At 39.3% G+C, this 72089-nt stretch overlaps 4 protein-coding genes, 1 long non-coding RNA gene and 1 pseudogene across 6 annotated transcripts in view; 3 read left to right on the top strand and 3 right to left on the bottom strand.

The window, feature by feature from the left end:
• Nucleotides 1-21184, bottom strand: part of LOC146161401 (roundabout homolog 2-like) — a 68496-nt gene extending 47312 nt beyond the window's left edge. The window contains exons 1-3 of the mRNA XM_083384060.1: nt 20934-21184; nt 10291-10536; nt 9239-9391 (exon numbers count right to left, since the gene is read on the bottom strand). Of these exons, the coding sequence (XP_083240186.1) occupies nt 9239-9391; nt 10291-10536; nt 20934-20994 (460 nt within the window). The 5' untranslated portion in view covers nt 20995-21184. The remainder of the gene's footprint in view (nt 1-9238; nt 9392-10290; nt 10537-20933) is intronic.
• A 6279-nt stretch (nt 21185-27463) lies between these two features.
• Nucleotides 27464-31074, bottom strand: LOC146161400 (uncharacterized). Its single transcript, XM_083385769.1, has 4 exons — nt 31010-31074; nt 28902-29087; nt 28125-28419; nt 27464-27716 (listed from the first exon to the last, which is right to left on the bottom strand). The coding sequence occupies exons 1-4, from the start codon at nt 31033-31035 to the stop codon at nt 27558-27560; spliced, it is 666 nt and encodes a 221-aa protein (XP_083241895.1). The 5' UTR covers nt 31036-31074; the 3' UTR covers nt 27464-27557.
• A 7177-nt stretch (nt 31075-38251) lies between these two features.
• Nucleotides 38252-40139, top strand: LOC146161399 (carbohydrate sulfotransferase 10-like). The gene is made up of 3 exons (XM_083385146.1): nt 38252-38530; nt 38999-39205; nt 39630-40139. Exons 1-3 carry the CDS (start codon nt 38252-38254, stop codon nt 40137-40139), a joined length of 996 nt encoding a protein of 331 aa, XP_083241272.1.
• A 5632-nt stretch (nt 40140-45771) lies between these two features.
• Nucleotides 45772-49289, top strand: LOC146161398 (uncharacterized). The gene is made up of 4 exons (XR_014494701.1): nt 45772-46056; nt 46316-46458; nt 46727-46897; nt 47731-49289. It is a non-coding gene; the product is annotated as an uncharacterized LOC146161398 (long non-coding RNA).
• A 6653-nt stretch (nt 49290-55942) lies between these two features.
• Nucleotides 55943-56683, bottom strand: LOC146161397 (dehydrogenase/reductase SDR family member 4 pseudogene; annotated as a pseudogene).
• A 6768-nt stretch (nt 56684-63451) lies between these two features.
• Nucleotides 63452-71869, top strand: LOC146161396 (uncharacterized). 2 transcript variants are annotated; one of them, XM_083385471.1, is made up of 5 exons: nt 63452-63513; nt 67804-67955; nt 68352-68491; nt 69181-69351; nt 70183-71869. In XM_083385471.1, exons 2-5 carry the CDS (start codon nt 67816-67818, stop codon nt 70380-70382), a joined length of 651 nt encoding a protein of 216 aa, XP_083241597.1. In that variant the 5' UTR covers nt 63452-63513; nt 67804-67815; the 3' UTR covers nt 70383-71869. The 2 variants fall into 2 exon arrangements, with proteins under 2 accessions (XP_083241597.1, XP_083241598.1); XM_083385472.1 differs by lacking the exon at nt 63452-63513 and adding an exon at nt 66912-66938.
• The last annotated feature ends 220 nt before the right edge of the window (nt 71870-72089 follow it).

Here is a 72089-nt window from a genome sequence, read left to right as displayed (position 1 = left end):
ATTAAGCGACTGTTTAATGGTGGTATGGCCCACGTCTGTAGACATGATAAAACGCCGCGCATTGGACTGTAAGGGGGGAGGGATGGGATGGCGCGACCGAAATTGAGTTGTGTTGATTGAATGTTCTCCCCTTATTTCGAACCCGATGTCTTGGAAGCGCTGATCGTGATAAACGACCCTCTTCCTCCAAAATAGTTGGTCGCTGATGTTTTCGCCAGGGCGACGCTTTCGTTTACGGGAGTGCATCGGTTCGGTTTCAGACGCAGGAGTTTTGTCAGCTTAGGAGTCGCTTTGCGGTTTGCGAATTTCCTGTCGGCGTTATCGCACAAGCTCATATGCGCACGTCTCGGTAAACAAGGCTGGTGATACAGAGAACCAAAGTAGTTATCTCGCTATTTCCAGAGGGATTCCGCGTTTTAAGATTCTAAGGCAGAATTTTATAGGCACAAAGTCAACTAAATTTCAAATTTTGGGCCATCTCCTTTAAACTCTAAACCCCAAATTTCAAAATCGAATCATGTTTGCACACACCTGTCCCGAAGCCCAAACCATCCTGTTAGCGTCGACGATGGAATGACAACCGGTCGACGGCAAACAAACCGGAAAAGAGACGGGTAACCGCATATAGACGAACATGCTTCGCACAAAGCGACGCTACGTGACCGTGACAATGGAAAGGGAAGCGACATCCGAGAAGGGCAGAGCTTTTTCCTTGTATATTTGAGCCCGACATTCTTCACCGATATAACCAGCGGGGAACACAGATGCCGGTGCTGGTTAGGTTAGGCGCGAGTCGCAATTAAGCCTGGCGGTTTCGCGGCTGCGGTTGTGGATGGGCGCGGGCTAATCGCGTATTGCGAGGCCTAATCACGTATTCTGGACGTAAAACGGGCGGGAAATCTGGAGAGGTTCCATCGACTGATGAAAGCGGCGAAACGTCGAGTGCTGGTCGCGCCTTTGCCAGCAATCGTGAGAGTTTCTGGCCGAAGGAAAGGAATCAACGAGATAAACCGCAACTCGGGAGCAAGCAGAAGGTCGTGACTTATTTCACCAAACTAGTTTGGATAAGTGTGTATCGCGGTGAGAGCGCCAGGTGTTCGACCAGGTCATAACTGACGCCATGAAACCCCAAACCCGCAGAAAGAATGCTCGGACCAGTTGGTGCTATAACGATAATTGCCCACACGCGTTTAGTGGTCAGCAACATAGGAACATCCAATAAACTTTAATTAAATCTGATTTGATCTGCGGCTCGAACAAACTGTGTTTTTTTTATTTCAGGCAAGATAATAAATAACTTTTCAAAAGCCTCGCACAATTAAGGCGATGGTAAAACATGAATTACCAATCAAATTTAAAAAAGGGGCAAATTAGAAATTTTAAAATATTAATCATTATTATTAATATTAACCGTAAAACAGGTCTCAATCAAAAAAGATTAAATCGCAATTAACATTTCACTTTTGGATGCTCGCTTTATTGACCGGGCACCATGCAGTTCCTCATCTTAGAAGGGGATTAAAGGCCGGGGACAGCTGTCCGCCTTTCGGCCACTTGCAATCAACGTGAATGCAAATCGAACAGTACATTTCCTGCGCTTGGGCATCTGAGCGGCGGATTAAGAATTCGGGTTAAGACGCTATACTTCTACTCCAAGAAGCCACGTTGATAGACATCGCAGTTGCGCTAACAACTCAATTAGGCGAATCGTTATTCTTGGAACATTGCTTGGCATAAGGACCGTTACAAAGCTTGTTTTATGCTAAAACAAAGCCGAATGTTGCGTGTCCAACGAATTACGTGCACCAATTTGCAAACAGTCTCTGCATTTCGACAGATGAAAAACCAACCGCGTTTTTGTTTCTTGGTCAACGGTGACGAATCAGTATTCCACAGTTGGACGAAAATACCAGCGGCCTTGATAAGGCGAGATAATTGCGACTAATTCTGACTGACAAATCCGCGGTTAAGGCCGCGTTTTGAAAGCACTTGTACACGCCGCGCAGTCCATGACAGCCATCACGTTCACGTGAATTTCCCACACTCGCTGACGGCCATCTTTGTGTACGCTTCGTTGCGCAGGTATTAATTTACACGTGCTGGACCTTTCAAAGCGCTGGTTGGTTGCACACACAAACACAAGTTGTAGTGTTGTTTTAGGTTTGGGTTTAAACGCAAATGGTTTCGGCTAAAGTCGGCTATAGCGACTTAGCACGAAATGTTTTCTAAGAATAGGGTTTAAGATGACTAAAACGCGACGATAAGGCAGTACAGGATGGGACACTTAAACAGTCTTACAGAATTACAGGGTGTTGGTCGCGCTCGCTGCAAAAGAAGTGCACGGCTGCCCATCAGCCAAGACGCGACAGACAAGCATCGTCTCTTTAATATTTCATCGACCTATAATCGCCTGAAAAGATGCTCCGGGGCCGTTTCTAATCCATAAACGCACCGCTCCCTTCGTCGACTGACAACAGTCGACCTTACGGCGCGCGGCTGTTTTCGGGCAAATGCCGCCAAAGAAACAAGGAACAGTCGGCAAAATGCAGGTCGCTGTTCAATAATTAAAACGCGGTCGTCTCCCGAAAATCGCCATACACAAGGAAGACAAGGGCGAGGCACCATAGAATAAAACGCGCTTGGCTCGATTACTGGTAAGTTTCATATGGGCAATTGGCGGTTGCGGTGTCGGGCTGCGATGAATGTTTAATGCAAAATACGCGGCTTAGCATTTGGATGTTGCCCGCGAAAACAGGCGGTTAGTCGACGCTGGCGATCGAACGACTGACTTAAATACAGTTTAAGTCGTCGCGGTCGACTTGGTCTGTTTTGCGCGTTTCTAAATGAAGTACAACAGTAGGCCAAATAAATGCCAACGCCGGCACCCCTGTCGTCTATAATTTATGCCATGGGAAACTCTTAATGGTCCCTTACGAGTCTGTTCGCGTTTTCCCGTCCTCGGTTGCTAATGATCGGAAAAATGCGCCCAACCATCGGCAATGAATGCTAATGAGCCTGTCTGTTTTAGAATTAACTTCAGCTTCGTTAGCAGCAAGCGACTCCAGGCTAAATGCTTTTCCGCGACAGGCCAGGTTAAGGTTCTGGTCGTAACACCATTATATATATACACAACACATAGTCAACACAGGAAGATAGGGTTACATCCAGGGCATCCTGGGCGACGGCGACTGCCGGCATTTAAACCGATGCCGGTCACAAGAAGCTGCATAGGTCGGTCGAACGCTGGCCCGGTTCCCAAGTGTACCCTAAACGTAATGACCCGCCGTCCGGTGCTCGCCCTCCACGCCTGGCTCGGCGCCCTGCTGGGAAAACTACTAATCGCCGCGTGATGTCATTTGCCAGGCCGCAATCCGCGCGCGCTCAGCGACAAGCTGAAGTCGCCAGCCTCTTCTTTGCCGAAAGCTTTAAACTCACTTAGCGCGGGAAGCCAGGGCACAAACTATAGAGTGAAGGAGGACGCAGCTGGACGTCAATCACTCGCGGTTGCAAGTTGGCGGATTGTGGCGGCTCGAACCGACCAGACCGGGTCATCGCGTCCTGGTGTGATTCGAGCGTTGGAATGCGTCTGCGGTGGGACGCACCGAGCCCTTGCGAATAAAAAACTCGCCTTATACTGCTGGACTAGAGAAAATACGTTCCGAATTTGCGGCAACGTGTTTACGCTTATGCTATCGAATACTGACGTCACTGCAATGCGCATGTTCCCAAGTTGCTTCACGGGCCAAAAATCCCGCCTGTGTTGCAGTTTACAAACATACAAAACACTACCACAATAATATGCAGGTAAACAAGGTTGACTAATGACCGATTTTTTATGACCGATTCTCATATATCGAGAGTCTTATACAAACATTCGAAACCATTCAAACGCTTTATTAATATTTAACGTACAAATTACCTGCAGGCCTCAGCCCGGCGAATACATTTGTGCATTTTCTAAACTTCAGAGCGGTCCGAACAGGGAGATAGGCAAGGTCGTCAAGACCCGATGTTTGGGAACCTAACACCGAGCCATTAGCATTGCGAAATTGCGCGTCGCCTTTACGCCATAAACAAGTGAAAACGAGATCCCCGAATGTGTCGGCGCTGCTTTGCTTAGGTTTGCTCTGGCGCGTTACGAATGATGGGGAAATAGTTTTTCTTCGTGACTTTTCGGTGACGCGGGGAATGCTAAAAGCCGAACCTGGCCAGGCCTAATAGCGTTGGGTCCCGCTGGCGAATGAGTAACCCGAAACCCAAATTACACTCGTTAAACTTGACTCGATTTCGAAGAGGCCCGGACGCCCATGAGACCCCGGGACGGCCACGACAATGCTTTAAAGCTTTATTTCCATAAATTACTTCTGCAGAGTTCGTGACACAACCTTTAGGCCTAAATGCGAACTTCGGGAACCCAATGGCACAACGTTACATCAAAAAATGTGATGTCTGGTATAGAAAAAAGCTTCGATATAAAATGTGAACCAGGGTAAGATAAACAAAGGCGGATAGGTTTAATATGACTTTCGAGCAAAACGTAAATTATTCTTTAAACGTTTAAAGCATTCATGCAAGCATGGTTGAAACTGTGGAACAATTTATTTGATTTTGTGTAGTTACAGTGCGACAATTGTCGATAGAAAGTGACTTTTAAATTGCAAAGACCATATGAAAGGACAATCATCGATCGGCAATAGTGCAGCGTGTCGCAGACGCAAGTCGCCTGACGCACTCGTCGTGTCGCGCAAGGCCGTAATTGAGTTAGTTGCTTGTCGCCGACTGGCTTAAACGCCTAATCGATTGCAGAAATCAACAGCGGCGCCCTTTTCCAATTTCCGACTTAAAAGTTGCCTGGCCCGCGAATATGCTTGACAACAGTTCGAAATTTCGCCGTTTCCTTTTCAAACTGATAGGACAACTGGACTTACACATGCAGTTGCAAGGCATGCCGTTGACAATTTAAGATTTCACAGTTAACTCGTACGTCAAATCACGCTAGAGTATATGGCAGGCATGCTAAAGGTCGACAGGTTAACTCTATAAACGCTCACTACGTAGAAGGGTCATCCAATCACATAGGTGCCCCATTACGGGCACCATTAAGTACGTAAACAGCATCCGACGCTGTTACTTTTTTATGAAGGTGTCAATCAATCAAGTGTTGCGTCACGTCGCAACACAGACCAATAAGAGGAATCTGATGGCGAGGGCGCACGCAAATAGTCGCGATTACCTGGAAAACCTAAAGGCCGTGCCCACGTTTAAGTGCATAAAGAGTTTGTCATTCGAAAATTGGAGCGAGTTTTAACCCAAAGCGGCGCACAATAAAGCGTCCGTAATCGTCGCGGCGCCCAGCAAGTCGTCGCCGGCGCGCGAAACCCAATTATGACGAAGGCGAAAGGGCCGAAAATTGCAAACCGAATTATCCTAATTCGTTTAGAGCGCCCTTCGTATCGAGTTACAAGGCCAAAGTCGCGGCCCAGGGACGCGCGATCTGCATCTTGCGCCGCTATACCGATCGTTGAACAGATCGACCAGTGAGTAAGCTTACTTGAGAAAACAACAACAGGATTGGGGATATAAAACGAGCCAAGGCGTAGATGGCGCGGTTTGTCTTAAACTGAAATCACTTGCAATCGAGCGATTTTTTTACTCGAATTCTTGTCCAAGGTGGTATCTTATTTCGGTCGGCGAAAATTCCAGGCGTATTGAAGTGTACGTGCGGCGTATAGCAAAGAAAGAAGACCTTTGAACCTAAACAGCGCTATTTTTTACCGAACACAGCCACACCTGTCATTTGAAACACAGCGAAATTCGCTTAAATCCAATTAACAGCTAAAAATTATTTGCAATTATTTTTTCTTTAAAACTCTATCAAACAATAATATTTCACGCCTAGCAGCGCAAAACGCTAAAACATCTTTAAGAAGCGGTAGCGCGAATATCGGATGTCAAGGCTGTAGAAAATCCGGGGAGCCGACACAGAATGCGAGGCGCCTGAGTAAAAGCGCTGGAAGGAGGCAAGAGGCGACAACAGGCAGCGACAAGGCTGTGACAGGAGGAAAGACGAGATCCGATTTCACGGCGCAATGCTCGGTTCCAGCGTGTGACAAGCGAGCCAAAGCAAGACGTAGCGATTTTCGCTCGAAGGCCGGGACCGTTGTTTTTTTATGACGTTCTCCTTAATCGCATTACCCACGCGCGCAAACCCAGTATAACTTAGGGAAGCAAAAAATCGCTGTTGCTTATGTTGACCAGACAGAGCGGTCGAACGCAGCCGACAAATGACTACTGGGCGATGGATAAGTAACTTGACTTGCGGTGTTATTTCGCGCAAATCTAGTCTTTGACGGTTGCCAGTCGCCCGGCGACCGTCCTCACTCCCCTTTGCACCCAACCATCGTCACATCTCGCAGAGATTGAGATTGATTTCGTGTTCGTCGCCACCGCCCGCCCTTTCCCGCTTGCACCTAATCTCGCAGAATCGGCACAATAACACCGCCACTGCTCTGCTGTTGTTTCAGGTGAACAAGTCGAGATTGGCGGCAAAACAAGTGCATTAACGTTCCTTCACAGACATAAGTCCCGCCTTTCAAACGGCAAACTTACCAGATATAAATCTAAAAGACAGATTTTTTTGAATGTTCAAAAGGGAGTAGGATTTCAAGGAAAGTTGATCAGGTTATCTGATCTATTATGAAACATAGGCTTAACGGGTGTCAACATTGCACCACAAAAACATTAAAGCTGAAGGGAGTGAAGAATAAAAGTCGTCCTTATTTATCAGTTGTTGAGGCAATTAATACTCGAAACATTCAGTTGTCAGCGCAGCTGTAAATTAAGGGAGGCTACTGTTTCTCGGTAACCATTTATCTTTCGCATTACAACGATCTCATCTTCCGAGGCGATTTCGTTATCACGTAACAAACGGAAACCGACTCGGGATGCGTTCCCGCGCCAACAGCCGGACACCACAAGTGACAAAGCTCCGAGCCAAAGCCGCGACCCCCAATTGCGCAGTTTAGGGAGCAAAATTAGTTGACTCACAAGCAGATGTGACGCGTTGTACAGTGAATCGGACATCTTTCGGACTCCGAATGCGCGGAATGCCATTTTCTCCCTTCTAACTCGACTTAAACGGCCTCGGCAATTTGCCTGTCAGAGAGCGCCGAATAATAATACGCGACCACCTTGGGAGTTTTCATACGCGGCGGTAAATGGACTCGCCGTTTCTAGTGACTTTGTACGACTCGTAAAACGACTTCGATACAGTTTTTCGCTTCGAATCGGTTGAAAACGGGGTATTTCCTTGTATCGGGTACATGACCATTTAACGAAATCCAAGACGACGGGCATAAAAACAATTGTGATGCATATATGTCCAAAACACCGGGAAAGTTTCTTATCAGTCCGCATTCTCGCAAGCGCATTAATGCGAGCGACAGGTATAGATTGCAGTTGACCCGCCTGACAGCGCAGAACAAACGATGGGCGACACCTCGTAAACTGACCGTAATTTATAAGGCGGTTTATTGCGCTCTCCGCTAATGCTTCAGCAACGACCAAACTGACTCAAAACAACTAGAAATGTGCATTAAGACAGACGCGCCTAATGCCGGAGAAGGCGCAATCTTACCAATACACTTCCGACCACCCCGCACAATTGCATCGCCCAAGACGAAATGACGTCACGCATATCGCGCGGAGAAACAATTAGGCGTTTGTGGCGTCATGGCGGAGGAATACACCGACGCGCGCGCCAACACACGCAATTTCCAAGCGCGTATCGTTCGTCAAACATTTGGCTGGGCATTAAACTGTCAATCAGCTTTTCCTTTGGTGGTCTGACAACTCGCCTTCGCTAAAATGCTGGCTGCTTGTTTTCGGATTGTGTAATGCTCGTTTGGGCGTAATCGCAGCCGATCGAAAGGCCCATTGTATAAGGCCCGGGAACGTTGGACGAGGATTAAACGCGTTACATTGCTCTATGACACTTGTTCCGCGAACGCGAACTCACATGTGGGCGGGGCAAAAGTTTAAAGTGCCAGCCAGACACAAGGTTGTAAAAATGCTGTCCAACCGCGGGCTTATACAGCTGTCAGAAAAGGGCTAAATGCACCAACAACAACAACAAAAAACGAACATTTATTCTTAAGTGGCTGGTGAACGCAGTTTTATAGCAATTCGTATCTATTACCTCTTCTTTGCAGTTGTTAGCAAGAATCTCATAAGATTACAAATACCGCCAAGTGCAGGCAAAATCAAGTGTGGCGAACATGAATACCGACTAGATATGCAGTTTGAACGGTATCAATAACAATAACATACTTGTTGTTCAAAAGCCGCTGAATCGCGCAATTAAATCAATTAATTTGCCACTTCAGCAGCAGGCCACACCACAGTCCACAACAATCGCCATAGGTGTTAAACAATTATCGCCGTTGCTCGATTGAGCCGCTCAGGCGCAAAAGGCTTATTGCGCTTGCTGGTGCTTCTGCAAGGTAAGGCGATACACCTGCATGCTCGGCTGCCAAAAGCACTTAATACGTCGTTTACAGTTGCGGACTTGTTCTTACGGACAGCTCTCGCCGCACATTTTCGCGTTTCGTCAGCGCTTAATGGCTTGAGTCATCGCCGTTACGTCACACTTTCACCAAAACCTGACTTTCACCCAAACCTGAGTCGCAAAAACGCGTTGTCGCTTCTGTGATTCGGACTAAGAAAATATTTGTTCTTCTAAACGTTTTCGGGAATGACTATGCATTACGCCATGGATTCTTTCGCAACGTTCAAGTTACTCTACCCTTTATTTAATTAAAAAAATCCCAGTTTATAGGAGGCTACATATCCTCATTGGATTTACTGAAGCCTAAAGTCTTACCATTACATACCATTTGAATTATACGACTTCAGGAGATTTAGCAAACTAAATGCTACTGAATATGACAGTGAAAGCCAAGTATATAGACATAACAAAACAGAACATCTTTTATACGTTTCCTTTGTGTAAACTATTACAATCACTTAATAGTTCTGTTTCTTGGTGGTTAAACAAAATATTTTCACATTGTGTTGGCACCTATTAAATATAGGATTGTTGACTGGTAGCACTGACCATTATGATCACAGTTCGACAAGAAATGCACATAAAGACAGTGTTCAACTATAAGGCATCGTTAGCTGCTTATTACACACAGTCACACATGCGCTTTCCAATTACACGATTCACACCACTTACAGGCGAGCTGAACGGAGGCGTTCCTGCTGTAGACCTTGCCCAGTGGGTTGGTGGCAATGCATTGGTACGAGCCCACGTTGGCACCGTCGGAGCCTCGGCCCAGAACCTCCAGGAAGATAAGGCCACCTTCCGGCATACTGACGATGTTTTTTACTGCAGGCATAAAAAACAAATGTTGGAAAAATTGTTAAGCACAAAGTATATTTTAACGCACTCAACCCTGTGTTTTAGTGACAAAACTGCGGTGACCTTTTAAAATACATAAATCTATGGAACTAACTTCCAAACCAACTTTTCAGTGAGAAATAATCCGTAGCCAACACTACGGCTTTGTTTGTTAAATGATTACCTCATTGACGCAATCCTTCTTACCATCGTATTAACTTCTATCATGGTATAATCTTTTGTAATCGTATTAACTTTTAGGTCAAGTCCAATAACGTGTAAATCCACGAGCGATCAAAATCCATTCAAGCGTAAGTTTTCTCACACGGTTTAACGTTGGGAACAATATTAAGGTGGTGGTATTTTTTTGACAGCACACCCTACACCAAGAGCCACATTTTTAGGGGGTGCCCATTGTAGAAAAAGAGTTGGTATCACGCCAAGCTCTCTGAAATCCGTCAGCTCGTGTTATCATCTTGAAATATGGCCAGTTTAGGACAATCCCGTTACGTCTAGACATCTCTCGGTAAAAAATTCCGTCCCGATTATGCATTACAACCGATAAATGTAACTTAATTTCTTAATGCACTTGAATTTAATAATTTTCTAGAAATTACTTAACCAACACCTCATACAATTTCTTCCGATTTGTAAAGTCAGCCTAACGCTATCCTACACTAGTCTCCAACTCAAATAGCGTATTTAACAAAAGCACCAGATTCTCTAAAAATCAGGCCATGGGGGGATAATCAGTGATTAGACTTTTACAGCGCGGGGCCCCGCTTTCTTTCCAGGTGGTTTATCAGTTTAGGATTCGAACAATTATAAATCGAACCGCAAACTACAATCATCCACAAACATTGTAGTTTAATTAAAAGTACACCCACCAATGCTTTCTTTCAGCGGTTTGCCGTCTTTGAGCCACGTAATAGCAGGTAGTGGGTAGCCACTGGCCCGGCAGTTAAGACGCCCAACATCTCCCCCTCCAGTCGCCAGAATGTCGCGGGGTTGCTCGGTGATACGGGGGGCTGTAGGGGTGCTGCCCGAGGTGGAGCTTCTCGCCTTAGGGGTGGGCAGTGATGCTGGGGCTGCTGCTAAGGGGGCCGGCAGTTCCGGTGCCGCTGGGGCGCATACTGAAACACAAAAAAGTGAGTTTTATTGTGGGTAGGGTTGAGACGATACTCGTAAGAGTTATAACGGAATTTTGTGGTATATGGACACGTTTCGAAGCAGGTTTAATACATTCAGTTAAAAATGTGACATCCTTACCTAAAAAAAGCGTGACGTCATATTATAAAGGCTAAAGGGCAAACCTGTGGTATTGCTCTTACTGTTCGTCAACTGAAATCGCAAAACCTTTGCCTATAAGTAATAAGCTCAATCCCCGTTAATACAAATCGTGGCCTTGCAAAAATGATACATGTAAGGCAAAATGTCTGACATGCCTATATTAGCTTTCGAAACCGAGAGGTCGCAAAAGGACATAACAAACCGACGTTAAAGTCGGGACAAATTTACGCCCCAAGGAAAGTGCAAAAAGATTCCACCAGTTAAAAACCGAACGCCGCGCTCATTCGATTTTATACAGCAGAGGTGTGTCGGACCGGATAAATCTCATTAGCGCGTACAAAGGTTGCGTCCGATTCCGACGGGATCGCCTTATTGTACGGTTCGTCTATTCACAGGGAGCTTCATTAACGGGATCAATGGAAAAATCCGCCACCGACCGCAAGCCAGTTTCGGTTTCAGCGCGTTTTTCACCCGCGAGGTAACGATAAAGTCCCAGAAGAAGGCACGGTCGCCCCGGCCCCGCTTTTGCGGTAACGAGGCGCCGAAGTCGCGGTTTTGAAGCGCGTGGCAAGCGCGCTCGTTCAAACGACGGGAAAGTTAATTGGACCAAGAAAAAGTTGCGTAATCTCTCAGCCACCAAAGCGCGCGCGCGTGAGAAGATCCGGCGAAATCTTTGCGTGTTTACCATGTACAGGTGACCGGAAAACATGGCTTCCTTCCTTCCCTATGCGTTTGCACTTTGGAAGGCGCTGCGAAATTTATTTTTAATGTAACGATTCAGTGCCGGACACCAACACCGATCGACTTCCACGATACTAATTTTCACATATACCGCTGGACTTCGGACTCGAAAAAAAGGTCGGCAAGTCGCCTTAAAAAATAATAAATATACGCAAAGCGAATTTAACTATAGCATAATTTCACAAAAAAAATACGTTTAAAGAGATAATGTAAGCGACTGCAACTGTTTGTTTAATTGCTGTTAGTATGTTATCAAACCATAATCAAGAGTTAATGAAACATTTGTCAAGAGGGTATTGGACGATCGTACATTTATGAATGGCGCTGGCGGCAATTGGTTTGGAATCCGTCCCAGCAACTGCCTGGAGTAACGGACCGAATTAGAAGGAACACAAAGCAGCCGAGACGCAGCGATCACTCGGGTTACACCGCTCGTCAAAAAGCCGGTGCTGGAAAGGTGCGACAAGACAACCGCAAATTCCCATCTCCCCTTAGTCCGGCGCAAGTAATTACACAGCGACTTCGGTGAAGAGGCGCTAAACCGACACAATCGAGCATCCCAGATAACTGCGTTTAATTGTCAAGTGCGCCCGGCGGACAAAGGGTTGCGAATCGGAGACGAGCGGTACACGTGGGTCGCGGACCTTTGTCCGTCACGCCGTCGACCATTGTGGCTATGAGTGGCGTTTTCGATTGACGATCGCGCGCCCTTCAGTGGGGCGCTTCAGACGCACTTTCGTCGACGGACCTGCCCCACATCGCCCCCCTCCCCCTTCCATAACCTGCCAGTAGGTGTTTGAAGACTGGAGCCCACAGATTCGACGTTAAAGCTAAAACAAATGAAGCCAACTAGTACCGGTAGCGGAGGATTTAGCTGCTGTCTGTACTGATTAGGCGCTGAGTTTCAAACAGAATCATAATAGAAATTTTCGCGCATTTTTACCCCACGCGATGAAAACAAATAGCTTTCGGGCGCTCTGCGGCATAAGGCCTAATCAAGAATAATTCATAAAGCAACCTGAATCGCTTTTCAACGAATAAAGGTAAATTGTTTATTTAAGAAACCCCTATTGCAGCAAGCTTGAAGAAATCACCGGTTACACTTTGACGTCAATATTGCTGATCAAAGTGTCAGCAAGTGCTGGAATTATTCTTTAAGTGGCCTTATTACACCTGTCATTTAGTAAGCCAGGGAAGCCAAGCGAAATGCCCATTGGCTTCTTTTCCCACCAAAAATCGTGTAAAGAAAATACAGGTCGAGCTGTTTTGTGATGTCCACCGAATACCGATCACATTGACTGGCCAATGGTCGCGCAACGAGGCTGGTCTCTTGTCTTGTCAACGACCATTGGCTATCGAGGGCGCGTACACAAACAGCTATACGACGGCGAGTAGCGGGAACCGAGGTGCTGCCACTGTACGAGTGATGGATGGGCGAATTTCACAGGTCGGATTAGGCCCGGACCGGTCTTGTTTTTGCCGCAAATTGCAACGCGGATTTTGGGCGAATTAATTCAAGTGGAGCGGGAGCCTTTTTTGTGGGTTAATGGGTTTCGGCGAGATTACGGGGTCTTTAATGCGATGAAACGGCACCGGGTCTCAAGCCGCCAGTCTCTTCCGTAAACGTTTTCGAGGACACCTAAAAAATCCTAAGCAAAAGCTGTGCGATCATTGAGTTAAAACTTTGTAAAAGCAAAATCTAAAAAGAAAAAAAATTCAACATTGTTCTACCTCCAGTCCTCCATCGTTTATTAATAAACTCGGGACCAAAATACTTCGGTGACAGCGTTGAATCTTAAGGAAATATCTCCAAAAAAGAAAATCTTTAAAAAGTTTTTAAAAACCGGTAAAAATCAGGAATTATTTAAGATGATATAAAGATATGTATATTTTAGCCTTATAAACCGACATTGTTAATTCATTCGAATAATTTATTTCAATGGAAGAAAGCAGCACCGCAATTTCCAAAGCGGTACAGTCCCCGCTATTGCGCAAACCGGCAAAATCCGCCTCAATCTCTAAAAGGGCCCAGAAACGAGGTTCCCAAGGCCCACCTTCACCCCCTGGCTTGAAGCGAGCATCCGAATTGGCGGCTTTTTGTCGTTTTCGGTTTTGGCAACAAGCGCCCGCTGACGGGTTTGGCGGAAAAGCGGGGGCGGAATCCTAAACAGCGCGACATTCAATGTGCGCGACATTCAAATGGGGGGCTGATAAAAAACGACGAGCGTTTGAGCTTGTTTCTCAGCCGAAGAGAACGCGCTTCGTGTGTGTGTGACGCCATTTCCGCAATGTGCGTGCGAAAATCGCCGAACCACGACCGGCAATCGTCGCCGATAATAACGAGGCGAACTATTTCAGGCAGCCTCGGACGAAAAAAAGGCTACTTCAAACCTCGTTTCGTCAGCTGGTAATTTATTAGCGGCCCTCCCAAGTCGCCGTCGGGTTTAGCGCTTCGTTGCCACCAGTTTCAAGTCGTCAGCCGTAAGAGGCGGCGCGCGAATAATGATTTGAAACAACAAACAACCGAGCGGTATCAAAACCGAGGCGTAAGTTTGACGGTCGACCGGCGTGAAGGCAAATCTAATTCCGGGCGACTTGGTAAAACCGCGAGGAGCGCGAGTTCCCACCAGAAATCGCCCCAAATCTGCTGAGACGGTCGCGCCCCGGCGACTTTTAATGTCCGTTCATAAAACGGGCCATGGACGAGCAGATTTAATCAAGTTCCGCGGTTGTGTGACGTGATTCGGCGGGACGTTGATAAATTTTAAACGCATCGGACTGTTGAGCAAACGGTTTATTTTAAACGTGTGTAATAACCAAACGGTTAGCTGTCAATCTTTCCGTATAGTGACTGGTATTTTCTTGGCGAATAGCAAACCCCTTTTTTTATTGGTAAAATTGACCGAAAAAGGTTGTTTGAAGCTACAAGACAAATGTTCATTGTTCAAATAACAAAATTGTTTGCAAACATTAGACGAAGTTATGTTACAAAATTTTGAACAACATAATAGGTTACCTATGTTAACGCACAAATCCGGCCTATAAAGTAAGAGAAGAAAACTGTTTACGTTATATGGTGTAACACACATACCTATTTTAATTAATTCTACAAGCCTTGGTAAGGAAACATTCTACAAGGACCAACAGTTAGGAGACACTCTTCCAAAGTTAACACACGAGCACACATCGCCTTAGTTGGATGTTTGGTGGCAAACACTGTTTATTTTTTAAAGCAAATCAGAGGGACTTAGGGCGGTCGATTGGGCTGAAACGCACGCTGATGTTTTGAAGCACACCAGGCCGTTACGTCCAACGCGTGAACCGTAACAAAGCCGCTGCCCCGAAAAACGAATCGTTGGGACTCAAATGAAGTCAAACCGCTGTGGTCGCTTCTCGACCCTCTTTCTATACGCAGTGAGAGTGCAAGAGCAGTACCTGCTGTCGAAGTAGGTTAACGCCAGAAAGGAAAAATGAGAAACTACCTCCCGGAGGGGTCTCGGAGGCCGCCGTGCAGCGGACGCCGACTATCGATTTCGCCCACTAATTATGCGCTCGCATTGGTTCAATAATTCTGCAGTTAGGACGCGCCGCAAACGTATTGACTGAAAATTGTACGCGGCGTTCGGGCTTGTTGTTAGACACACAAAGCGGGAGGTTTTGAAAGTTTTAATTTGAACGAAACGGATAAAAGTTAAGGATTGTTACCGCGAGGTGCCGACCTTTCCATTGTAGCCAATATTGGAGAAAAATTGTCGTTCTGATATACGCGCTGTTTTGGATAAACTTTTGAAAATTATCAATATGCATATATTTATTGATACTTTTGCCAAAAACCAAACTGTTAATACTGTAGCAAAAGTTCTATTTGTGCTGTGTCCAAAGATTGAAATAATGTCATTAAGTTTAACCGAAAAACTATAACTGTTTCAAACCAAAAACGTTTCAAAAACCAAAAACGATTAACTTGAAGTGTAAAATAACCCTATATGGTCTTGTATTTAAAGTTGCCTGCCCCAGCCATGTGTTGTTTAGTTTACCTAACAGCGCTCATTTGGGACACCTAGCAAAACAAGGACCCATCAGAGCCCAAATACCATTCGACCTTATCGAACAACATTCCGAGGCGACACCAAAATCATTTCCCGACATTTCTTGTGAGCTTTGGCAAACAACGCGCCCATCCCAGCACGCCAAACGAAATAAAGGGCAAGATCATAAATCGGGTCACTAAGAACGGGTCGCTTGTTGTTTTTTCAACCAAGTGGGCGGGGTTACATCACAGCGGCCGGCCCGGTCAATATCAAACGCGCCTATATTCACGCTTCGACTAAGTCTTCGAACAAACAACGGAAGGTCTACACAGGCACCGCTGCAGTTTAGTTGTTGGATGGTGAACTGCAAGGGTTTCTGCTGTTGTTGTTGCGACAACGCAAACGCCTGACTTCTGCAATTGTTTGCCCGTTTAAAGAAGCAGCGCCAAAGCGGAAAGGGGCCTTTTGTGTTACCGGTTTAAGGGCGAGAACCTGTTCATACAGAAAATAGGAAGCCCATACCTTCTAATCAAAGAGACATTTGGGTTATGTGGAGTCAGGGTTGGATTATTTTCGTGACCTTATTACTTGATTTAGTCCCAAATCCCTTTCGGCAGCATTCCACATTCGCTCTACAAATAGCAACAAGCGACCACTTGAAACAAACGACTGATTCGCGGTTGCCCTGAACTTTACCCCAAAGTGCGGCATAAAAATAGAAACAAGAGCACGGCGAATTTACGTCAACGGCCGACTGGACACGTTTCCAGCAAAATGGCAACCCGCAAAAGATGACCTATCCGCATCACAATGGTTCACTGATAATAACAAAGCAAGGTAAGAGACGGTTATTCGCCATTTTACCAGACCGTCAAATCTCGGCACGCACGAGCAAACTATAGCCTCAACGGACATCGACGTCGGTCGAGATTGCGCGCTTATCTGCCAAAGACAAACATCGACCAGCAATTAGACGATAAACATCTCACCTGGAAGGATATACGAGGCCGGATTGACGACCTCATGGCGGCCGGTCGCACAAGTGACAAACGCAAACGATCGCGCAAACAAGCTTTGTCGACCGAGCGGCGACTCGCAAGGACCACAAAGTATATGCTTTGGAGATGCGCCGGTGCTCAAGTTTAAGGCCGTTTTATAAGTCGCGCCGCTTTTGTTTTGTGGCGCCAATGATTGACGCCCTTAAAATATTACGAGCGAGAACGAGACAAGGCGGCAAGCGGGCAAACCGGGTTGACTGCTGCCCCCGTGAGATAATCCTCCGCGTGAATGATATAAGGTATCTGGGGTAAAGTTTGTCTGGTACAAGGTGTGTAGGTTTATATTTATGCTTTACATTCAATAAAACAAAAAGGGATAGCATTTTCGGCCTTTTCCAATGCTGCAAAACACCAACAAAAAATATTTAACGCCGCTAGTCGTGTGACATAATTAAACGTCTGTGGCACCACATAAATTCTCCCAAACACCAAATTTAATAAACTCGAAGGGGTTTATTGCGACAAACGGAAATTTCCTTGCTGTTGTTGCAACACAAAAAGCAAAAGGAGCAGCGCCGACGGCGATCGCGCACATTTTATCAAAGTTGGTGGGTGGAGGGCGGGGGTGCGTCAAGAGCTTCTAAGTATCGGCTCGCCCGCCGAGGAGCAATCCAAATAGAATCTGTCATGGAGGGTACACAAACGCCCGGGGACGCCGGCGCGTTTCTGAGGCTATATTTGTGCGCCGAGGAATGCTCGGGGCCCTTATCGGGGAAAAGGCCGCCCTTCTCTCACTTAATGAAGGTTTCGCCAAACTCGATCGTAAATCGCGCTGCGCACACCTTGCAAAGACCCGATGCCCGGATCGGATGCCTTCGCTTTCAAGTGTTCGATTCGTATGTGGAACTGTGTGTGTATGAGTGTATTTGTGTGCTTGTTTGTCGATATGCTTCGGGCCGTTAAAGGCCAGATTAAACCGCTCCGGATGTGAACCTGCGAAGGGCGTTGACAATGTGTTACCTTGTTTCAACTAGATGTGCCTAATCGCATTATAAGTTCAGGTTTTGAAAAGCTCAAATTGTCGCCGTAAATTATTTTCGATGTTTTTTACTGTGGTGCAATTAAGATTCAGTTGTTTTTTCGTACACGACACAGGTAAACGATTCTGAGCTGGTCAGTTGACTAGACCAGTATGGTGCTGCTAGAAATAAACGTTGTCGAGTTCCATGTTAAAAGTAAACGGTCACACTTTATCACCATCTATCTAGTCACCACTTTATTGCAATTGTAATCCCATACAACTGAACAAATCGACCAAAGTATAGATAAACCAATTGCTACTGATTTTTGGTGGGGATTAGTGTATAGGAAGGGCGTTTCCAACTATAGCAAGGCGCCCTGACGTGCTGAGCAAAAAAAATAAACTGGTGTGCGACTGTTTCGTAACACAAAGTCTTGGCAAGCGGGGGTAGCCGAGCTACGAGGGAACGCGGCCATGAATTATTCAGGTCGAGATCGAATCGAAGCAGAGGTGCTGTGTTAATCCGGCAATTGCTCGGCCGGGCGGACGAACGGACGGGAGCGTTCTCCACGGCCTTCATTACGCCAGAAGGAGTCGGTCGCTCGGCGCTGACGCGACCCTGTCAGCGCTGTCTGACCGTGCTGCCAAGAGCGAAGGCCAAAAATCGATACTGCATTGCCGGCGCTGGCAAAACAACCCTTCGAATTTTGGGCGCATCGCAAATTTACCGGTAAACTCGATCGCTATGGGTTTGCGCACAGGTTGGTGTTTTGGCCAGCGGCGTCTAATCAACCAAAAAGAGTTGTTCCCAATAAACGTCGCATCGTCGGTCAAACGATGGTGAGTCACCCAATCGCCGACTTAATACGCATTACCGGCGCACTGCATATGGCGGTCGGAACGCTTCATTAGATTACCGAAATAAAATCCTCACGAGTTGTTTGTGCAAACGAGGGAAGACGATTCACTTACATCTCTGTGTTATGTAACGACCTGTTTCATTATAGACACTCTTTTTCACGGACTTATCCTAATTTAATTTTGTGGCATTATGTATTGACTTTAAAAAAGCAATCATTCGGGAATGACTTGGATGGCTGGTGTTCAATAAATTTGTCTTACTATTTAGCTCGTGTAATTTGGAAAAACAAAACCTAATATCGCTATGTCCAGTGCTGTAGCGTAAATAAAACAAAATGAATTGACTTATCCAGCAGCCTGCAATTGATTTAGGAGGCCACCGACCTAAACTTGCTTAGAATTTGTCTAACACGGACTTGATTTTTCAACGATGTTTACTGTCTTAGAGGTATTGCGAATCAAAAAAAGTCAAAAAAACGTGTCCGAAATATTAAACCTGCGTGCCGTAAAGCCACAGCGGGCTAAATTTTGCCCGAAACGAACAATTAAAAGGCGTGGACGACTCGGAAAGTGCAGTTTCCGAATAGCAGCAAGCAAATCGCACATAATAGCTGCTCCTCGTTCTACTGCAAGGGCGCTATTTAACAGGGCGTATAAGTGCTGGGTGGACTACAGGCTCAGTTCGGGTATTACACGCCAAACATGGCGACAGGAGAGTTAAGCGACCATTTAGCTCGGACAGTAAGCGTCTTACCGATTAAAAGCGTCGACTGCTATTGCTTTAAGGCAGCACGAACACGAAGCTAGTTGGACGCCTTAATCCTGGCCGGAATCCGCGTCGAGGACGGTTTTAACGCACTTGATGATGTAATAGGAAACGACTGTTTTTCGCGAACGCGGGGCCGGGAAATTTCGCAGCGACTACGAATTACGGCCGTAATCGCGGGGTACAATATTACACGGGAAATTGAGCTTCGCGTCACACACGTACAGCTACACTTTTTAAATTGCTGAATATTCATAATTGAGACAGGAATGTTTAAGTTTCTGATGGCGCAAGCACGTTTAAATTCGGTCTGCAACACGGCAGTGGTTTTATAGGTTAAAGAGCTTTGCAACGGCTCCCTAATTAGGTTTGATTGAACACGAGGGTCGACAGGTTCAAACTCGTGGAGAAAGTGGTCGAAACCTTGCGTCGAACCCCCCACGGCCGACCACCACCACCGCCCATCGCAAATCAATCCACAAACACAACAAGAAGGTAATTCGCCGTAAAATTTATCGCGTGTAAGTAAACGGCCGCTCGCTTGCAATGGCAATGCATTCGCCGTTTTTACGGCCTTTCGAGGCTTGTTTAAACGAGCGCGCGCCCGGGCGAAAGTCGAAAACAAGTGGACCGCTCTCTCTTTCTCGGCGATCTGGCAACAGGTCAATTGGCTCTTGTGACCGCCATAAAGTTGACCAGGCGAGATAGCGACCAATTGCCTTTAAATGGCGATTTCACGCGCCAGCCTCGTATGTGTAGTCAGTCAATGTGGTTTGAAATGTTGGTTGGACAAATGCTGCGCGGCGCAAAACCAGTAGCCAATTTTCTCGCTTGTTTCGCAAAATCAACACTCGCAGTTGCAAACCGGCCGAAGAATACCGCCCCCGCGAGAAATTATTCAGTTGCCAAAAGTTTCAAATCGCATTCGGCGCCATGTTTGCTCAACTAATGTTCGCCGTTCGCGACGTTGAAGGCGCTTTCTAAAGGCGCGCACATTCTCGCGTGAGTGGCAAAAACGCTGCGGCGAAACCGGGCTTGCCCCACGCGTAGCGAAACCGGGTCCGGCTTTTGTCCCCGCGTATAAACAACGTCCGCCTTTCGCGCTGTCCCGGCCATTTGCACCCCGGCCGAAATATTTTCTTACCTTGTTATAATCTGTTTACGCTCGCCGAAGGGATTAGGGCCTGTCTGGGGGCGATTAATTGGACACGTGTGTTTGTTTGTTGCCTGGCTGCACGCTCGAAATCACGTTTAAAGGTGCACCCGCCGGACAACCAGCGTCTTCACCTCGCATATAATGGCCCAAAGCGGATTATTGCGGTTCTGAATCAACGTTGAACCAAAGCATTTAAACTACTCCTGTTTTCTAAATCGAAACCATTCTCTAACCCAGTGGTTCTCAAACTTTTTTGTAACCCATTTTCGTTGCACATAAATTCTGTGGCTCAATATCTTTTATATAAAGAAAAAAATATGAAACAGGTTTAGAACAAAAAAACAGCAGAACTTCAATTTTTTTCAAAACAGGATATTTATTCAACTGTGTATTGGTGAGATACTTGCTGCTAAACAATAAATTTAAATTTCATTTGCATTATTTCTCAATTCCTCCCAAAAAGACATTATTTCTGTAAAATTAATTATAGTGACACGAATAAAACTAAATTCGTCAATAAATCAAGGTTTTTTAAATTGGTCTGTGGCCCACCTCAAAATGTTTTCCTTCTTTTAAAAAAGCACTAACTTCCAATTAGTGTTATACTACATCGCAACACAATAAACATAACATTTAATCTTGTAGATTTTGCGTTTTCACACTTACCGACGACGTGAAGACATTGCACAAGACCGAATAATATTCTAAGCGCCAGGCGAGTCTTCATTGCAGTGGTTGTGAACGGTTTGCTGTGCTGTGCTTTCAAGCAGATAATTCCAACAAGAGAGCGAGTTAAAAACGCGGGATTTAGAATTCCAAGATGCTAATGGACGTGTGTAATAATAGCTCCATAGAACAGCAGGAAGACTAAAGCTGCTGGTTCCACAGTTTGTCTCGGTCTCAGCTTTTTGTTTGAATCGCCTACAATCTACAGCACATATAGAGAGATAAAGAACACTTTGTCAAAATGTTTCCGAGGCCTTTGTTTCCGTGGTTTACGCTAAACATCCTAAAAGCATCCCATGACGAAGTGGCGATCTTGAAGCTATAAAGTAAAACAAATGCGGTTACACGGCCACTTTAAATCTCTAGCCCTTCAAGTACACGGGAATTGAACTCGAAGAGCGATATGTACATTTGCCCTCTTAACACCAAGTTACCTAAAAACTACACGAACTGCTCTAACCGTCACACTGGCACAGTTAAACTCGACCGAGCGGTAACATATGCGCGGAATCGCTGGGAATATGACTCTCCCTTTCAAATGTCTTATTGATTTTGGAAGGGATTTGCGAACTGGACAAAGGCAAGACGATACAGCGCCGCGGCCTGGTTCGTTACTAATCCGCTCGTCTATGGGGAAATAACTGCAATTGTTGCGGCTAACTAAGGCAAGTCGACCGATGAATGACTGACTCAACTACGGCTTTATTTGCAAGACCTATATTGCGATTCAATACACAATGTACAGCTAAGCTCCATATTTGAAAACAATATCTCAAATGACCATCAGACGTGCGCGCATTTTTGACCGGGCTTCGACGCTCGATATCCCGCTAACCTGAAATGTCTATTTTACCTGCCGGCGCCGGTAACTGTCATTAACTATATAGAGTTTAGTGGTAAAAATAACGGCCCAAATGAACGTAAAAAGCGTGATCATCACTGATGATGGCATGAGCAATTGCCGAACGTTTGAACAATAAAGCATGTCGCTTTTTACGTCTATTTGGGCCGTTATTTTCACCATTAAACTTATGAACAGATCCGTATATAGTGTTCTACATAGAGTTTGTTTCAGCATTCTCTAACATAGCTTTTCATATTACTGCTCCCTAGAATGACGTTCACACGTCGCTTCCTGACGAATTGCGATCCGATACATCCGCAAAAGTCATTAACGCACTTATCGAAATACACACGTAAAAACATAAATTAAACAATCTGATACGGCATCTCATCTAGGCCTACAGTACAAATCTTCTTACAGCCGCCTCCTTCGCCCGACATCTCACACTGAAACAGTAGCAGCAACCATCGAAATGGCAGCAACAGCATGGAAGGCCACAGCCAAGCGCACAGGAGCGACTGAAAGGCGTGCTCCTCGACTAAGAGAAGCACTCGTCGACTCAGCTACGGCCGGACAGTTCTTCGGCGTGGCGCGGACGCCGCCTGGGCGCTTTTTCAATTTACGGCAAAGCGCGCCCAGGCGGTAATCTAATATCTTCCCAGCTCGGCTAATCACCAACCGGAAAAGGCATTACGGTGCGCGTAAACACAACTCCTGACACTCGCCAACCAAGCAGCACTCGACAAAGTGGCTATTTCGAGGAGTAAATTCGTTTTGATAGTTTCTCCAACTGTCCGAAAGAATTTAGCCTGATATGTGCGGTGTTAAAAAAACGACCAGCACTTTATGGATGGCCTGGCTTTCAATAAAATTTTACAGTAACACATATCTACAATATTGATCGGTAAAAATTGCTCTTTCTGAAGAGTTGAAACTGATGTTTCGATAGCATTTACCATCCCGATGGGGACAGCTGATATTTTCTGGCGAAATGTCGATTTAAAACTTGTTAAAACAGGAAGAGAGATTGATACGTCGACGATAGAAGAGATAATTCTCGATATCCACAATATTCTATAGACCTTTCATAATAAACACTACCATATTTTTACAAAAATACCGAGCAAAGCGATCTATCAAGCTACATCAAAACGTCAGCAGAAAGGCGCGCTTTCAAATTTGACAGCGAAACTTCGGCTGGCCTTCTACGCCGCAATTGCCCAAGTCTGACCACAATTTTGGACAGCGGCTAATGTCCGTTAAAAAAAGACTGGGAAACTGTCGGCTCCGAAGCGCTCCTGGCGGCCGAAAGTAAACGTTTGCTCAGTGGCGACACATGTGGACAAATTCGCCAAGTCAATTTACTTAAAGCCTCTGCGCTGACGATTAAAAGATGGCAAAGTGAGGATTAGCCTGAGCCTCGGACCAGAACATTGATGGCGCCTAATTTCCGGACTGATGACGCTTGAGATTCGATCAATAAATGTCGTCTCCTGGAAATTACTATTGGACATTTTTGCAAAAGTATGATCCTGAAAACCAGTGACAAAAATAATACATAGATTTTCGGCACCACGACTGGAATTTTTGTTGAGTGTTTTACTGAAATGTCACTATAAATAGAATTGTAACAACACAAATCAACTTAGAACATGTAAGAAAAAGCCGTTTGATATAATGGTCTCCAGTCGTACACAAATAGTTGCCTATCAAGAAGCTTACCAATTGAGCAAAAATCAGATTCATATAAAAATCTTAAATACCTATCGGCACCCTTGAGCATTAGAAATGACACACCAGGGCGCCGCGGCACCCCGGTTGAGAACCACTGCTGTAAACAGTATCATACTTTGTGGCACAATTTGACGGAAAAGACTACAGCTCCATGGCAATTTGCTATTAATGAATTTCCAACCAATGTGCAAGTCAATATTTACAATTATGTAAAAGTTTGGATTGCATGAAATGCATGTACCTTTTGTAACGGCATACAATATCGTTGATCGAGGTGCTATTTTGATTATGTATAAAATGAATGTAATTCGATAAAATAACTTTTTTAAACAAGAATAAAGTCGGGAAATTAAAATAGAAATTAAGCAAAATTGGTCTTTTGAACTGCCACTTTTGTGGCAAGAATTAACTGTCGTGCTTTTATAGAGCTCAGTCGTCGCTGAATTACAATTTTTTTGAAAAGCTTTTTAGAATAAAACTAGTCGACTATTAATTAGCGAACTGTATTCTACCTATCATGCTACAACAGGCAAAAAAACAAGAAAAAATAAAGAATGAAATACATGATTTGAGGCTGCCGCTAGCGCTTTTAGATTAGCCAGAAGTACAGTTTAAAAATGCAACACGAAATCAGTCAACTCTTTAGAGGAAAAAAGTCTGCATATACATGCACCGAAATAAAATAATTAGAATGTTATCTCCTATTTAGTTGTACGCATTAATACAACACACTAATATCGGTAAGTTGGAACTGTATTCCTTGGGTCATGCTTTATCAAACAAAACCGACGCTTTTCAACGGACAGAAAACAATTTATTTGGTGCCTGCTTAGGCCTATATATAGACTTTAGCAAACAAGAAAGATGAAAATAATAATATTAAAACACCAGTTATTTGAGGCTACTATAATATAGTTAAGATAATTAAATTTACCACCGTTTCTATTACTTTAGAGAAATCGTTACCAAACGAAAATAGTTTGAGCGGAAAAACAATCCATTTGTAATGTACTTGTAACCAGGGCTGCGGAGTCGGACTCGGGACTCGGGAGTAGAAGGAGTAGATTAATTTAGCTGCAGTCCGAATCGGGACTCGTGTAACTGCATAAACTACCAGAGTCCTGACTGCGACGTGCGGTCGTGTGTAGTAACAAATTTCAAAATTAATAAGGCCGTAAACTGTAAATTGTAAAGGTGGAATAGAACGTGGTGCAATATTTTCCAACCATGTATTGTGAGTGGATCAATTGCATGACACCGATATGAGTGGATAGTTGAATATCCACCTTATTTTACAGTTAATTGGGTGAAATACAGGCTGGACGTTGAAACAGGACTCGGGACTCGACAAAATCGCACATTTAGCCAGACGCAAACAGCCCTTGCTTGTAAAACGTAAAAAACACATACGCTATGTCAGTTTCCATTACTACTATCGTTGTGTAAAACCTGTAGATATCATCAGCAGTGTTTTTAGCAGAAGCTGATTTGTTACGGGTTTTAAAGCTTTTCCGGAATCACCCAGCCCCCCGATGACGTCACAACGCAACGGTTTCGGTGTGTGGCAGGTGAAGTATCGCTGCTGTGTTGCGCGACAAGCCGAAGTGGGTCGCGCCTTTTGTCGCCCTGCAAAGTGTCGCGCCACCGGCCTTTTGTGAAAAGGTGTGAAGCGACAGCGGCGGCCGGTTACACACAACTCACCGACGGGCACGGCTCGAAATGAGAATGCTGGGGCAAATGTGATGAGCTTGCTTCGCTATTAGGGATTCCCAGGGAAACTTTACGCTGGTTTTGTGAATAAATGAAGTGTATGTTACCCTTTGAATACAGTCGCCGGTCGTCCAAATCTTCGAAGTCCATTGCAAACCTTGGACAGCCCAACAGGAAAGAATCAAGCGCCTTTGCACTGTTAAATACTTTATTTCAAATCCCAAAAAGTCCGATCAAAGACGTTGGATTAAAAATTAACTTCTAAATGTGCCACTCATTAGATATACCCAGCATTTTTTCACCCAAAAGAAGAATAAAATACCAGTAGTTAAGGCAAAAATTACATTCCTACAATTAAAATGGAAAATCGATAAAGGTGCTGATCAACCCCAATTTCCCTTTATAATAGAAATGCATGGATCAGTTTCCCAGCGCAGACAGATAAAAAGATATAGCATTTTCTGCTTTCGTGAAATTGGCGTTACGTGTAGGCCTACTATAAAGAATCGTATTTCTAGTGGCATTTTACCAAAGAAAAATAAGCAGCAAATATGCTTTACTAAACACTGTTGTGTAATATAGATTTTTCTCGCGGTCGAGTGAATTTCAAGAACACCTCGTCCAGAATCCCTATTTCGAGCTCTGTTAATAACAGTAATGATACACCAACTACTGGTCAGCTGTAAGGCCCGGCTTCCATTTCACCGGGGTTCTCTTTATTATGGCTCCAAATTCCAGATGCTTATTTGAATTGGACCCTGTTCACTAAACAGAAAAATGTGTCACGCGTGGTACTAAACGTCTAGCCTTTCAAACGCCATAAATCGTCACGCAACTGATGGCGCTTGCGCTGAAAGATTTGCTTTCGCTTTAAAAATTGTGTTTAATTAGGTGCAAAAAAAGTTTTAGTTTGAAAATCCAAGACAAGATTAAAAACTTTAATTTTTCTTATTTAATTGACTACTAAGTTCAAGTTAGACAATCTATGGATTTTTTTTGCATTATTACAAAAGTGTCAATATTTTTCAAAAAAGACTTTTCAATTTCTGGCGGTCACTTTATAGGAATCATATATAGAGTCTTACATTTTATAGCCTACATAGATGGAAAAATGGTCTTAAAAGAATCTAAACATGGCCAATAAAACCTAAAAACTTGATCCTCCTATTTTAAAAGTCTGTCAAGATCAAATAGCAATAATTTTTCTCTGCGTTTTTTTGACTCATTGTCAGCTTGCCTTTATTGGTGCCGATTCCACACTATTTTAAAAGAAACAACACACAACTAATTTTTAAGTCTACATTTAATAGCAGCCGCGCAAAACATAGTTTATATATTAAAATGTTCAACATTTCGCATGAAAATCACGAAGTAATAGCAAAATAAGCGACTCGGCAGATTTGCACTATGAGCTTTTATCAGGGTTGCCAGTTAAGATTTTTAAAGCCAAAATTGAAAATTTAGGCCTTTTTAAACTTCTTTGGATTTTATTTTCAAAAATAAAATCCAAATGAATTTTGGCTTTTTAGGCTTTTTTTGGTTCATGAGTCATATGTTAAAAAGAAATCTAAATACCACAAAAAGAGAAAACTTGCCAAAAAAAAAACACAAAAAGAGAAACAAATTGAGAAAATTGCAACAAAACGAGAAATTCAATTGTACCAGCATGGCCATTTATTGCATTATTTTAATTATTTTGTGAAAAACATGGGCTTGTTAGAGTTTTGTAGTAGATTTGGCTTTTTTTTTCGAGATAAGTTTGGCTTTTTTTATTTTGGCCATCTGGCAACCCTGCTTCTTTTTTGCACCACAAGTAAGAAAAGGTATTTAGCATGCACACATGTATTGTACAACCACGGGATGTCGATTCTATTTTTTTCAAGACCGTTTTGCTTATCTCAAGTTGCGTACGGCACGTCGAGAATCACGGTCAAATGTAAGAAAAGTGTAAAAACGACACAGCTGGTTGCTTTTTCCAAGATATGAAAAGTAGGATGGTCCAGTTTTCTATACACATAACCATTACCAAATAATTTTTACCCTACATTTACTCAGGCCACGTTAGTTGCTTTTGGTTCTACTGTCACTTTTTTTCTTTTAGTTGCTACCAATCAGTTTATGTGTTTACATTGTTTTGTTGCTTTTTCTAGCGACCGATGCCCCTTTTCTGCGAAATTCTCTCTAAAATGAATCGAGCTTATAAATGACTGTCTTGGACCGAGACAGGAAAGTCTAAAGAATATTTGGTACACAGTGTTTCGTGTGGAAATCCTTGGCTACGACGACGTCGGCTCCCCGAGGGACACCATCAGGTCGACCAACTCCGGGTCGGCAAACCAGTCGACTTGCGATGCGTGAATCAAGCTCTGTAAGCACGATTTTCTCACGGCGCACTCCCGCGCAATGCTGTCCACTTCATCGCCTAGTTGTTGGGTCTACATAGGACAACTTTACAATGGAGTCGAAAGGCTATTATAACGGGTAACGTCACAATAGTTATGGTGACCCCAAGGCGTCATGTCTCCTCAAAAAATTAAACAAACGTTCCCGACACATTGTTCTTCGAAATATTGATACCAAATTTCACCTGAACTTTTGCGACGAGTTCGCCTGGGAACAAAAGTTTATGAATGGCTATGAAGCATGGTGTTGCGAAAAAAAATTGCGATGCGGTATCTTAAAATTTTCATGCACCCCCATCCTAAGCTTCAAGTTTTTTAAAAGCTATCGTGCTGTTTACCTTAATATTTAATATACCAAAATAACGCAAATTTACTGGTCTACCAAACACACAAGTGACACAAGTAAACGTTTTAGGGTTTAATATAGCGTTACCCAGTTACCTGTGCATCTAATACGTTTTCATCACTGCCATTAGAATTTGTTTTAGCGCGGTCGACCAAAACACACAGGTCGCGGTTTTTCCAGAGGATTGCCTGGAGAACTTTTTGTTGTTCGATGAGTCGCTTTTGCAAGGAGTCGAGTAGTTCGAGTTTGGAGTGCAACTGACAGTTTGTGTGCGCGAGCGCAGACAGTTTAGTGGCACACATTTCAAGTTTATCATGGACGTCTTTATTGCCACTGATTGCAAGTTCCTTGTGGTAGATGGCGTCAAAGCATTGTTCTCCATATTTTAGCCTGGAAACAAACAAATAAATAGTATGAGTAAGGTCTAAGGTAAACCTATCAGTGCTTCATAACAACAACATATAAAGTTGTAACTGGTTTAAGAAACGAAATATTTATAACAATTTAATTAACTTAAAATATTCGCTAGGCCCTAAAACAAAGATTTGCTTTTTAAATTCCAGCGACATGTTATAATTGCTAGTTGTAAACCATAAAAGGCATTTCTACTGCGTCATGTCAACTTTTTTCTAGAAACTTGTTATAATTGGATTTGAGGGAATATATATTATTAATGATAAATGTTTATTTGTAACGATCAATTTAATCATGCAGTGACAAGATGGTCAATAAAAGATAAAATAAAAAGTGTTTTCCAAGTCAGTTGTTTTTAATTGGACATGTATATGCGGCCACAAACAGAAAACATGAGTGAAGATTGTAGAAAAATGTATTTTAGTAAAAGAAAAATACTTTACTATACTATTTTATACATTTTGACCACATTTTCTTGATTGCTTGAGACACTAATCCTTTCCCGTAACTTGTGTTCTGTCTCCTTAATTAAAACGCCAAGTTCTTCAGCAGATTTTTGCTTGAGGTCCTGTTTAAGTGAGTTTTGACAAGCGGCGAGCTCGCTTTGTAGCTTAAGCAACTTGCATGACAGTAGCTTATGAACCCTGAAAAGTATATTATTATCATTTTGATGATGTTTAATGTGCACGATAGAAATACATCACACTATTTGAAGATGCATATTTAAGTACAGCACTTTTAAATTGCATGTTTAAACATTCTTTAAATGCACCTTTTAAAATCCTAAAATAAGTGAACCAGAATAGAGTCCGTTAATAAAGCACAGCCTTGACTGCAACAAGTATAAATGGGTTATTAGGTATACAATTGCCAGGGTTATCATCTATAATAGCCATTTGAATGTCATACTTTTTTAATTTAAAAACTCAAAAAAAAAAACTGTTTGTCTCTCTTCCAAACCATGGCTAAACTAACTAAAAGTTAGTTGTTGTTATAATTTTTGGTTTTGACAGTTACAGTCTTGTAATTTAATATTTTGTAATAAAAAGGAAGATATTTTTAAGCAAAATAACACACAAACAAGTTGGTGTCATTTAAGCATTTAGAGGGGGAAATATATTCTGCTACAGGTAAGGTTGGGTGGTGCGGGATAGGATTTTCTGCCATTTAAAAATGGCAAATGTGCTTATTTGAGATAAAAAATTGGTTTCAAATGACAAGACTTAAAATGAATTTTAGAAAATGAGAAGAAATGTGTTAAGAAATTGGCACCAAGCAGCCCATTGGAAATTATGGGTGCATGGCCGAAAAAAAGGGGGGCAGGGGTGCACCAAAGGTCAAAAGTGCACCCACCTCTAGTATTGCATATAGCAGGGATGGCGAACGTTTTTTATCGTGCAGTTCACAAAAAAAGACCATAATCCTAACAAAATGCACAAGTGGGTCACATATTTAATTATATGCTAATTTTATGCGAAACTTTGGTACTGTCTCGTTTCAAGTGTTATTGTCTGAGTTGGTAAATTAGAGTTTTGGGACGATTCCCAAATTTGTATTCAAACGAAAAGTAAGAACCTAAATAATTGACAAAGGCTTCAGCATTTTTTATGGGATTTCAGAAGTTCATCAGAAAGCTCTTCAGCTCGATTTAAACAGGTTTTTTAGAATTTTTAGTCTGCAAGCTCTTAATTTTTCTTGAAGAATCGCCACCCTTTACGTTTTACAGCGATAAACAAAATGCTTTTAGTTGTCTGTTTTTCTGCACGCATTTGTTGAAGTGCAAATGTTGGCCTACTCATCACCCCTATAAAGACACTTTTGCACAACCCACAGATTAGGCAACCCTAATTTAAACAGTATATAGTGCTATCTACCAAGAATTGTTTTTTTACATTTATCTTTCCTGAAAATGATTGATGTTAACATTTTGGTAGAGAGACAAGTGGGGCGTTAAAAATGTGTGGTGGGTCAGAAAGTGACCCGCGGGTCAGTGGTTCACCATCCGTGATCTAGGGTGTGCAATGCCTAATTTTTATATGTGCAGCATTTCAGTCAAACTTTTGCGCACACACACTTTAGGTTTAAAATCTGACCACAATTTAGCTTTTGGCGCTGGCCTAGAATCCCATCACATTATTAAATCAACGCACATTATTTGGGTTAGGGTGAGAGTTAGCGTTTGGGTGTGGTTGGTCAAGTTTATTACATTCTTTTTTTAAAACTTGACCCACCCTAACCCAAATGCTAACCCTGCACGCTAACCCAAATAATGTGCGTTGTGGTAGGATTCTAGACCAGCGCCTATCTTTTTTCTTACATGCAATATACCAATTCAGATGTGCACATAAACTTTAAAAAACATCAGGTGTGCACCTGCCACAGAATGCAGATTGGCCACAAGTCCATCACCGACACAAACTAAGTAAAAACTTTGGGTTAGGGAGTTGGACTTGGTTAGTGTATGGGTGGGTCAAGTATTATTATTTAATAATATTGCTTAACCTACCCAAACCCTAACACTAACCCACACCCTAACCCAAATAATGTTCGCTTGCAAAATACTTACATCATAAGTTCATTGTATGTTTCCATTATGATTACACTACAGAAATGTTTGTAAAATCAACTAAGAATCTGTCAAAAAAATGATAAAACAAATGTATCCATATAAAATTTGGCAAAAAAATTACAAAACTAGTTTCAAAGAAGCCCTGAAGTGTATAATAAGGGTAATACTAATTTACGGAATGATGAATGGTCGGAACGCTCACTAATTTAAGTGTTACCCCGTTAAAACAATTATTAAACCAACGCACAATATTTGGGTTAGTGGGGGGGTTAGCAATTGGGTGAAGGTGGGTCCAGTGTTATTTATATTTAATAATAATAATATGAGCGTTCCGACCATTCCGTAAATTAGTTTTACCCGTACAATAATAAATAAATGAAAACTCAAAATCTTAAAAAATCGCGTTGATTACGCGGGAAGTTTTTGTGGTGGTTTCCCTGTTTAAATTTGCTATCATCCATTTTTTTAGAAAAAGGGCCAACAGCATTTTTGCTTTTATTTACCAAGGACGCCATAAGCGAAATTTTGCAGAAATTTTTTAAAGGAGCAATTCCAACTGTTTTTTGTTCGGCAGATCTTACATTTGATGTTCAATCTTTGGCTTAAACGAGACAATAAAGGAGGCCATTTGGGAAAAAGTTATTTTTCTTGGAGTAAATTGTTTGCTGGGCCTAACAGTAATCAAAATAAACAAAATTATTTGCTTATTGTACCGAACTAAATGGTTGTGTTGTGACCGTACGCTCCGTTTAAAGTTCTAAACCAGTTAATTTGGAACCGGCACCGAAGTAGGTTATTATGTTTGTATCCTTAGATTTAGTATTTTTCCCGTTGCTTTAGTAATCAGAGCTGCGTACTTGGTTAAAGACAACCCAAGTTCGACTTCTGCCAAAAAAAGAAAGTTGAATCCGACTCCCGAGTCCGATTAGTTTACCAATTCCGTCTAGTCTTAAGTACGACTCGGATTCTACAGCCTGTCTAACTCAAGTAGGGTGGGTGGAGATCAAACCTTTTTTTAGGAGTGTCATATACCTCATACACCCACAATAACTATTGTGTTAACCAAAATATTCCACCTGTTACATCGCAAATCTACATTTTTGTAAACTGTTCCCCTTTCCGTGTAATTTAAATGGTTAAAAACACCGCATCATGCGGTCACGATGTCGCCTCTTTTTTTTTGTTGGAAACGTAGCCGTTTTGTTTGCTGAGTTTTTAAGCTGCTAATGTTTTAATGTTAATGCCTTTGCAGAAGTAATTTAAAACCTAAATTTGACCTAACTATATGAAGTTACATTTTCTGTGTATTTGAACCAAGCTGATATTTTGGTATGTGTTGTCTTGACTGTTGTAAGTGTACATGTAAACATAACTCAGTGTGAAGTAATTGTAAGAACTGTCATTATTGTTCATTGTTACGGCAATTGTTTTCATTGTGCCAACAATAACTAACCTAAATATCATGTTATTATTACAGTTTGGCTTCGTACCGACACATATTTAATTGAAGACGCAGGCACAAACGTTTCGGTGAGATTTGTGCTATTTGTTGTTTTGTGTTGAAATATGTATATATAATTTGCCTATTCGTTGATTTTAGAAAACTGCTCACTCGCCTTATTTGCTCGTCCTGCCACTTATTTGCTCGTCCTGCCACGTCCTGCCATAATTGCTCGTCCTGCCATTTCAAGCCTTTAAAGCGTGTCAATAATAAAGTTTTGGTTAGATGCTTTTGTGGAATCGTTGGGGGAGAGAACTGTGTAGGAGGGCGCGTTTTTGAATCGTCAAACCTGAAGTACCCGTTTGGGCGTCTGCGTAGGCCTGGACGCAGAAGTAGACGCTACACCACCAAAGAAGCTATCCTATATAGGCCTAATCCTTACAATTTACAGTTTAAGGCCTTGTCGGTTTCAAATTTGGTACTGCGCATATCACGTCTCATTAGTGACTCAGATAGTTACAGCATAGTTTTACTCGAGTCACTAATCCCGAATTCAGCGAGTTTAAAAAGCTCCGTCAAGCATCTGGCCCGAGTCCGTGTTCGACTTTGCAGCCCTGGTGCGTGCACCGGTATACTTTATGTGTGGGTTGTTCAGTTATACCTGGGAAAAAATTGAACATTATACAGTCTGGCTGGCTGGAGTTGAGTTACAGAACGAAGAGCATCGTTGTTTCTAAAAAACAACTATTTTTTTTTTCGTTTCGATGACGTTCAATATTAGCTAGGTCAAAGAACCGTAAAGTCGGAACCATCGCAAGTATCGGCGTCTTCTCACCCGGAAAAATCGAAATAATAGCCTCATATCGGTAAATATAACCGGGTATATGTGGATGCGTTTATAGTTTTATGGAAGGCCGATTTGTTCAAGCTGTCTTCGCTTAGAAACGAATTTATTACTGTGGACACTGTTCAAAGTATATTGGGCCTACTCGTTTTAATTTGTGATACAGTAAACGTCACATGCTATATATCTTATACATATAGGCCTAAATGCCTAGTGATAACTTATGCCCTATAGGCGAACCAGTTAGGTTATGAGTCATTTTGCAAATGCTTTTTTCAATACAAAACAATGTATAGGCTACTGATGCTCGTTTAAACGGGTACTGTAACCCAACTAACCATCATTATTTTAGTTTCCGCACATTTCTTTTCCAAAAGTTGCCCCAATTGACTTGGTGACAAATTAAACAGCATCAACCCAAGCTTCCTACCAAGTTCAGATCGCTATTTTCTATGTTTTTTATGTATTTACTTTACATCAGCAAAACTCTCAAAAAAGAAATGTTCCAAATCCAAATTTCTGCCTTTTTATGTGACTGTTTTGCTTGTACTCTTAAAATAATTTTCTTTAAAATGAACGACATGTTGAATACTATATGGGCATGTGCGTCTCCGTGGGATAGGCTTGTATTTTTAAGCTCTGCTCTCCTATAGTTATTTGTGACTAAACCTCTTTTCTAATAAAACTAGATAAATAGTGCTATAAAAAATTAAATACATTTAGGCCTACTGGCTTTGTATAGAAAATTGTACCTGTGAATCCCATTAACGTTTTAATATTTTGGATAAATTCGTGAAAGTATTTGACACACTTTGCTGTAGTTCAATCGAAATGAGCGATGTTGTTATGCAAAGGCGTTAATAGGTCATGAAAAACGTATGGGCCTGTATAGTTCTATTCAAATTCTTACGGTGTAGCTTTATTAAAGAGGTGCTAAGCAAACGGCCTCCAAGGCAAGAAACGACTGTCACCCGTTTGAAAGTATTATGGTTCCTTGTTGATAGGCCTACTGTTAGTATAAAGAAGAAAGCCATTAAGTTGAGGCATCCTAATCGGGAATTGTGCTAGTGTGAATAAAGCCAGTTGCTAAAACGGCAAAACCTGGTGGCATTTTATGTTGTGTGACGTCTTTCTTTTTTCTGCCTGAAACTATAATTATAGTTTAACAAATTTAAAGTGTGGACCACGTCGCACGCTTGCCACTCTTTTTTGTAGCGGACCAACAGACGGAGTGACAACCGACCAACAAACAAAAATAAATCTGTATTATTGGTTCAACTTCACTGGAACTTCTGAAACTGATGACAAATCAGCAATCAGGAAAGCAAATCGTAAATCTCCTTTCGTTTTACATTTGTAGTGTGAAACAACCTAATATTCCGATATCCAGGAATTCTTTTAATATTATATAAAATTAGTCCATCTGTTAAAACGTTGACGACCACTGCTATAGGCTAACAAGCCACCTCTTTGAATATATTTAAACTTAAATTGTTATTTTCATATTTTTGCAAAACTTTGAACGATAACCAGGACCGGATTAACCATTATGCTAATAAGGCTATTGCCTTAGGCTAGGGGTTCTTAAACTGGGGTCCATGGACCCCTTAGGGGTCCATAAAGACCTACTTAAAATATGAGAGTATATTTAGAAAGTAATCATTGCAGTTTGATTAAAAATAAAACGGTTTTGCACTGAATGTATTTTTACTCCATTTCCCTTTCACGTTTTTGGACCGAAATCTGATTATTCATAAATTCTATTGGTACTGTGACGTCAATTTATGACGTCGTATATAAATATAAATAAAACTCCTGTGGTCCACGCGAGGCAAAAAATATTTTAGGGGTCCGTGGCGAAAAAAGTTTAAGAACCCCTGCCTTAGGCCCTAGAAAAATTTGGCCCTTAGTCATTTTTTTCTTTATTCAATAGTTGGAACTTGCAATTCAATACAGTTGCTGCGTGACTGGCGTCTATTGTCACCATTATTAAGCAATTTATAAAGTTTAAGACTGATTAAACGAGTTGTAGCCTACTTTTAAAAAGTTGAGCAGAATACTTGCAGCATTGTGACTTACGATAAAGTAATGAAGTCAAGTTTTTAACATCTTGCGTTTTGCAATTGAGATATAAAATTGTAAAATATTTGGCGGCCGACAGGAAAGTTGACGTGGCGGTTGAGAACTACTGAGTTAGAGTGTTTTTTAAGTTTGGTCTAAGGCTCTAGGCTTTTCGAAGTTATGGTAATTATGCCCTTCTCTAGTAAATTAGGCCCTTCTCAATTAAACAACCTTAGGCATAAAGTACCCTTAATCCGGCCCTGACGATTAGCTATAAAGGTTTTCTAGGTTACCGGTACTCGTTTCAGACGCCTGGTTTAGATGTGACTTGTGAGGTCGTTTCTCAATTTTCATCGTTCCTGTAGGAAAACTATTTTTCTTACAGCCCTGTGTTTAGGCAAAGCTTTAACGAAACAAGCCAATGCCAAATAAATTAAATGTACTCTAAATTCCCTCTTAAGAAAAAATATATATAAAAGTCATTGTAGATATTTGCATTTTATTGGCCTTTTCACGAGAACAAGGTATAGTTCAATGCTATTTTTTATGTTTTAAGGTCTTTAGTTAAACCTTTGTGCACACACAAGGTTCGGGATCCTACCTAAATTCAGCTCATGGCCCCAGGTTGGGAACCGCTGCCTTTTAGGTTGGGAATCCTAACACAATTAGCTTTTTTTCGAAAAAGTACAATGCAACATAACAATTCAGATGTGTGCACAGTGCACCCACATGTCCTCGTGCTGTTAGTTGCTGATTGTTGCATATGCTGCGCGCCAATTTCCACAATAAGAGTAACACCTTGCACGGCCCGTCTTAAAGCGCCATTCAATCGACTGACGTAATATCAAAAGATATACATCCTCGGTCTATCGATGTAACACTATAATTTAACACATAATTTTAAATTAAAGTTAATGTAGCGTCTACTTCTACGTCCAGGCCTACGCAGACGCCCAAACGGGTACTTCAGGTTTGACGATTCAAAAACGAGCCCTCCTACACAGTTCTCTCCCCCAAAGATTCCACAAAAGCATCTAACCAAAACTTTATTATTGACACGCTTTAAAGGCTTGAAATGGCAGGACAAGCAATTATGTAGGCGAGTGAGCGGTTTTCTAAAATCAACGAATAGGCAAATTTTATATACATATTTCAATACAAAACAACAAATAGCACAAATCTCACCGAAACGTTTGTGCCTGGGTCTTCAATTAAATATGTGTCGGTACGAAGCCAAACTGTAATAATAACATGATATTTAGGTTAGTTATTGTTGGCACAATGAAAACAATTGCCGTAACAATGAACAATAATGACAATTACTACACACTGAGTTATGTTTACATGTTCACTTACAACAGTCAACACAACACTTACCAAAATATCAGCTTGCGTTCAAATACACAGAAAATGTAACTTCACACAGTTTAAAATTTAGGTTTTAAATTACTTCTGCAAAGGCATTAACATTAAAACATTAGCAGCTTAAAAACTCAGCAAACAAAACGGCTACGTTTCCAACAAAAAAAAAAGAGGCGACATCGTGACCGCATGAGGCGGTGTTTTTAACCATTTAAATTACACGGAAAGGGGAACAGTTTACAAAAATGTAGATTTGCGATGTAACAGTTAAACTATTATTCGATACATAAAAAAATGGGAGGAGTCAAAATGTTAGTTTTGTCGGTCAAATTTTCTCGTTTTAAGGTGTTTTTTTAAACATAGGTATGGTACTTCTTGTGAAACACGGTGGCAAAGAACTTGTATCATATAGTAACACGTGCTCCTAAATACACAACGTTTAGAATAGTATCTCTTTTTGTTGAATGTGTGCTACTCTACATCTTTTTTATATGACAGCGGTTCATAGAACAATAGCTGGACGATATACACAGCACGAGATTTTCAAATCTTTTCGGGGAAGCCATCAATCTGCTCTCCTAAATGACTGCGATATTAGACTGGAGTCAGACTAACGGACACAATGTAACCTTGTTTGCGTACAGCTTACAGCAATGGATAATATGACTTGATCAAATTGACATCTTAAAGCAGGGGTGTCCAACACGAGATAAACTGAAGTTTTATAAAAAAGACCTAAATAATGGCACGCAAGTCCTCAAACAAAAATACTAAATTTGTCACTGCAGTGAAGGACAGGCTAGCATTCACATAATAATAAAGCTTTGTCTGAAGAAACAGGAAGCAAATGTCAGCTCACCGACGGACCTTAGATGCAGTAATGCACATTGCTACTACACAGCTTAAAAGGCCAATCAATATCTTTAGAGTTTGGCTGAAAACAAACGTTTGCAAAGCAGTTTTGGTCAATCTATGAATGGTTTGCTTGATTAAATAAACAAATGTTTTTAATATAAATAAGCGTTTTTATTATTTGTAAAAAATCCCTTTTGATATTAGAAAGAATTAGTTATTAAACTTTGACACGGGAAGAAGTTATACGATAAAAATTGGCACGCCGGCATGTATCGGTTGGACACCCCTGACCTAAACCGTAGTTAGATATTTTTCGGTATAATATATAGGGCGTAAAGCATAGTTTGCCGTGAATCTTGAATCGCTATTTTTAAGGAGCATTTCATTTTTTATTACTGTTTTAGGTAAACTGTGATTAAACTAACTATTACTGTTTTAGGTAAACTGTGATTAAACTTTTATCAGTAGCGATTTCCATTGAGTTGTCAGATTTATAGGTGGCAACATTTGTTCTATTTATATTTTTCAGGAAAACTTGTAACGTTCGTCCTGAGAAACCAAAAGGCAACACTGGTTTATCGGTAGAAATATGCACACCAAAGTAAAAGCACTACTGCTGTGTTTTACGCCAGTATTTATGATTGGATGCTGCATAACAGTTCTGCAATATACACCTATGCCTACAATTAACCCAACTCAACGTGAAAATAACAAATCTGATGAGAGACAAACAAACTTAAATGGAACATATGAAACTGATGGCAAATCACCAATCAGCAAAGCAATAGTGAAAGAAAATTGCCAGCTAAACGACGAAATGTTTGTTCGCCTGATGGATGCGATTCAGTTTGAGAGAAAATCCACGCTACTCAATGCTTGCACAAAATCGAATCCCGGATTTCCTGGCATAACAGATGGACCAATACTTAACGCATTATACTCCAGTAAATACAAAGTAAGTGCTATTTGGATCAATATTATTCAACGTATGTCAGCATGCCCGATGTATTAACTTATTTTGCTCTAATACAAATACGTCACAACTTAAGTAACTCTACCAGATTTAAGTCTACTGTGTAAATGGTGTACTGTTCGCAGTTGTTCTCCTAATAATCTAAAGCAATGTAAAATCAAACTTGGTTGTTAGTGGTGTTTTTTTTAACTTAAGCAAGCGTGCAGTTGACGTTTGTTTATGCAAGTTTTTTGTTGAAGATATTCGGCGATCAAGAAAAACAGATTAGGAAGAATTATCATGACCAGTCAACCACTCTTAAGTCACCGCGTCTTTAAATTATTTATCCCTCGTAGCATAAACTAAATTAGCGCACATAAGATCGCTTCGTTACCCTGGTAATAAACTAACAGAAATTCTGTCGTGAAAACTTCATCTCTCAATCGATGACATCAACTGTTTTATTTTCAGTGTGCTGTGTGTGTAATTTTTAAATGCGGATACACCAGCTGGTTGGAGGCAGTGCTTGTCATGGAGGGATACTACAGCATGGAACAGTACTTCAATAAAGAGATGCACTCCTACAAAGCTAGGAAACTAGGAGAAACACAGGCTAGCTTCGGATTCAACAAAGATATACAAACAGCAAAAGCACTGTGGAACGATGAAACGTTTTCGGTAAGCTTAACATGCTACTGGTTATTAGTTAATGTAATCGAAAATATGTTACGGAAAACAATATGTTTATGAACATTTAGGTTCGTTATTTACTTTTTTGAACAGAGTTGTTTTTTAGAAATTTTAATTATAATTTTATAAAATAAAATAAGAAAAAATAAGTTCCTATTACTTTATTTTTATTTTCAATGCTTCCAGATGACTGAATATTACAGTGGAAAAATGCTGCATTTATTTTAGTCTGTATAATGTCCACAAGATACAATCAGGCCCACCAATACATCAAAGCTAGGTTTAAATGTGCCTCCTAAAAGACAAAATGTAAAAATAGATTTTATATAAAACAATTAAGCAGGACAGCTGGCATGTTTGCTAAACTTTTATGGTGAATATTTATAAAATATCACTCCATTTAATATTGCAGATCATCACAGTTCGCGAGCCTCTTAGTCGACTGGTTTCTGCTTACCACGACAAATTGACGGTAGTTAGTCCCGACTTCAACAATATTTACGAAGGCATATCAAGACGAGTTAACAAGGAATTTCGTCATTTGAGGCACAGACCGGAAGAACGTAACGTAACCGGAGACGGCACAGCCACATTTGAGGACTTTCTAAATTTCCTGATTCTTTCAAAGAGTAGCGACCTGCATTGGGCCTTTTTTGACTCCAAATGCCAACCATGTCATGTTAAATACGACTATATTGTGAAATTCGACACTTTAAACGACGATATCCGGTACCTTAAGCAACGGTTGAATATTAGCGATTTTGATAGTCAAGCCTTTTTTCCTAAAAGCCATTACAAGACTGATTACGCTAAAGTTGAACGACAGTTTAAAGACATTCCAAAGGAATTGGCCCTAAAATTATTCGAAAAGTATAGAAGGGACTACGAGCTTTTTGGGTTTTCTAAGCCATCCTGGCTTTGATTTAAATCGAGAAGGTAGACTACCAAATAAACAGACTAAAAACATTTGGAAACTAAAACGACCTTTAAATGTTAGTTTGCTTTTTTATAAGTCACATTTTTATAGTTATTTCATTTTCTGTCCATGAAAAAATATTAATAAATGCAATGAACAAATGATTTTCGCTTTTCTTATTTTTACACTTGCAAAAAACCGAACTTACTTGATCCGAACCCAGGTTACCAATATGTTATTCTACAACAGTTAGATACAGCGTGCAACTGCACGAAATCTTTAATTCTCTCATATAATTGATTATTTTATGCAAGCCGTTTTAAGTGGCTTATCAAAGTATTTAAAAATGCTGGATGTCATAAGCCCAATGACAAACTGTATGCCACAACTGTATTATCTCCTGGTTTTCAAACTGTGCGTTGCAACGCCCTGGTACGTCGTGTCATTTATCGAATGGAATCACACAATGATTCGGTTTGGCATCAGTATAATGCTTCAGAGTTAAAAAAAACGGCATTTTTACCTAGTTGCGGTAACAATATTTGCATAAACCTACGATGTTAGGAAATACTGTAGAAAAATAGCGGTTGGTACCTCCATTTTTCGATACTTATGTACTGTCGCATTATACTTCATTTCTCCACCTCTTTTTATGTTGAGCAAGATTTTACCGGATCCGTCAGAAATTAGTGCAGTTCTGAGCAAAAAGCTAGGCTGACTTTTATACCTTGAGGTCGCGGCAATGCACTAATTGGGTCATTAGATCAGGGGTCGGCAACCTTTTTTGCAATGCGGATCGGTTTAAAACTGAAATTTTGTCGCGGACCGGCTTAAAAAAGCAACAAATGTTCAGTAAAGAGAATTTATTATAATTTTTTTCTATATGAACTTTAAGCTTGTTTTGCCGCAAAGAGATGTTCCCATCTAGAACATATTGAACTTAATGAAACCCGTTGGCCGCACCAGCTTATCAAAGTGAAGATATTAAGTCACACTTGGTAGTATATATATTAATAATGTTTTTCAGATTCTTTTTTTTGACCAGGCCTTACACAACACTTTCTATAGTTACGTAATACAAAAACTCACAAAAAATGAAGGCAAAATGAAAAAGTACGAACCACAGACAGACACCTGAAAAACATAGGATGGACATACGCAAAAGGCTTGCCAAATTGACTTTTTTGAAAACAATTTTCGAAAAAATGGCTTTTTTGAAAGTGGTTGATGTCAGAAAACTTATTAAGCCTTTGGGCTTTTTTCCGTTATTTTTATGAAGACTAAAACTAAAATTGTAAGGGTTAAAACTATAGAGGCTAAAAATTGCTAAAACTAATTAAAATGCCGATGTGTTTTCGAAACCTTTCCTGCTTAAACATTAAAATAAAAAATCATTTCATAATGGGACATTGTTTATAAACATTGTTTGTATGAATTTATTGGATTGCACTTTAGTGTGAGCGCGCTTGAACATAAAAATCTGATTTTTAGCCCATTTTTGGATATACTGTAAGTACTAGGAGTTAGATTTTGCAATATAACTATGCATTTTTGGATGTTGTGGCCACAGCACATTATTTGCTTTGAACCTCACGAGAGCTCGATACTAATTGTGATTTTTTTTTCATACTAATCAACCATTGAGTATATTTAAACGAAAGTTAATGTGTTTTTAGTATAAAAATACATTTAAATGTTTTTGACTCATTCAAGGTTTCTACGTACTGTTCGGGTTTAAGTCAAAATTTTAATCTGTCAACCCTGCTACGGACCGGTAACAAACTCCTCGCGGACCGGCGTTTGCCGACCACTGCTTTAGATGATCTCCCCGCATAGATAAAATAAAAATATTGGCACAAATTTAGAAAAACAAACGAACAAAAAAAACATGTTAAATAAATCGATAATACTTGATCAACCCGAACCCAAACGCTAACCCGCACCCTAACCCTAATATTGTGTGTTGATTTAATAATTATTTGAGCGCTGAAAAAAATTCGATGTGATATCACTGATGATGGCATGAGCATTTGCCGAAACGTTTGAATAATAAAGCATGTCTCTTTTTATGTCTATTTGGGCCGTTATTTTCACCATTAAACTTATGAACAGATCCGTATACAGTGTTCCAAATATAACTTTAATGCCAGAATTTTGCCCTTATCGCCTTACTATTGAATTTCAAGGTATAAAAGCAACTATTCTTGAATAAGGAAAACGTTTATCTTACTTTGGGTCAGCGGACACCCTAAGATATTGATGATTGGCTGGATGCACTTCTGGTAGGACGCACGAGCTGCTCTTTTGGCCCGAAAAGTATTGCGGATGTAACTTCCTTTGATAAAAAAAATAAAAGGGTATTCATGTTTTAACAGCCCTGGTGCTGCAAAATGGAACAAAATAAACTTGACATAGAATATAAGTCTGTGATAAACCACTCTTCTTCTTTAAAGTGTTCCACAATTATGAAACCAAGAACCTATTAGCAACCGGAGCACGATAATTGATGTGCGCAATATATTAATCGAACGTGATGTTCAGTACAGCGAAGATAGATCAGGTATTTGTTGTCTTGGAGGAACGAACGACTCTTGAGGAACCTCGTTGTACTGCCCGGTTGCAACGTCTGCAACAATACTTCAAAACACTATTTAAGCAATGATGAAAAAATATCCAAGACGTTTGAATGACCGGTAATGCAGGAAATGTCGTATTAAAAATGAACTTGCAGACAACATAGATTGCAAAAAGACTTTAATCATAACTGCGTTAGCGGAAAGCAACTACACTACGACGAACTTTAGGACGTAGCACACAGTGAAGTGACTAAACAGTTTTTTGCGTCTATCCTCAAACAATTTACCGGATTTTTGTAAAGGGCGATTTGCCTTTTTGGCCACCAGTCAATTGTAGTCTAGGTATAGGAAATACGTGACTTATTTTACCGTATTCTCATTTTACCATGTAGCGTAAAATATGTTGCAAATTACGCTACAGCTGGCGAGAAATTAATTTTATGGTGTAGTTGGTTACTTTTGATAGGAGTGTGAGAAACAGAAAATTGCGTTGTTTGGCTGGGTCATAAAGAGGATCACTTAGTCTAGAGCAGGGGTGGGCAAATGTATTTAATGGTAAGAGCCATTTCCGAAAAATATGAGGACCAGAGAGCCACAAATTTTTTCAACACCAAAAAGGCAATAATAACAGAATTGTAAAATAGCAAAACGGTCATATAGCTTGATAATAAACTGCAAAGCCAAAAAGGTCAAGCAAATCGACAGCATCTTGATTAAGACGTTTCGATACAAGCTTGTATCATCATCAGTTCATGTGACTGAGAGGCATTTTAAGCATCACTCATAAGAGATGGGACGCAATTGTGATCAGTCTGAGTTTCGAAAGTAGGGGCATTATTTAACATCTTCAATTGTTGAACAGGTGCAGCGGTGTTAACAAGGTGTCAACGTTCAGTTCGGGGCTGCAGTCTTGGATAGATAGCGACTCGAGTAACCGCAATCTAAAAACGTCTGAAGTCGATAAAAAAGACCGAGTCCGACTCGGACTGTACAGCCTGTTTTCAAACCTTTACGTACCGTAAATAAAAGGTGGCGGGTATACATCAACTCCTTTATAATGGGTGTCATATACCTCATACACCTACAATAACATTTAGTGTTTGTAATTTAATCCATCATAATATGCTATTCAATCTTTACAATTTACGGCCTTTTCGGTCTCGAATGTGCATTACCGCGCGTGCGAACACGTCGAACTCGGGACACGAGTTGTTTTTCGTACTCTAATCGCCAATTCCGAGTTCAATGAATTTAACCAACTCCTTCGAGTCACGAATCCTGAATCCGTCTCCGACTTTGCTGCCCTGGTGCGGCTAAGCCTATATCTTATTTTTCGGTTGTCCAGTTTGCTAAAATCATACAGTAAGGCTGGCGTGAGTTTAATAACAGAGCAAAGAGCATCGTTGTTCCTAAGGAAATATTTTTTAAATTCGATTACGTTCAATATAAGTTTAAAGAACCGGAATCGTCTAACTGCACCCGAACAACGATTTTCAGGTTTAACAGTAAGCCGCCTATCGACCACAAAAAGACAGACTACAAGTCTCATATTAAATGAAGTACGACATTTGTTTGTTTTATAGTTATTTAAGACTAGTGGTTAATTTGGTAAAACATATTTTCTAATGCGCTAAACAAAATAAAAAAATTGGTTAAAACTTTAAGGTGAATTTTCGTGTTTGTTAACGTCAGTGATTAAAATAACAAAAATGTTAGCTGATATTGACGTGAAAGTAATATTTTTTTTAGAGCCTTTTTGCGAAAGCAAAACAGTTTCAACCATGGGTGCCTTTGTGAGTCTTGCGTTTAGAACATTTGCCACCTTCGCCGGTAACGCAGCCTTGTAGGACTTAGCTTTGTCATGTAGTTATTTTTCCCCACAAAATATACTGTTTCAATCCCCGTCCAGACACCTATCATGTGTGCCATTGTGTACCTAGCTTGAATTTCAACGAAGCACAAAAAGAGGAACTAGAGAAAGAAAAGGAATTTGCCAGCATCGTACAACAAAACAGGAAATAGCACAGGTTAAAGCAGATAACCTGAGGCGTGGTATATATTGTGGAGCATAGGTTCATTGAAAAATGTGTTTGAGTTTGGGTACTTTTGCTAATCGTAGTCAGTGTATAACACAAGTGCATAAGTTAGTTACATGGGTACTGTTTCTTCCAATTTAGACAAAGCTAGTTTCTATCGTTTCGAAAGGCAAATGTTATTACTAAGGCGAATATTTTTTTGACTTGTCAAAAAAATTTAAAATTTTGTCAAAATTTTCACGTTAGGTCAAAATTTGTTAATATTTTTGTAAGTTAAAACCGAATAAAATTGCACATAAATCGCTTACAAAATTAAAAACAAACTAAAGTCAGCTTTTTGAAATTGGTCGTTCGGTTATTTTGAAATTTATGTTTCATTTTATCAAAAAAACTTGGTTTTGATATAAGTTCAAAGTTATTTTAACCGTATTATATCTTCATTAGAACAACAGTATAAAAACGCGTGATTAACGACGCCTATAGGCTATTTAAATCAATGTATTTCTAACAGGTCAAAATTTTGTTAAAATAAATTATTTTCAGGTCAAAATTTGTCAAAATTTTAATGTTTTAGGTAAAAATTTCCTCTTTTTTTGGTCAAAAATATTCGCCTTAGTTATTACACTTAAGGAATTAAAAAGCGATAAAAGTCGCGTAGATTGCCATCATCCTAATTAAGACGTTCCGATACGAACTTAGATTAACTGAAGATGATACTAGATGATGTCGATATACTCGATCTTTTTGAATTTGCAGTTCATTGCCAAGCTCAATTTCAGATCAGTGCTTAGTCTACCCAACTATTACAGTCAACGTACACGTAATTATACGAAGTGATAAAGGCAAAAATCGAAGTTCACTGATATATGTTGTGGCATACATGCATTATAAGTTAGATTTATTCGGTTGATAATCATGAGCATTTATAATAATCAACTTTAAATGCATATACCTGTTTCACGTATCAATACAACTTTCCATCAACAAAGCTACCACAAACATCTTAAAATCTCTTAATTTAAAATCAATTTAACAAAGTTTTCTGTTAATTTACAAAGGGAGGTAATTGTGCAAACCGTCCCCAACTCTATTGTCAACACGAACGTTCACAAAACTCTTAAGGTTTCAGGGGTTTTGACATTTTTTGCATAGTTTACCTGAAAGATGGCTGACGAAAACAACGAAGTTTGCTGGGGAAACGTGAAATGGCAAATGGTGCTCCTTCCGGTCCTGGCATTAACGCAGCTCGTCATGAACTGTGTCGCTCTTGCGATGCCACACAATATCGTCGGCAGTCGGCAACATCACCGCGTAAGTATTGGCGTGTTCTTACCGGGCAAAAAACAAAATAATAGCCCTTTACCGACGAATAGAACCGCATATTTGTGGATGCGTTTTTAACGAACGCCGGTTTATTCGAACTGTATTGGCTCGTTTAGAAACAAATGTATTACTGACTTACTGTAGACTGTGTTCAAAGTGTTGGACCTATACTGTTTCAATTTGTGACCTTAAACAAGTAACCCAACTAACCATTATATTTTTTTTTCGCATACTTCTCTTCCAAAAGTTCGGACGCGGCTGTCTACGCACAAGACCCAAGTGACTTGATGACAAATCTTACAGCCTCCACCCAAGCTTCTTACGTCCAAGTTCAGATCGGGCTTTTCTACGGGTTTATCAATGGTTTTATCGATGAAAGCAACAGGGAAGGCAAGTAAAAAATAGGCTATGGTTTGGTTGGTGACCAACCAGTGACAAACAGAGACATTTCTTGCTTGGTTAACCGAAAATAACCACACCTCACACAAGGACATAAATTAATTTCACTTCCTCACGTACTTTTGTTCAGCTTGAAAACCAACAAATTTGGTTTTAAATTAATTTCAAGCTCATGGCAACAAATATAGCTTTGCTTAAACTCCGCTAATTCTTCAAAATCAGAATTAAAATACAACTTATGTAAAGTTACTTTTTTTAGGCTTGGTGGCTGTATTTGGCTTCGCCTTATGATCGACCATCTCAGCTCTATTCACGTTCTTCTACGCCGTCCAAGTGTGCTTTAAGTGCTGTTCGGATACTTCGTTCGAGAAATGTTGCCTTCAGACCAGCGTGGAGCTAGCAAGCTTCGCCAGAGCAAATTTCTCGTCAGGTGATTTGCGAATTTGAATAGTTCTGAGGAGAGTTATTCACCTGAAGTTGTCTTCAGCTGACAACGCAGAAAAGCGCACTACGCAGACGCAGTAAACGGCCTGATATTATAACATTTAAATGCTGATGTGCTACGGTTATGCGTTTAAAAGTGGTATTGGCTTTCATGTACTAAACACCATTACACAATTAAAGTGATTCAACGATTAAACTACATATAGATTAAATTTCGTGAAAACGCGAATTACTTTAAAAGTTGAAAATATCCATGGCCCGCCAGGAAGCATCAAACGGTCGAAAAATTCAACAAAAAGTGACGTTATGTATCTTGCTGCCTCGAAATAACATTTCTTTTTTCTTCAACAGACGTGTTTTTCAAAAGGTTAAAAACGAGCCGAATACATTAGAATTTGCGAAGCAAACTGCCCATGACCTTTCTGCAGACGCAGCCCTAATTTGCGCTATACAAAAATATTACTTGGGATGTAACCGCTACCTTTTTCTAGATTTGTCATGCTTAAAAAAAATGTAATGGCCAAAATTAGGATAACCGAGCGACTTCGTGATTACCGTCACAAAAACTCAAACATTATTTTAATGAATAAATATGCTGTTGCTACCAGGCATAGTATATTTAAAATAGGCTCCTCTGGCATATATTTCTTTAACCAACGTTTCGGCTTACGTGATTTTACTTTGCGACCTGTTGGCTTTGTGTGTTAGTCCCTGATAAAGGCTTGCCGGATAGTAAGCCGAAACGTTGGTTAGAAAAATATATGCCAGAGTAACCTATTTTAAATAAAATATTATTTTAACTGCCTATCCCAACTATAGGAGTGTCGGACGCCGCTGTTGCTGGAATGATCGCTTTCACTGCTGAGGACATAAGCGGGAATACTTTTGGCTCCAGCTTTTATCTCACAATCGCCAGCTCGCTTGTCGCCCTCATCAACAACTTCCTCAAGGACCGCGTGAATGTGCACGTAAGAAGAAAGGCATCGCACCATGACATCAACGTTGATTCCGTCATTTAGAAACGGAGAGACTGGTTTGGCTGAATCTGTTTTTCAACTATATTCTGGCACTACACCTGAGTTATCATTTATAACATGTAGAAGATAGAAATATTTCACTGATATAATAGTATCAAAATCGTAATAAGAATATCAAAGCCCATACAGAAGTAGGTATCATTTTGGACTTTCGAACAACTCTTTATTCATTTTCAACATAGCTATGTCTAAAATGATACCTACTTTTGTATGGGCTTTGATATTCTTATTACGTCTTACTACAACCTCCAACCATTATGCTCCAAAGTATGAAAATCAGTGTCTAATTTCGATTATTTTATTTGAAGGACAAGACTATATATTTCGTTAAACATTTAGTTTTATTGAGTTTGACGTTTATCGATATTTAGAATCGTTTTGGACATTATTATGCCATGTAAATATGTGTTCACCATTTATAGTTGGTAGAGCATGGTCTTGTAAATATGTTGTATATTTTTATCGTCAGAATTAAAATACGTGATCTATTACTCTAATCACTTCCCGATAATAATTAATTGCTGCTATCATTTTTCCCAATGAATATTTTTTTTATGAATTAAAATGGACTCCAGCCATAAGACCGAAATAAGAACAACATTAACGTTTGAATAAAACACAGTTCTGGATAACCCAAATTAGGACCAATACCTTCATAGTCGTAATACGGACCAAATCGGAATAAGTCCTAAATTCGTCGGAATAAGACATGCACTGAAAGAATCAGGCGTAAACAAGTTTTTACCTAGCCCCACCCCTAAAGACATCACCAACTCCCCTAATAATTACAACCCAAAATTTTTTTTTCTAACCCCATCCATTACCCACCAATAAACCCAAACAGGGCCCAAATATCCGGTGCAAACCAGCGGCGTCCTCACGGCGCCATTTAAACTAGGGCGCCCCATCGTCGACATTAAAACGGCCGATGCCAGACCCATGCACCCTGGTCGGCCCATACACTCAACGTACAGTTTTAGGCGTTATTTTGGCGTTTTGGCCTTATTTCGATCATTTTAGGACTTATTGCGACAGGTATATGTCTTATTCAGACGGTTAAGTAATTATTTCTGTTCTGTCGTGGATTACTGCGTATTTGGCTTTAATATGTCGTTGGTCTTAATACTATGGTTTTATAGATTTTTGTGCTTTAGGTATTGTTGCTTTTTAGGTCTTATTGTGTGTTTCAAATAAAAGGCCTTTGTAAATAACTCAAACTCTTGTGTGTTCAGTTTATCCTGTTTTATCTTACTGGAATAGTCGCAACTTGCTGAGCAGTGCCGCCGAAAGAGGAACTGTACCTCAGATTGTTATTCAGCGTGACGGAATGTAAGCTACTATGTTGTTGTTCTACCTATGAACAGAAAAAAACATTGAAAGCCTCAAATCATTGAAAGCGTGCTGGGTCTGGCCTTTTAACAGAGCCTCATTTACTATTAATAAGTTCAACAGTAAACATTTCTAAAACCGATTTTGTATTTAATTTAAGATAAAAGAACGGGTTTTTTTCAGTTTATTTCAAATATATTTTGGAAATACGAATACAACCTTATAGGGTCTGCATCAAATGGACTCGTCGTTTCGCAGTGTAATTCTAAAGCATAACGTAACTTACCCTACTAAATACAACTGAGTTATTTGATGTTGCATTATTGGTTACTTTCGTTCACAGACTCTGTCCGTTTTATCTTTTCCGTGAATTAAAAGCGATATGTACACAATTTAAACTATTATTGGTCTGGTGTTTCATCTATTTGTTTCCAAGGTTGCAGAAAGCATACTTTGGGTAGCTTGCCGAAAAAAGAGGAACTATGTCTTACATTGGTATTCAGCGTGGCAGGGGATTGTACAAGGTTTTTGTTTATTTACCTTCCATCATCAGAACCATAAAAAGCTTTTTATATTTTGTTTATTCTAAATACACCGTTGGGACGTCATTTTACAACAAACTTATAATGTCTTGAGTCACTATTTTTCCTTACCCTTAATAATTATAATGATAATGTGGTTATGTTAAATACTATGGACGTTTGATTGCTTAGAACAACCACGTGTATACCAACACTGCTCTCCTAGGATTTTTCACCCCAACCCCTTGAGTTTACCTAGATAAATAGTTTTATAAAAATCAATTATATTCATTGACTTGCGCGGAACACTTGCACACGCTCCTACTGATATTTAAATGTAGTAGAGTTTGTACAAATTGGTTACTATTTAGCACCCTATACTGCATCTCAGTCAAAATTATGTCCTTGACATATAGGCGTATATAGATTATGAAACAAGTGTTCATAATTTTAAAGGTTTGTTGCGACTGTGCTGTTAATACAGCAATACTTACAGTTATTTTCTTTTCATCAAAGACAAGTAAATGCGCAGTACTTTCCTTGCTTGGTTTTAAAGTGAGCAGCTCGTTCGCCCTATCAAAGGTGCAGCCAGACAATATTTACTATTTTAGGGTGCCATCTGGCTCCTAGTATTGTAAACGCTCTCCCTGACTAAGAGTATTAGCTTTCGGACCTTGCAATTTACTAGTGCGATGTTAGGCAAAGTGGTTACAATTCGACTATACTAAACAGGGCCCGGTGTTTGGATGCGATGTAAACCCAGCGAAAAGCGCATAGCGTTATTCACCAAGATCCGAACACGGCATAATACAAAAAGCCAAGTTTATTACCTTGGACCATAGTGGTATGTATACACAGGGGCACGAAATGTTTTACTGTCTAAGCAAAGGCTAGCCTGTTGCTATTGAATTCATTGCGCGCAAAAGCAGCAATAAAACCGACGAAATATTCTACTCTTTAAACAGCTTCATAGCATTACAACTTTATTTTGGGGAAGGAGTGTAAAACTTAACAACAAGGAGTAAAAAACCTAAATGTAGTTCTTAACCACATAGTTGAATAAAATTTTATTACGGTCTTTTTGATTTAAAGTTTCTTCGCTTTTCCAGAATTATATTATACGGCGCGGTAAGAATAAAAATGTGCTATTTCCATATAAAGCAAAAACTTCTCGGCCGACAAGGTAAATGGTTAACTATTTAGTCTTAACGATTTGTGACAAAAGGATGTATTTTGCAGTGTTTCCTTGGAACCATTGTAAGAAAGCTGTGCCCTTTGTTTTCCTATCGACTTATATAGCGGATAAATCATTGAAAAGCGTTAAAAGGGATAGTTACATTCAGATGTACTGTGATTGAAGAAAGTTTACGCCCAATCTATTCAATACTAGACACTATGTATGGAATCACAGGCACTTTCTGTTGCCAGTTTGCTGTGCGAAAAAACACGTTTTAGTGTAATTCTTAACTAATATATAAAAAGGCCTTAAATGTATGAACCGCCTTGTAAAAAATATTTTTTACCGCCTTTTGTACGTCGTTGTTTATAAATCTGATTGTTAAGTTTGTACGTTAAAAGACAGAAACCGCGAGGTTACACCTTTGCAAAGATTCGTGGTTCTTGCTGAAAGAAGGCCGATAATGCGTCGTTAACTACAGGCTTGTCTTTATAATAAGCCTACCCGTGGCAAGTGGGAATAATGGATTGCTGCTTGGTAACTGCATTGGCGAGTCAGGGTTAGAAAACATGAACGAGTCGGGATTAGGTTACCAGCATCCTGTTGAACGGACTTTCGCGCGACTGGCATTACTTCCCTTGTAGAACAGTTACATTCATATAAAAGCAATCACCTATCTTCATTTTTCTAATCTGATCAAAGACCGACTGCGTACTAACAGTAATTCAGTGATTTGAAATGTTTGATATTTCGTATTTTACAAAAATTGCGCTATCCTTGGTTTTAAAAAAACAAAAAAATAGTCAAGTCTTTCCTTTAAAATCAAATTAATGAAAAAGGTAACACTGAGAAATACAAAAGTCATGTATGACATTTATGCCCCAAGAAACAGAAGTACTGTTGAGGTGTAAAATTATCCTTTTTTAAAAATTTAATCTTTCCAGTTAGAGGGGCTGCATTAAATAACTATAACCATGGGCAATAAAGCTGACATTAAATTATGGTCGTATCGGCGTCGTTACAACCCATTGTGCTTGTCATGATATATCGGTGACATGTGACATTCCTAATGATCCGATATACCGAGGCCTATAATGCTATAATATGCACCGAAAAGTCCTGTGTCACATGATTTACCCTTATATGTATACTTTTTACATTTTTAGCAAAACTATTTAGACTTTCGTTAGAAATATTCTGATAAAAATATGGCTGAAGAAGACGGCCGAGTTTGTTGCGTACATATAAAATGCTGCCTGTGGGTCTTTCCTTTTCTGGCATTCGTACAGCTAACTATGAACTGTTTAGCCTTGGCTATGCCACAATATATCGTCGGGAACATCACTGTGTTAGTATTAGTATATTTTTAACTGGCAAGAATAGAGAAAACTTCCTATTAACAAAATATTGCACGTTGTAACTAACATTTTTTATAATGTACTTACAGTTGTACAAATAAGATAAATATATAGAGTTGTGTATACCTATTCGAACGTTAACTGTCGCAAAACTACACTATCCGTAAAACATATGATTTAGGTATTTTGAAATCAAAACATTTACGTTAACCGGCCTATGAACGTTCTACAATATAAAAATATTCCTTCGGGGGTTTTATATTTTATAAATTCAGTGTAAAAATATTTTCGATCGTAGTTTGGACGCTGCCACATTCGCCGATGATCAAGATAAATTTGAGGAATCGGAAAACTTAACAAGTCTAAACAGCACCTCTTACGTTCAAGTTCAGATCGGACTTTTCCACAGCTTTATCTCTGGATTTTTCGATGGCAGCAACAGAGAAGGTAACCTACGTGTAAAAAAAAAAGAAAGTTTTTTTTTTTGAATTATTATAAATCCATCATTTTGTTTAATAAGGATGCAAACCTAGTGTTTTTATAATGCGATACAGCAGCTTTGAAGGAAATTCCGATAATAATCAGAGCCAGGGTAAGGTCGGTGTCGGCCTAATACCCAGCTTTATGTGGCATTTTAACCTTGGTATTCGAATGCAGCAGTTTCTGCCATTTTTTTCTTTAAAAAAAGGGTGAAGGTAAAGCGACAGTCAGTATTTTTTGTCTAAAATATCGGGTTTATAAGTATGGAAATAATATACTGGGTATCGTAAAACCCTATAACTACCGGTATACGATTTTCTTTATGTCTTTGTTCCTTTCTAATGGTTGACCAGAATACATGACAATTAAGTTTAACGATTTTAGGTATGGTAGCTGTGTTTGGTTTCGCCCTCATGTCCACAATCTCAGCTTTGTTTACCTTCATCTACGCGATTCAAGTTTACTGCAAGTGCTGCGGTATGGCTTGTGAGAAAGGCTACCTTTACATGAGCGTAAAGCTAGCTAGCTTCGCCAGGGCAAACTTCTCGTCAGGTAAAAACTTTTAGGTGCGAATACTTCTAAATCGGTTAAGTTCTGTGAATTTATAAAACCCATTGGGACGACGGCCGTTTGTGATTCAGACTAATGTTGTCTTTATATAACCTCAGCTGTAAAATCGGGACAGGAATCAAGTCGGTTTATGTAAATGAAGTCGGACTCGGGTTGTTTTAAATCGATTCCGCAGCCCTGCTTGCAACCTTTGTAAACATTTCGTGTATTGATATGATCGGATTGGACACCATACCCGATATAAAGTGCTATAGTAACGGTACTCCGATCCGATGCTAGGGTAGTTTATTTTGTTAGTCGTTTGTGCCTTATTCTATATATGGAAATCAGGTAACACTCTGAACGACAAATTGTTGTAATACCATCAATACGTCGTTGTTACCTGATTTCCACATTTGGGATGATTTTCTTGGCGATCCGATACGAAACTCATCTAAGTATTTTAGCCATGATTTGCATCCAACGCAGCGAATTCCACCTGAAAAAAGTGCTTTTATTTAAACCTGACCAAAAATGTTAAGTTAATAACTAGGTAGGTCAACTTGTTAAACCTAAAACAAATTTTGTTTGAATAAATAGAAAAAAAATACTTTTTAGCATTTCGAATTAACCTCTTTTGCTTGTTTGACGATGGTAATGACTTCATTTGGTATCGAATTGGACAGAAGTAAATTGACATGCTGAGCTGAAACCCCAAAAATAGTGCATACACGAACGCTCGCCCAACAATTATCTGCGAGTCCTGAAAACAATAAAAACTAAAAATAAGGTGGTAGCCTAATTTAAAGCGTTTTTATTGTATTGTCTTGATCACCAGGAGTGTCGGATGTGGCTGTTGCTGATATGGTGGCCTTCACATCCGAAGATATAAAGGGAGACTCTTTTGGCGCCAGCTTCTGGCTTACCGTCTGCAGCTCATTTACCGCTCTCATCAACAACTATGTCAAGGACTCTGTTAATTCACACGTGAGGAAAGAGGCATCGAAAAAGGACATCAGCCTTGATAACGTCATTTAAACAAGAGACCACTTGTGCGTTCTTGTAGTGATTTGAATGAGTCTTCAAAAAGTAAACTTGTTTTTGTTATAAATGAGCTTTCAATTCATAGAAATTTAGACTTGATAAAACACCTTTTTTGCAAAATGTTTAAAATGTTTCGTGGAACTGTAAATATATAAAATGCCACATTTTATGGTTAATTAATATTGCTTAACTCTGGTTTAACGACAATTCATCGCTGATTTAAAAAGTTGCGCTTTTCCAATAGTAAATTGTATTTTGAAAAATGATTTCATAAGTAGTTTGTATGCAAAAAAAGGAGTTTGTATGTTTGTATTTCATAAGTAGTTTGTATGCATAGTGTTATAACTGTGTAAACAACTGTGTAAAGTTAGAATAATTAAATGGATCTTGTAACTAAAATAACGTGGATATTCAGTAATTCACTTATAGGGGTGTCGTATAATTCATTCACTCACAATACATGTTTGAAAAATATATATCCTATTCTATTCCACCTTTATTTGCAGTTGGCGGCCATATCAGTTTTAAAATTTAGTGCTGCGCATGTGCATGTCGGACTCGGGACTCGGGCAGTCTTACGTGGTCTTACTCGAGTCCTAAGTCCGACTCCAGCAAAACAAACCGACTTCTTTAGTCCCTAATCCGACTCGGACTCCGCAGCCCTGTTTGGAACAGACCATATTGTTCTAGTGGACGTCTGGTTTGACATGCCTATGTGGCTATTCCTGACAAGCTTCATTTTAATTTGAGTAGGAAACCAACAATCAAGCCATGCAGAATTTATTTAAGATTTTTCGATCATCTTTAATCAAGTCAAAGACAACTGAAGACTATTTATAATAATCTCCAAAGCTAATTGGCGGAAGCCGAACGGTGATGTGTTCGTGGCAAGAGAAATGTGCACAAAGATTTAGCGCAGTGGTCGGCAACATTTTTTTTGTCGCGGCCCAAAGTACTATTCAGAGCTATTGAAAGCACACTACGTAAAAGCACAACGAAAACAGTGTCGGGTGCAGGATGTTTAATTTTAAGGTGAAATATTACACAGCGCCTTGATGGGCAAAAGTCAAAAGGCCACCATAGGATAATGGAATTTTTTTCGTTTACATACAGTATAGTTGAGTTGGCAACAAATATAGTTCGATAGGCTCTCAAAAACATTATTGGCACGTGGGCCTTTCCAAGCTGAGCAATAATTAAAAATTTCTCAGCGATATCAACTTTTAAAATAAAGTGCAACCGATGTACGGCTAGCACGCGGCCCACAACTACATGGATAACAATAAGTTTTTCGAAAGTGACACGCGGCCCACTAAAATTGGCTCTGCGGCGCACAGTTTCCCTATCACGCGTTCAGCGCGTGCCAAGCGAGCATCCTAGCAATACTATTAATAAAGTAGAGGGTTTTTTTTGGTATTTTTTGTAGAAAAATATATTAGACAAAACAGCAATTTTGTTTCTAATATGTAAATTTATTCCAATAAATGTAGAAAAAATTACAATCAAACAATTTCTTATGTGTAATAAGCGAAGCAATCAAAGTCTGCATTGCATTTCACCAGCAACTACAATTGTTTGTCCATTGATGTATGAAGCGGAATCCGAACAAAGGAAGTCAACAATTCCAGAACAATCTTCAGGTTTTCCAATTCGACTCACACCAAGTCGCTGTTTCAATTTATCCTCGCCCATGTCCAAACGAACCTGACTAAACTTGGTGCGTATAATGCCAGGCGCAAGGCAGTTGATCCGAATATTACTTCGGCTGAGCTCAGGCACTAGCGCTTTTGTAAGACCAATTAAAGCGGTTTTCGTAACGGAATATATTGCTGGTGCCACGTTGGGAGAATAGCCGAGTATTAAAGATACGACAACAATTGTTCCTTGCCCTCGTTTCCGTATAAGCGGTACTGCTTCTTTTATTAGAATAAATGTGGCTTTTACATTAACGTCAAACATCTCATCATAGGCGGCCTCGGGGGTGCTGAGAAGCCTGCCAAAGTGTGTATGGGTACCAGCGTTGGAGACCAAAATATCTAAACCACCAAATTTATTATCTATTGCACTCAAAACGTTTTTTCTTTCCTCCGAGTTTGCCACGTCACAGACTATTCCAGTCACTTGAAGGTTTTCTTTTTGCAGAGTGTTAACGGCCTTGTCAACATTTTTCTGCTTTCTACTGCTAACGATAACATGAGCTCCGCTTTGTGCAAGCTTTCTGGCAATCGCAAATCCTATGCCGTCAGTTGAAGCAGTAACAAGTGCCACCCGAGTCATTATTTTGTAAACAGATTTGCAACGAACCTATTCCAGATCTAAAATGCAAGTCCTGATAGAGCAAAAGTTTACAGACCTTTGAAAGCATATCGCGTATGACCTCGATTTGAAAAGAAATAGGCAGGTTTTGAACTGAAAAAATCAATTATTAACTAATTTTAGGCAAACAACTTGTAGCTGGTTTGTTACCTAATTTTGCACTGGTTCAAGGACACGCTTAGCTGTACGGTACGACGTTCTTTTTAAACCTGGTAACTTTTTATTTTTCAGTGGCTCGATGGGCCGTAATGCCAAACGTGTCCGTTGTAACTTGTGTACAAATATAAGCTTTCGAAGAATGTCTTTCGCAAAACCAATGGGTTAATGTTAGACCAACACATTAACCAACGCAACCTTCGCACTCCGTTAAACAAGACTGTTTCTCTTGCACGCTAAACTTCACTGTGAAGCTCGTGATCGCCCAAGCATAGCCGCATAAGCCACAGAGATGTTTCCGCAATCGCCAAGATTGTCAAGGTATGGCATGACGGTTTAAACCTCAGCAAAACGGTTTCTTTTCAAACCAGGTTGTACGGCAGTGGTTCTCACTCTTTTATGCTTCGTGGTCCCATTTGAAAGGCTCTTAACCCTTGTGGCCCCCTGCTTTTAAAAATTCCCAGTATTGTGTTGAACGTCTTTTCACTTGTTTTACTTCTGGGCAAAATATATCCATACATAACAAATACAGCCATTAATCAACGGACAAATGCACATACTTTCTAAAAATTAACAAATTAGTCATTTTCTTTCAAATTAACTTATAGTTAGTAACTACAAAGCTTGTTCTTAGACTACGCCAAGGTGTTTTTTATATTCAGCTATGTTTTTTTACAGAGTCAAGCAATGCTACCACATTCGTCGAGATGATTTCTTGATTTTCGTTTTATTGATTCGTTACAATAAGGTACTTGACAAATACGGTGTACTTAACCTCGCTGAATATTGGCCTAAAATCGACCTCTGAAGTAATCCTGCAGCGTGCGTTTTCCTATAGAATATAACTAAACGCCCTTTAAGGAAATTGCAAATTCGTTTCACCTGGCATTCCACATTAGTTGCTTGCCCAACAGCATTTTCCGGATACTTAATAATTAGGATAAGGGTATCAGCAAGTAACTGGCCGCCCGAAAATGGCTAGCACAAAGCAGCAAAGTAATTGTTTCGCCACAGCAACAGGTCTTTAACCAAACTTGCCACTGGCTTTACAAGTTTGTTATAAAACTTTTACAGTCATAATAAAAACATAATAAATACATTTTTTAAATAGTGACGATTTGTACCTATAGCTAGGAAGTTAGGCTGGTGGCCACCGCAATGACCGCTCCGTGGCCAAGTCAAGACGAGAGGTTTTACGCCAGTGTCGTAAACAAATCACTTTGAAATGACCCACGTCGTAATTCATTTAAAGCGCAACTTTTGTTTCAGTCAAGTATTTTGCAAAATTCGGAAGTCAAATCTCAGTACAAGTAATCAATTGTTCAATTCAAGTCGAAGGTCATTCATAAAGCAAGTCATTTCCTAATTAAGTCATTAACACAAAAATGAAGCGTTAAGCTAATAAAACTGGTAAACTCATTCATTTATAAGCAACATCTCAACCAAAAAGTAACAAAAACGTAACTGAACTCAAGAAAATTATGACAAAAAATCCTAAGTCAAGTGATTTGTCCAAAACACTTGAGTCAAGCCAATTCGTTTTGCCCAATGACTTAATTAAACAATGACATTCAAGTCAAGTCACGTCATTAAATTATTTTATTACAACAATGCAGTAAGCTGCCAGAAAAAGTTAAGAATTACTTCCCTATACTCTCTGTTGTGTTCTTTGAGGTCGACCGAAAAGGTTGTAACGTTGCCAAACTGATAAATATATATTTTTACATAAAAGGTTTGTAACCTTAAAAAAGAAGAAACTTTAGGTAAATTGAGAATTAAAAAAGGATATTAAATACTTGTTTCGTCAAGACGCTTTGCTTTGTATTTAATTATAAATCTAACTTTTTTAGTTCATTCATTGTCAACATAATATAACACCTTGGTGGATATATTTTACGAATAAGTGCCATTTTGGAATGTAACGATTACTTTAAAAGCTTGTAATTAACTATAAGTGTTTGTAATTTTCGAAAATATTTTTAGGACATTTTTAATTCGTTTAGATATGTAACTATCGCCTTTTTAATCTTTTACAACATTTTGAAAACCTTGTTTCGTTTTCTCGTATAGCCTACATTTTTTTGTTTTGTTAACATAAAGTTAAAACCAGTAGCCATCAGTAAGTTAAAAATGTATAATGTTGTGTTATTTTACACATGGTTTCAAATAATTTAATTTGTGTTATTTTACACATGGATTAAAAAACAGAGTATTTTTTGTTTTTTTGCTTCTGCACGTATCTTTTAAGAAATATTTATCAACTCAGTTATGTGTGCTGTGTCACTTGTGTAATTAGATTGAACATTTGCATATCGAAAGTCAGCAAAAGTACAATTCATATAGATTTTACACTTATTGTGAAATTAATATAGGCACATACCGACACTTAAAACTGATTACGGGATCCCGTAGTAAGTAGAAAAATCATTTTCATGGACAGAAAATAAACTAACTATAAAACGTGGTTCATTAAAAACGAAATCACATTTCAAAAGTTCATTTTAGTTGTCAAAGGTACTACATTGAATGCTTTACTTTATTTCAAAATCAAAGCCAGGATGGCTTAGAAAATCCAAAAAGTTCGTAGTCCTTCCTATACCGTTCGAATGTCTTTAAACTGTCGTTCAACTTTAGCGTAATCAGTCTTGTAATGGCCTTTAGGAAAAAAGGCTTGACTATCAAAATTGTAAACATTTAACCGTTGCTTAAGGAACTTGACATCGCCGGGGTTAATTGTAGGTGCATATTGCAGAACTGTAATACAAAATCCAATACTACCCTGGCGCAAAACAAAATAGTGCTTTGCTATTGCATGCATATTCCTAGCGATAAATTTCTATAACCTGTTGGTTTGTCACGACGAGCGTTAAAAGTTTTCCTGAAAAACATAAATTATAACAAAAATGGCCCTGCATTGCATTCAGGATTTTTACTTAATATTAAACACTGTGAACGGTGCGTACTTAATATTCTAAAACTTAATGCAAATCGCTACTGATGGAAGTTTAATCACAGTTTACCAAACACAGTAACTGTTTGAAAAACTGAATTCTTATTTAAAAATAGCATTTCCAGATTTACAGCAAACTTTGATGTACGCCTTACATTCTTTACCGAAACATCGCAAACTACGCTTTAGGTATTGAATTTTATTCAGTCAACTTATACCCATCGTTGTAAAAAAACGGGGTTACATTGTGTCGGTCAATCTGTATCCTGTACATTATCGCAATCATCCATAAAACAGTAGCTTGGTGGCTTCCTGAAAAAGCTTTGCAAATATTATGCTAGAGAACGTCTGGCTATTGTTCTATGAACCGCAGTCCTATAAAAAAAACAAGTAGCTCACACTCTAAAGAAAAATAAATACAAACGCAGTGTGCATTCTTGTGCCAAATTGGTTTAATAAAGAGGTGGTAACGCAAACGGCATTCAACATATAAATAAGTTGGTTTTATCTAAAAATAAACGAAAACGTTTCTGTTAATTTACGTCTCTGCTACTCGAAGGCTAATAAAAAACATTATACATTCTGGGGCCGATCAACAATGATACAAAGCAGTTCCTGGTTTGGCGGTTTTGCTATTTTCGGTACACCGACGAAAAGCATATTTGAGATATTTATAAGACGAACTTATTACTAACTAGAAAAGTTAAAAACACATTTAATATTGTCAACTGGATGCTGAAACATCAAAACCCCAAATAAAAGTTTAACAAAAAGTAAAGGCCAATCGTCTCGCCCTTGCAAGTATATGACGACAACAACTTTAAATAAATCATTCGAATAAGGTGGCTGATAGCTATTTTTAGCTAAATTTGTTTCTCTTTTATACCTTATAAAAAACTGACTGTATGATGCTGTACCAGGATAGTTCAAGGAATTATTACAGCATAATAATCAGTCATACCCGTATTTCAATGACGTAATTTTGCCTTATGCCCCCTCACTTCCAATATTATGCTGTAAAATTTATATTATTGTTTTTTGGAAGCCCTAATAGTGAGAAACTGATAACGCATTTTCGGAGCTGTTATTAAACCACTGCTAAAATTGAAAAGAAAAAACATTTCCTCTTTGGTGCCTATAACTACAATAAAACTGTCAAAAGATACCAACAAAAAAAATCGTAAAAAACCTAATAAAATTATGTAGGCCTATACGCTTTTTCATAGCTTATTAGGGCATTTAGGCATAAGAACATCGTTCATTTCGATTTAGATGCAGTAAAGGGTGCCAAATAGTTTGTTTTTGCTTGTTACTGAATTGCTTACTGTTGCTCATAGTAAATTGCTGGTTCTAGTGAAAAGCCGAACCAGCAAGACATTGCTTTTTTAGGATTCTGTTGATGTAAGTTAAATAAATAAAAAACCTTGAATGCTCCTGCCACGCTGAACACCAATGTAAGGTAAAGTTCCTAGTTTTACGGCAACTACCAAATTTATGCTTTCTGCAATCCAGCTTAACATACAACAAACACCAAACCCAAACTAGTTGTCGTTTACCTACAATGTAACCAGGGCTGGATAAGTCTGTATTTGTTTTGACGCACAGGAGAATAAAAGCAAGGAATCTATCGCAAATGGACAGGACGTACTCCAGCAAAGTTAGCATATACTCTGAGTGCCAAAGAATACATACAATCGAATAATATCATAAATAACAGGATTTGATTATTATAACATTGTTCACATTTGTTCGGAAGCGCAAATGAGCGAATATGCCAACGATTTTCGATATGTAAGACTGGAAGTACTTGCAAGCTAAGGGAAAATGCAACTGTTACGAGGAATTGGAGCAACTTCAAGCGGACTTGTAGAACATCTTGTTTAAATATGTCAATTGTCAATGTTTATGTGTGGTCGGTGCTTTGTTCATCCGCTGTTATTTAGGATAAACAGCTTGTCAAAATAAGTCTACGCAAATCTTCACTCTTTAGAGTGTGGATGTGCGTTTCAGTATTACACTAAATAAAGGTTAAACATTTTACACGTTCTTATTGACAACAAAATATATGCAGCTGAGAAATCTCAATTACGAAACAGCCAAATCAATACAAAAAAATATGCAACTGGTATTGGGTATTTTGCCTGTGAGTTTTGGACTACGTTTCATTGAGTGAATGCAATAGTGCTTTGTTTCATGGGTTTTGTCTCGCTTCTAAGACAAATCACGTCCACTGTCCAATTTAGAGGATATTTTTTGTATTTTAACTACTAATATTTTGAACAATAAAAATTTGTGTGCATTTCATATGTTTTTAATTTTCATTAAGAACGTATAATATCGCCGTGACTGTCGAAATACATTTTCCGCCTATTATTTCCGAGCAAATCGAGTCTACTGATGCTTTTAAAATAAAGTCACCCGACTAATGATCGCTTCCTATCGGATCGATGACTTGCTTTATATAAAAATGAATCATTTGCGAATAACGGAAAATCCGACAAGCGTCTTTCCCAGAGCACGTTACATGGTTCCGCGATTACGTTACAGTGTATTTGAATCTATATTACTTTTGCGAACCAGTAATAACCAATACAAACAATGAGAAACAAGTTTCACGCGAAACATATAAATATCAAAACTGATTCATATCCAGTAGTTAAAGTTTATTTTTTCTCATCCGACGATTAGTGCAACACACCTGCAAAGTAAAGAAGTTAATAACTTTTAGACCGATTAGAAAAGAACAATCTTGAAATACTTGTGTAGCCAGTCCAATATCATTTTTTGTCCTACAGTCATAGGAAGAGTTACGTTAATTTAGGAAAGGGCGCCAAGCAGTTATCTAAGCGTGAAAGCTTTAGTACAGAGGGCGACGTGGCACATTTGGCAAACAGTTATTCGCGCTTTGGTAGCGGTAGGTATATACATTTTTAAGATCATTTGGGCAAAAAAGTTATAAAAAAAGCCATTGACCGAACAACTGTTTGACCTACAAAAGTTCAAGTACACGCAAATCACGCAAAGCACAAAAAGCCGACATTTATCTTGTTAAATCCTTGCAATAGAATGGCCATATGTAGATGTAGATTATTTGGCAGAAATGGCATGGCACTGTGACATACGAGGATCCAACTATGTCGCCTACATAGTGCTGTTAGTCAGAAATAACAGGATATACCTGTCTCCCTTTTCAACGAAGTTGCGCACTCGGATGCGTAGGTGGCTAAATGATAGCAAATCACAAATAGCAGGAAACAGCAAAGCAAACGATTTTCGCTTTTAAATAGAGTTAGCTCCACCAGGCAACATATCAATAAATATAAATCGCTCTTCTGGTGTAAACGAAGTATAAACCGACGTTTCGGCAGCAGATACCAGCTGACCTTATCAGGGTTAATAATTAAAACGAGAGTGCGTTAGCCATCTTATATACTGAGCAGTAAAAATTGTACATGGTATCCAGCAATTTACTCGTCGTTGTAGCTATACGCAATAACTGATAAACGCCCGTTGTCCGACGGCGCAGTACTGCACCGGATGACTCCGGCGCGTCACAGCTTATCGCATACTTCAGCGACGTCTAGAATTATTAATTTTAATCTACGTTTTTACAATTTTTTCAGGTTTAACAGTAAGCCGCCTATCGACCACAAAAAGATAGACTACAAGTATCATATTAAATGAAGTACGACATTTGTTTGTTTTATAGTTATTTAAGACTAGCGGTAAATTTGGTAAAACATATTTTTTAATGCGCTAAACAAAATCCCAAAATTGGTTAAACTTTTCGCGCACACATAGAATATTAATCTGTCATAGACCGCTCTTCTTCTTTAAAGTGTTCCACAATCATGAAACCAACAGAGGCGTTTGTGGGTCTTGCGTTTAGAATATTTGTCACCATCGCCGGTAACGCAGCCTTATAGGCCTTAGCTTTGTCATGTAGTTGTTTTACCCTCAAATTATACTGTTACAACCCCCGCCAAGACCCCTATCGTGGGTGCCATTGTGTACCTCGCTTGAATTTCAACAAAGCACAAAAAGTGGAACTAGAGAAAGAAATGGAATTTGCCAAAAAACACCGAAGTTATATATGAATATAAAACTATTTGCAAGTCTAAAATAGCAATAACAGAATTACAATACAGTACAGTCCAGGTGTAAACCAATAGTGAAGTTAAAATTGCAAAAGAATAACAGCTATAATAAAAGGGAATCGCAATGCCTGAAGCAAAACACCGCCAAGAAATCGCAAAGAAATTATGAGGTCGCGCAAAAAGTAGGCCAATAAAAAGAGATAAAAACGAGAGGTTAAGGATTATTTAATAGTAGGTGTTATAATATGCTGAATATTGATGGTAGCTCCTATTTTATTTAACCAAATATCCTCGTGAAAATCCAGCTGTGCCATTTCGGGTTGTGCAACAAATGTTACATTGTAACATTCGTGTATTGGAGGTTTTTTTCCAGTACATTACTGTGATGTTTGGCGTAACGTCGTAGGAGGGCAGCTTAGTCGTTATTACCTGAAATGTCAAACTTTTTCCAGTGGTTTCTATGTGCAGTCCATCTGGTCGGAAATTTAGTTTTTGTTTGGTCTAAATACTGTTTTTTACATTTGGAAGTGTTAACCATTGAAATTTTATATTTTCCATAATTGCCACACAAAGCCTATTTTCCACATGGATCCGACTTTCCATCCTCAATATTTTGGCTGTTAAATGCCAAACGGCGATTCACTGATATATTCATTCACTGATATATGTTTGGCATACATGGTTTCTGAGAGCCTTATAAGTTTTTAAACTCTTGCCGAAGACAAACTTACGCATCGGGCATATAACTTTATGTTACAATTAGTATACCATAATAACAAAAGAGTGTAGAGTTGAAACTCTAGGGTAAATTACTTTTAGATTTATTCGGTTGACAGTCATGAGCATTTAGCATAATAATCAACTTTAAATACCTTAAAATTTTAATGCGCTAAACAAAATCAAAAAATTGGTTAACCCTTTAAGGCGAATTTTCGTGTTTGTTAACGTCAGTGATTAAAATAACAAAAATGTTAGCTGATATTGACGTGAAAGTAATATTTTTTAGTGCCTTTTTGCGAAAGCAAAACAGTTTCAACCATGCAGGCCTTTGTGGGTCTTGCGTTTAGAATATTTGCCACCTTGGCCGGTAGCGAAGCCCCGAACTTAGCTTTGTCATGTAGTTGTTTTTCCCCACAAAATATACTGTAACAACCAGACCCCTATCGTGGGTGGCATTGTGTACCTCGCTTGAATTTTAACGAAGCATGAAAAGAGGAACTGGATAAAAGAAATGGAATTTTCCAGCCTCGCCCAACAAAACAGGAAATAGCATAGGTTAAAGCAGATAACCTGAGGCGTGGTATATAATGCTTGAGGAGTGGTTCATTAAAAAAATGTGTTGGGGTACTTTTGCTAACCGTAGTCAGTGTATAACACACGTGCATAGGTTACATGGGTAGTCTATGGTGGCCCATGACTGCCATCCTGTTTTTTTCAATTTATCAAAAAAAAAAAAATAATTTAAAAAAAAAAAAATTAAAAAAAAAAAATGAAAAAAAAAAAAAAATTATTAAAAAAAAAAAAAAAAAAAAAAAAAAAATTATTATAAAAAAAAAAAAAAAAAAAAAATTATTAAAAAAAAAAAAAAATTATTATAAAAAAAAAAAAAAAAAAAATTATTAAAAAAAAAAAAAAATTATTAAAAAAAAAAATAAATAAAAAAAAAAAAATTATTGAAAATTTCGACGTGGCCCAGGACTGCCATTCCCATATAAAACGCATTACGGTCGGACCATCACTGCCAATCATAGAATACCTTCTATTGTGGGCTGTTAAGTTCCAAGCCAGCGCAGGGAGGTTTGCCACTTAGTCTTTTAGGCCTTCTGGTGGGATTCACCAAAGGGAAGTTGGCAGAGTAAACAAGATATCGATTAGAAATTTTTACACATTACTCAAAGCAACCTAACTTAGCCAGCAATCAGACTTTTTTAAAAAAAAAACATAAAAATATTCATATTTATGAATATTAATATTCAGTAATATTCGGCCCTTAAATTAAAATGTGCCCTAAGTGACTTACATAGGGTGATAGCTACGAGTCTACTCTTCAAAATGAGATAAGACTCGACCGCCAATTATTCGGGGATAAGTTATTAATATTCCTTCAAAAATTCATAAACGTCGAAAGTTTCAAATTTTGTCAAAACGTTTATAGGCTGCAACCTGGCCGATCTTTCAATCAGGCTTTATCAAAACCTTGACAAGTTGACCGCGCAAAACCAACTTAAACCTGATAACAACTTGTCAAGGTTTTGATAAAGCCTGATTGAAAGATCGGCCAGGATGCTTAAGTGATGCAGCCTATAAACGTTTTAACAAAATTTGAAACTTTCGACCTTTATGAATTTTTGAAGGAATATTAATAACTTATCCCCGAATAATTGGTGGTCGAGTCATATCTCATTTTGAAGAGTAGACTCGTAGCTATCACCCTATGTAAGTCACTTAGGGCACATTTTAATTTTGGGGCCGAATATTACTGAATATTAATTTTCATAAATATATAATTGTTATTTTTTTTAAAAAAAAGCTTGATTGCTGGCTAAGTTAGGTTGCTTTGAGTGATGTGTAAAAATTTTGACTGAAAATCTTCTTTATTTCTCGAGTTATGGGATTTTTGCATTTTTGCCCGATTTGAAATTATCGTCGTTTATGAATTTTTGAAGGAATAATAATAACTTATCTCCGAATAATTGGCGGTCGAGTCTTATCTCATTTTGAAGAGTAGACTCGTAGCTATTACCCTATGTAAGTCACTTAGGGCACATTTTAATTTAAGGGCCGAATATTACTGAATATTAATATTCATAAATATGAATATTTTTATGTATTTTTTTTTTAAAAGTCTGATTGCTGGCTAAGTTAGGTTGCTTTGAGTAATGTGTAAAAATTTCTAATCGATATCTTGTTTACTCTGCCAACTTCCCTTTGGTGAATCCCACCAGAAGGCCTAAAAGACTTAAGTGGCAAACCTCCCTGCGCTGGCTTGGAACTTAACAGCACACAATAGAAGGTATTCTATGATTGGCAGTGATGGTCCGACCGTAATGCGTTTTATATGGGAATGGCAGTCCTGGGCCACGTCGAAATTTTCAATAATTTTTTTTTTTTTTTATTTATTTTTTTTTTTTTAATAATTTTTTTTTTTTTTTTTTTTTTTTTATAATAATTTTTTTTTTTTTTAAATTATTTTTTTTTTTTGTTAAATTGAAAAAAAACAGGATGGCAGTCATGGGCCACCATAGTAGTCTTCCAATTAGATTTGCCGAACAGAGCTAGTTTCTATCGTTGCAAAAGTCAAATGTTATTGCACTTAGTGAATTAAAAAGCGATAAAAGTCGCGTAGATTGCCATCATCCTAATTAAGACGTTCCGTCTACGAACTTAGATTAACTAAAGATGATACTAGATGATGTCGATATACTCGATCTTTTTGGATTTGCAATTCATTGCCAAGCTCAATTTCAGATCAGTGCTTAGTCTACCCAACTATTACAGTAAACGTACACGTAACTATACAAAGTGATAAAGGCAAAAATCGAAGTTCACTGATATATGTGTGGCATACATGGTTTCTGATAGCATTTTAAGTTAGATTTATTCGGTTGACAATCATGAGCATTTATAATAATCAACTTTAAATGCATATACCTGTTTCACGTATCAATACAACTTTCTATCAACAAAGCTACCACAAACATCTTAAAATCTCTTAATTTAAAATCAATTTAACAAAGTTCGAAGTTTTCTGTCAATTTACAAAGGCAGGCAATTGTGCAAACCGTCCCCAACTCTATTGTCAACACGAACGTTTACAAAACTCTTAAGGTTTCAGGTGTATTAACATTCTGCATAGTTCACCTGAAATTTCTGCATAGTTTACCTGAAAGATGGCTGACGAAAACAACGAAGTTTGCTGGGGAAACGTGAAATTGCAAATGGTGCTCCTTCCGGTCCTGGCATTAGCGCAGCTCGTCATGAACTGTGTCGCTCTTGCGATGCCACAATATATCGTCGGCAACATCACCGCGTAAGTATTGGCGTGTTCTTACCGGGCAAAAAACAAAATAATAGCCCTTTACCGACGAATAGAACCGCATATTTGTGGATGCGTTTTTAACGAACGCCGGTTTATTTGAACTGTATTGGCTCGTTTAGAAACAAATGTATTACAGACTTACAGTAGACTCTTTTCAAAGTGTTGAACCTATACTGTTTCAATTTGTGACGTATAGGCACATTGCATATTTTTTCCAAATGCCCAGTGATAAATAGTGATAAATTATTCCAGGTATAGGCGCACCCAGTTTGATTTCGAACCACTTTGCTTGTTGCTATGCAAAACAATCTATGCTGATGAGGCTTACTTAAACAAGTAACCCAACTAACCATTATATTTTTTTTTCGCACACTTTTCTTTTAAAAGTTCGGACGCGGCTGTCTACGCACAAGACCCAAGTGACTTGTTAAATCTTACAGCCTCCACCCAAGCTTCTTACGTCCAAGTTCAGATCGGGCTTTTCCACGGGTTTATCAATGGTTTTTTCGATGGCAGCAACAGGGAAGGCAAGTAAAAAATAGTCTATGGTTTAGTTGGTGACCAACCAGTGACAAAAAGAGACATTTCTTACTTGGTTAACCGAAAATAGTCATACCTCACACAAGGACAGAAATGAATTTCACTTCCTCACATACTTTTGTTCAGCTTGAAAACCAACAAATTTGGTTTTAAATTAATTACAAGGTCATGGCAACAAATCATTCGAGCGAATGGCGGGAAAATCGCTTTATTTAGTGTAGCTGACAAACTTATTTGTCTTTAAACATTACGCAGTTCAAGCTTATAAAATATAAATACTTGATAATACGAAATGGTGTAGGATCTACGTCGGAACATGCGTTCATGCAATAAACATTCTATAAAACACAAATACAATATCCCGTGAGAGCAGAACAAAACTCGGTAAAATGCCGCTTTCAGCACGAAATTGGATTTAAACATTACCGCTGTTTTGATTTAGTTTAAGACCATATTTACCATACGGGTTTTAGAGTATTACGATATAACTTTTAAGATTATACCAATTAAATTCTGAAGGTCTTTCATGGACAGTTTTCCAGTTTCACGAATTGCAGCTAATTAATCTGAACCAAGCTTGTCCCAAAATAGGAATCACTATAGCTTTGCTTATACTCCGCTTATGATTTTTCAAAATGAGAATTAAAATACAACTTATGTAAAGTTACTTTTTTAGGCTTGGTAGCTGTATTTGGCTTCGCCTTATTATCGACCATCTCAGCTCTATTCACGTTCTTCTACGCCGTCCAAGTGTGCTTTAAGTGCTGTTCGGATAATTCGTGCGAGAAATGTTGGATTCAGATCAGCGTGGAGCTAGCAAGCTTCGCCAGAGCCAATTTCTCGTCAGGTGATTTGCGAATTGGAATAGTTCTGAGGAGAGTTATTCACCTGAAGTTGTCTACAGCAGCTGACAACGCAGAAAAGCGCACTACGCAGACGCAGTAAACGGCCTGATATTATAACATTTAAATGCTGATATGCTACGCTTATGCGTTTAAAAGAGATATGGGCTTTCATGTACTAAACACCATTACACAATTAAAGTGATTCAACGATTAAACTATATATAGATTAAATTTAGTGAAAACGCGAATTACTTTAAAAGTTGAAAATATCCATGGCCCGCCAGGAAGCATCAAACGGTCGAAAAATTCAACAAGAAGTGACGTCATGCATCTTGCTGTCTCGAAACAATATTTCTTTTTTTTGTATGTTTTTCAATAGGTTAAATACGAGCCGAATACATTAGAATTTGCGAAGCAAACTGCCCATGACCTTTCTGCAGACGCAGCCCTAATTTACGCTAAACAAAAATATTAGTTGGGATGTAACCGCTACCTTTTTCTAGCTTTGTCACGCTTAAAAAAAAATATAATGGTCAAAATTAGGATAACCGAGCGACTTCGTGATTACCGTCACAAAAAACTCAAACATTATTTTAATGAATAAATATGCTGTTGCTACCAGGCATAGTATACTTAAAATAGGTTCCTCTGGCATATATTTCTTTAATCAACGTTTCGGCTTACGTGATTTTACTTTGCGACCTGTTGGCTTTGTGTGTTAGTCCCTGATGAAGGCTTGCCGGATAGTAAGCCGAAACGTTGGTTAAAGAAATATATGCCAGAGGAACCTATTTTAAATTAAATATTATTTCAATGGCCTATCCCAACCATAGGAGTGTCGGACGCCGCTGTTGCTGGAATGCTCGCTTTCACTGCTGAGGACATACGCGGGAATACTTTTGGCTCCAGCTTTTATCTCACAATCGCCAGCTCGCTTGTCGCCCTCATCAACAACTTCCTCAAGGACCGCGTGAATGTGCACGTAAGAAGAGAGGCATCGCACCATGACATCAACTTTGATTACGTCATTTAGAAACGGAGAGACTGGTTTGGCTGAATCTGTTTTTCAACTATATTCTGGCACTACACCTGAGTTATCATTTATAACATGTAGAAGATAGAAATATTTCACTGATATAGTGCTATCAAAATCGTAATAAGAATATCAAAGCCCATACAGAAGTAGGTATCATTTTGGACTTTCGAACAACTCTTTATTCATTTTCAACATAGCTATGTCTAAAATGATACCTACTTTTGTATGGGCTTTGATATTCTTATTACGTCTTACTACAACCTCCAACCATTATGCTCCAAAGTATGAAAATCAGTGTCTAATTTCGATTATTTTATTTGAAGGACAAGACTATATATTTCGTTAAACATTTAGTTTTATTGAGTTTGTCGTTTATCGATATTTAGAATCGATTTGGACATTATTATGCCATGTAAATATGTGTTCAACATTTATAGTTGGTAGAGCATGGTCTTGTAAATATGTTGTATATTTTTATCGTCAGAATTAAAATACGTGATCTATTACTCTAATCACTTCCCGATAATAATTAATTGCTGCTATCACTTTTCCCAATGAATATTGCCAACATAGTTTTTTTATAAATTAAAATGGACTCCAGCCATAAGACCGAAATAAGAACAACATTAACGTTTGAATAAAACACAGTTCTGAATAAGCCAAAATAGGACTAATACCTTAATAGTCGTAATACGGACCAAATCGGAATAAGTCCTAAATCCGTCGGAATAAGACATACACTGAAAGAATCAGGCGTATACAAGTTTTTACCCAACCCCACCCCTAAGTACATCACCAACTCCCCTAATAATTACAACCCAAATTTTTTTTCTAACCCCATCCATTACCCACCAATAAACCCAAACAGGGCCCAAATATCCGGTGCAAACCAGCGGCGTCCTAACGGCGCCATTTAAACTAGGGCGCCCCATCTTCGACATTAAAACGGCCGATGCCAGACCCATGCACCTTGGTCGTCCCATACCCTCAACCTACAGTTTCAGGCGTTATTTTGGCGCTTTGGCCTTATTTCGATCATTTTAGGACTTATTGCGACAGGTATATGTATTCAGACGGTTAAGTAATTATTTCTGTTCTGTCGTGGATATTACTGCGTATTTGGCTTTATTATTTCGTTGGTCTTAATACTATGGTTTTATAGATTTTTGTGCTTTTTAGGTCTTATTGTGTGTTTCAAATGAAAGGTTTTTGTACATAACTCAAACTCTTGTGTGTTCAGCAGCTTCCCTTGTGTGTTCAGCTTAAAAGAACGGCTTTTTTTCAGTTTATTTCAAATATCTTTTGGAAATACGAATACAACCTTATAGGGTCTGCATCAAATGGACTCGTCGTTTCGCAGCGTAATTGTAAAGCATAACGTAACTTACCCTACTAAATACAACTGAGTTATTTGATGTTGCATTGTTGGTTACTTTCGTTCACAGACTCTGTCCGTTTTATCTTTTCCGTGAATTAAAAGCGATATGTACACAAGTTAAACTATTATTGGTCTGGTGTTTCATCTATTTATTTCCCAAGGTTGCAGAAAGCATACTTTGGGTAGCTTGCCGAAAAAAGAGGAACTATGTCTTACATTGGTATTCAGCGTGGCAGGGGATTGTACAAGGTTTTTGTTTATTTACCTTCCATCATCAGAACCATAAAAAGCTTTTTATATTTTGTTTATTCTAAATACACTGTTGG

Source organism: Ascidiella aspersa, chromosome 3, assembly GCF_963924565.1.
Source record: "Ascidiella aspersa chromosome 3, kaAscAspe10.2, whole genome shotgun sequence".
Lineage (NCBI taxonomy): Eukaryota > Metazoa > Chordata > Ascidiacea > Phlebobranchia > Ascidiidae > Ascidiella > Ascidiella aspersa.
The sequence above is the reverse complement of the archived record's forward strand: the minus strand, read 5'-3'. Positions and strand labels throughout refer to the sequence as shown.

Coding starts and splice junctions, on each gene's coding strand:
- LOC146161400 (XM_083385769.1), bottom strand. CDS start 31,035: ATGGAAACATACAATGAACTTATGAT. Junction 29,088..31,009: donor ACATACAATGAACTTATGAT/GTAAGTATTTTG, acceptor TATACTTTTCAG/GGTTCATAAGCTACTGTCAT. Junction 28,420..28,901: donor CAAGAAAATGTGGTCAAAAT/GTATAAAATAGT, acceptor GTTTGTTTCCAG/GCTAAAATATGGAGAACAAT.
- LOC146161399 (XM_083385146.1), top strand. CDS start 38,252: ATGCCTACAATTAACCCAACTCAACGTGAAAATAACAAATCTGATGAG. Junction 38,531..38,998: donor TATACTCCAGTAAATACAAA/GTAAGTGCTATT, acceptor TTTTATTTTCAG/TGTGCTGTGTGTGTAATTTT. Junction 39,206..39,629: donor GGAACGATGAAACGTTTTCG/GTAAGCTTAACA, acceptor TTAATATTGCAG/ATCATCACAGTTCGCGAGCC.
- LOC146161396 (XM_083385471.1), top strand. CDS start 67,816: ATGGCTGACGAAAACAACGAAGTTTGCTGGGGAAACGTGAAATTGCAA. Junction 68,492..69,180: donor CGATGGCAGCAACAGGGAAG/GCAAGTAAAAAA, acceptor TTACTTTTTTAG/GCTTGGTAGCTGTATTTGGC. Junction 69,352..70,182: donor CAGAGCCAATTTCTCGTCAG/GTGATTTGCGAA, acceptor TCCCAACCATAG/GAGTGTCGGACGCCGCTGTT.